The 72,089-nt window shown below is 45.0% G+C and overlaps 1 protein-coding gene across 2 annotated transcripts; it reads right to left on the bottom strand.

Moving 5' to 3' along the window:
• Positions 1-31,551: 31,551 nt before the first annotated feature.
• Positions 31,552-56,271, bottom strand: ETS2 (ETS proto-oncogene 2, transcription factor). Of its 2 annotated transcripts, XM_064279457.1 has the most exons (10): positions 56,140-56,271; positions 51,090-51,161; positions 46,010-46,121; positions 44,697-44,816; positions 43,932-44,132; positions 42,105-42,188; positions 40,319-40,543; positions 37,435-37,698; positions 34,901-35,019; positions 31,552-34,010 (listed from the first exon to the last, which is right to left on the bottom strand). In XM_064279457.1, exons 2-10 carry the CDS (start codon positions 51,159-51,161, stop codon positions 33,795-33,797), a joined length of 1,413 nt encoding a protein of 470 aa, XP_064135527.1. In that variant the 5' UTR covers positions 56,140-56,271; the 3' UTR covers positions 31,552-33,794. The 2 variants fall into 2 exon arrangements, with proteins under 2 accessions (XP_064135527.1, XP_064135528.1); XM_064279458.1 differs by lacking the exons at positions 51,090-51,161; positions 56,140-56,271 and adding an exon at positions 46,432-46,488.
• Positions 56,272-72,089: the final 15,818 nt, after the last annotated feature.

Here is a 72,089-nt window from a genome sequence, read left to right as displayed (position 1 = left end):
CAATCATGGAACTTCTGTCTCGTGGGCCTTGTTATAGCCAGGCTAATGCATAGCTTTTTAGTCTGTGGTTTTTGCTTAATCCCTTTTTTATTTCATTGTTCCTTTAACTATGTGATTCTTTTGGCTCTGTAATTGGTCCTAATAAATGCTGTAATTACAAGTTTCCCTTACTCTGCTGTACTGAAGGGAGCTCCCACCCCAGCTCACGGCAAACAGAACCAGGGAGGAATTGTGGCCAATGGCCACCACCATCTGTGCCGCCTGCCTCTCTGTCCAGTTCACACTTGTATTCCCAAAATCTGCCTGGCATATAGAAGGTGCTTAATAAGTATTTGTTGACTGAGTAAATGTATGAAAAAAAAAAGTCTAACCAGCATATAACCCTTAAAAAAATGCGTACAGTCCTATTGGCATCTTTCCTTGAAACTAGTCCTTGGGGTAGTGGTCAGGCTTTAACCGAGAATTTCCATAGGTTGAAATGAGAAAGCATGTAAATTTTGTGACAGTTTGTAAGACCATATTTTAAATATATATATTTCTAAGACATCAGCTGAGGTGGACAGAGTGAAATACATATTATTATTTAACACCTGGGGGTGTAGGGTCGCTATGAGTCGGAATCGACTCGACGGCACTGGGTTAGAGGGTAAAATCCTAGCTGGTCCAAGCAGTCTGCTCTCGGCTACTAACCTGAAAGCTGACGTTTCCAATCCACCAAGTGGCACCACAGAAGAAAGACCTGGCGATCTGCTTCCATAAAGATTACAGCTAAGAAACCCCTATGGAGCAGTTCTATTGGGTAACACAGGGGGTCGCCATGAGTCAGAAATGGGGAGATAGTAAAAATATACAGTAGTCGCTAAATACTTAGAAATAAGGTGTGCTTGTGTTTGATGTGTCCGTGAAGGTGCATGGAAAATTAAGGGTCAGATGTCCTACTTGTGGGACACATGAAAAAAAAATTATTGTGGTAAAATATTCATAACAGAATATTCGCCATTTTGTCATTTTTATGCATACGATTTGGTGACATTAATTACGTTCACCATATTGTGCAGCCATCACCCACCCATGCTCCAAATTTTCTTATCACCCTTAACAGAAACTCAGTGCTCCCTAAGCAATAAGTCCCCCTTCCCCCTCCCACCTACCCCTAAAAAACCCAAAAAACCAAACCTGTTACTGTCAAGTCGATTCCCACTCACAGCAACCCTACAGGACAGAGTATAACTGCCCCATAGAGTTTACAAGGGACACTTGGTGGACTCGAACTGCTGACCCTTTGGTTAGCAGCAATGGCATTTAACCACTACACCACCCCCACCCCTAGTAACCACTAATAAAATTTTGTCTCAAAATGCATTTGCCTCTCCTAGGTAATTCATATAAGTGGGGACAGCCAATATTTGCCCTTTCGTGTCTGACTTATTTCACTTGGCATAATGTTTTCAAGGTTCGTCCATGTGCTGGAATACATCAGAACTTCATTTATCTTTATGACATGGTCATAGTCCATTAAGGAGCCATGGCGACATGAATGGTTAAGTGCTTGTCTGATGACCAGAAGTTTAATCCTACCCAGTGGCTCCGTGGGAGAAAGACCTGGCGATCTGCTTCCGTGAAGACTGAAGCCAAGAAAACCCTTTGGAGCAGTTCTATTCTGTCACATAGGGTCACTATGAGTTGGACTTAAGGGTTCACAACAACGATAATATTCCATTGTATGGATACACCACATTTTGTTCATCTGTTCATCTATTTTGATGGACACTTGGGTTGTTTCTACCTTTTGGTCATTGTAAATAGCGCTCCAGTGAACACTGGTGTACAAGTATCTGTTTGAATCTCTGCTTTCAATTCCTGTGGGTAGGAATGAAATCGCTGGATCAGGCTGGTCCTTTTAAGAGAGTTTCGTTCCTTGCAAAGCTGCTCCCGGGTGTTCACTGGGCAGAGTGAGTGCTCAGTGGTTGACTTCTCCAAGGGTAACCTCAGGTCTACGGCTTGCTGCTCTCCTCTAAAAACGGGTGGTGTTCTGGGCAAGATTTGACCAGTGGTAGACATAGGAGTGTTTGAGAGGATGACTGACCACAGCAGGCCTGTATAATTTATGTATCAGTTCTGTCTCTTGTTACCACCCTCCTGCCTCAGTCCCGGGATCTAGAACTAATTGCAAACCCCCCTCTCCAGACTCCCCAGATCAGGCTGCCCATACCCTAGGGTCTTGATTGTGTGGAGCCTGCCTCTTTAACTTACACCCCCCAACCTCCCTACCCCCCACCTAATAACCACCGTTGCTATTTAAAGTGTGGACCCAGCACAGGCCTCACCTGAGAGCAACACAGGGTCTCAGATTCCACCCACAACCTATGAGTCAGAGTCTGCATTGTAACAAGATCTCCAGTGATTCATATGCACCTTAAAGTTTGAAAAACATAGATAAATTCATCCTTAAATGTTCAGTTCAACAGGTCATCTCCTCCAAGCAGCTGCCCCCCCCCCCCAACCTCTCCTTCCCATTCCACCCCCAGCCTCCCCACAAGGGAGGTTACAGAGCAGACACAGTGCGAGCAAGGACTGCCCACACCACAATAATGACCATTTCTAGCTCATGAGTCACTCTCTTCCACTGGCTGTGCACTCTGGGGGGCTAAATGTGTTATCCATCTGGGTATACCCAATTTCTAGCATCATATTGGCTCAACACATGTTGTAAATGCATCATGTTTGGGAATTCTCACCCAGCACTTATGTCTCCCTTGTAGGAGCACCTGACAGGTGAGGCCACCTGATCTTGCAGGCCTTCAGGTATTGTAGAAAGCAAGTCCACTTGCTTCAAAGCCCAGGACACACATAGCTTAGGCCACACTTTATAGAAAAGCAGGCTTTCACTGGAAGTTACAAATCTACAGTCTTGCTGTGGTTTCTTCAGGATTCTCCTGTGGAGATTTTACTAAGGCTTTTTAACGTAGTGTCAAACAATACACAGGGTTATTAGAAAATATCTAAGATTCATCTTTCACTCTTCTTCTCTGCCCCCACTCTCATCTCCTACCACAAACACAGCACCAATTGGCTCTTGCTTTTAAATCTCTGCCACCAGCATCCAGCCTAAGCCCCAATGCTCTCACACAAACTACTGTAGGCTCTCACCAAAATCCCTGCCCCTACCCCCTATAATTCACTCTGTCCTCAGCCAGTGATCTATGTAGAACACATATCACACCATGTGCCCTATGCCCATGCTCACACAGCCTAAAAGCCTCCCCTGGTATTATAGAACACTTAACATCTGTGCACTCAGCCTGAGTTCCCCTGGCCGAAGAAGCTGAGTTCTCAGGGCCCTTGTACTACCTGTTCTTTCTTCCTGGAATGTTCTTCCTCTGACCTTCCCTGGCTACCTCCTTCTTCTCTCTTAGGCCTAAGCTTAGGTATCACCTTCTGGTGTTACTCCATTGCCCATGATACCCCATCGCCCTATTGTAATTGTTGGCAGAACCCTTCTTACCCTATGTTTATTATCTGTTCTTGCCCTCACTAGAATGGAGGCTCTGTATTAATTAAGGCCTTGTCTAGTTTTTCCTCTCATCACTGTATTCCAAGCATCTAGAACAGTGCCAAAGATGTTGTAAAAGCTCAATAGATATTTATTAAATAAATGGATTTGAGAGGGTAGAGCCAAAATGGCAGCTTATTCACACACACTATAATGTCCCTCTGTACCAAAGACCCCAAAAAACAAGTGAAACAGAAGCAGATAATAATCTGGGAATGCTAAACATCAAAAAAGAAGGTCTACGCAAAAATAAAATAAAGCTAAAAAACGGAAAACAGGGAATCAGAGATGTCAACCTGTAACTGATGACCACTTCAAAACATAAAAGGGGAATAAAGGGTATAGGTTAAGAACGTCCAAATGGAGAGGAAGTCTGGCTGGGATTACGACAGAGAACCCCGGACAGAGCAAGAGAAAAATGTAGAAAAAAGGTCAAATTCACAGAAAAGACCTCACTTATTGGTCTGACAGAGACTAAAGGAATCTCTGAGACTATAGCTCCGAGACACCCTTCTAACTCAGAACTGAAGCCACTCCTGAGGTCCACCTTTCGGCCAAAGATCAGGCAGGCCTATAAAACGGTAACACACGTGAGGAATGTGCTTCTTAGATCAATCAAGTATACAAGGCTAAATGGGCAACACCTGTCCAAAAACAAAGATAAGAAGGCAGGACGGGTCAGGAAAACTGGACAAACGGAACCAGGGAACCCAGAATAGAAAGGGAAAGGGAAAGAGTGCTGACACAATGCGGGGATTGCAACCAATGTTGCAAAAAAAATTTGTGTATATATTTTTGAATGAGAAACTAATTTGTTCCGTACGCTTTCACCTAAAGCACAATTTAAAAAAAAAGGAGCGCAGTGATTTGACTCTACATACCTGAATAGGATATATTCTAAGTGAAAAAGCTCAAAGAAACCAAACAACACCCAGACATTGTATCGTTAATAAGAATTATTAGTATTGTTACTTGGAAACTACTTAGAATAAAAACAAGTAACTATGTTAACATTAAGAACCAAGGTTTCAGTGTGTGATAAAACAGTTATAAATATTGAATAAAAGAAGTTGAGTAAAAGCCCTGAAATGATGTTTGAAATGAATTTTTACGACAAACTTATGATACATATTTTTCCTTTAAAAAACATTTTCTAGCTCTGTTCTAGGCAGCCCAGCTCACCAATGTATATAGAGATCCACCACGTGCCAGGCGTTGCCTACATACTGGAGGAGCCTAGACACAGAGAGGCATGCTGCCCAAGGAATTTCCACCACTTACCTCATTTTTCCACCACCCGTATGTCAATTTTACTGTGGTGATTTTCAAGCTGCTATGACGCCGGAAACTGTGCCAGAAGCTGTGCCACCAGTATTTCAAATACCAGTAGGGTCACTCACGGTGAATAATAGTTTTAGTAGGCTCTAAGGTCATTGGTGGAGACTTGGTGGTGCAGTGGTTAAAAGCTTGGCTGCTAATCAAAAGGCCAGCAGTTCTAAGCCACTAGTTGCTCCTTGGAAACCCTATGGGGCAGTTCTACTCTGTCCTATAGGGTCGCTATGAATTGGAATCTACTCAATAGCAATGGGTTTGGTTTTGGTTTTTGGTAAGGTCATTGGTTAAATCCGCAGTTGCTAACCAAAAAGGTTGGTGGTTTGAACCCACCAGCAGCTCCTCAAGAGAGAAGACTTAGCGACCTGCTCCTGTAAAGATTACTGCCTAGGAATCCCTATGGGGCAATTCTACTCTGTCACATGGAGTCGCTATGAGCCCAAATTGACTCTGCAGCACCTAACAACAACAACAAGACTGTTGGAAGGGCGCTGGTGGTTCAGTGGTAGAATTTTTACTTTCCGTGAGGGAGACAAGGGGTCAATTCTTGGCCAGTGCTCCTCGTGCACAGCCACCACCTGTCTGTCAGTGTAGACTTGTGTGTCGCTGTGATGCTGAACTGGTTTCAGTGGAGCTTCCAGACTAAGATAGATTAGGAAGAAAGGGCTGGTGATCTACTTCCAAAAATAGCCCAATGAAAACCTTATAGAGCACAACAGGATATTGTCTGATGCAGTGCTGGAAGATGAGCCCTTTAGGTTGGAAGGCACTCAAAATACAGTCACTGCAACAATGAACTTGAGCAGATGGTAAAGATGGTGTAGGACTGGGTAATGTTTTCTTCTGTTGTACATGGGGTCACCATAAATCGGAGCCAACTTGCTGGCAACTAACAACAACAACCTCACCTTTATGGAAGCCTGATGGTCTATGCCAGCAGATTATGAGAGTTGGCCATGTCATCAGGGGGAGGTGCCAAGGCACATTTGAAAAGAAGCTGGAAGAAGACTCTCTGCTCAAAGCTCCAGGGTGGTCATTTCTGATGGGCGCTTCTCCTCCTGGTCTTGTTGGGTCTCCAGCCTACAGTTATGCTCCGTTCAGGTGCACCCTCAGGGCTAGAAGACCCTACAAAGATGAAATGATCTGAAAGAAGACAAAGAGGACCTAGGAGCGTGGGATGAGAAAAGAGCCAGACCTGTTAGTGAGAGAAGAAGAGTGAAGGGGGGGAAAAAGGAGAGGACGAGAAGGGAGGGAATAAGTGAGAAGGAGATTATTAAAACAGAAATGGGCGACAGAGAGATGGGGGAGCTGCTGGCTCCGGAGAAGGCAGATGCGATAAAGTTGCCTACGCTAGCCCTGCTCCCGATAAAATGGCGGTTGGAAATGTACTGCTTGCAAACTCCATGTCCTTTGCATCCAAAGGGGTAGTACTGATATTTCCTGAAGAATGTGGGTCTGCCAACCATTTTTTCCCAGTGACTTCATTGGATGTCTGCTTTGATAGGGAGCCATAATGGACAACCTACATATCAGGGAGAGATCGGGGAAGCATCTTTGAGTCCTTTAATTCCAGTGGCCCTACATTTTGTGCTTCCCTCAAACAGTTGTCTTCATGTCGACCCCACGTGTGTCAGAGAACTGTGCTCCACAGGGTTTTCAATGGGTGGACTTGAACTTCCCCATTTGGCTTAGCAGCCAAGCCCACTGGCCGTTTTCACCACCCAGGGACTCCTGTGATTCCCCACGCTCTCCCATTTTCAAGTATTTTAACCCACAGCTTCCATGAGGACTTCTGTGTGTGTCTGCCCGTGTATTCTGCCTCTTGGCTTGTGGACTATCTCTTAGTGTGAGAAGCAGGAATGTGAAGGGGTAAGGCTCTCTGACAGAGCTCCTGTTTCGGGTGAGCCCAGTGGGCTGTAGTCCAGTTACGTGGGTGAATGACTGTAAGCATGAATGTTTTCCATTTTTCCCTCCACCAGCTGCTCCTGTTGTCTTGTTGCTTGTCCTGATTGATTGCAGACATCTGTGGGTGTCGGGTTCTTGGTTTGTACCACCACTGAGCCCCTATGTCCTGTCCTGGGAGCCAGCTCTTAGCCAACGGTCATCAATGACCACTCTATGCCATGACCACAGTCATGAGTAAGGCCCTCCGCCCACCAGCCCGGGGTCTCCTGCTCCAGAGCTGGAAAAGCAGGTATCAGCAAGCATTCGAGTTGTGGCTGCAGGGAGAGCCAGGAGGGAAAGCACTCCCCACCTCTCCACCCACCCACCCACTCTGCTGTGCGTGGCCAGGGGTCAGGCTGCAGGGATGACTTCATGGTAAAATCAGCCAGTTCCGAGAACTTGCTGCATGGCTCTCAGGACACGTTAAGTCTGGAACAAAAGACCCTTGGCCTGTGGAAAGGGCTGGGATGAAAATCTGGCTGTGAGGAAGGCTACCCCATAAGGTAAGCTCACAAATCCTTCTAAACACTCCACTGGCACCCACGGTGGGCACTGAAGCAAACTTCGTGACATAGAGAAGCAGCTGCAGATGGTCAAAGTTATGCCAAGCCAAAATGAGTTTTCTAGCCAGCCTTTGGCACGTTGCCATTATTTGATGACTGCTAGTTGCAGGGCATACCCTCTGGGGCACCCTAGCAGCAATGAGCAAGGTCTGTTATGTAGAGGGTACGGAATCTCATGTCTCCATTCATGGCTCATTCTCCCTACCACATCAGGGAAGGAGCTTATTCTCTGACCCCTGGTGGCTCAACTTTTGGTGAGAGAGGCATCAGCTTTCAGCCCATCCAGGGTCTCTCAGGTTGACACCAGGCACTGAAGCGGTGCTGGACCACAGCAGCCTGGCCCCTGGAGGAGTGGCTCTAGGGAGGAAGATGGCACAGCACTGGGGACTCAAGAACCACATGGGACCTAGACTAGCAGGAGGGTGCAGCAGTGACCCCTTCAGTGAATGGATACCTTAATCTTAAGTCATCCCTGCAGTAAGGGTCGCCCCCATCAACACAGCTGGACCCAACTCTTCAACTGCAACTGGTTGGTCTTTAAAAAGGATCAAAAACAGATTGAAGAAATTGCAATACTATTTGGAAACCCAAGTCAGTCCAAAAAAGAGAGAAATAGAGTTAATTAATACCAGTGGCCCATAAAGAAGTCCAGGATATTTTGCTGAGTGAAAAAGCAAGATGAAAACAGTATCTAGAGAGAGGACTCCAGAACTGCTGTCTGGAAACACTGCCGTCTCTTCTTCAACCCTCCTCTGGGGAGTGGACTTTGAAGAAGTGGAGAGGAACCATCCTATCCCTTCCCTTCCTTTCCTTTTTTTTTCGTCTTGCTTTTTTACGTTTGTTTGTTTTTTCAGTTTGATTTCTTAAAACAAGCAGATATTATTGTGTAACTTTTATCAGACACTCTGAAATGTGTCCAAGTTGAGGTTTGATCATCCACAGGGTCGCTGCCAATCTGCCACCTTGCTACCCCTCGAATGGGACCTTGTCCTTCCCCCTTGCTCTGCTACCCAGCCAGAGATGTCTACCTGTTCCCTCCACCAGGATAAACTGGGGTTCTTCAGAGCTCAGCGACTTGCCTCGATCTTCTCAGGACTCTTCTTCGCTTACTAGGCTTCCACAGCTCCTTTCCTGTGCGGAGTATTGACCCAGTTGCAGGGTCACCTTTGAGCAGTTTGGTGTGCGTGCGTGCACGCATGTGTGTGAGGGTGTGTGTGCACACATGTGTGTGCATGTTGTCTCTGGGTACATGGCTGCGTATGCACATGTACACCTGTGTCCACGTGTGTGCTTGTGTATGCATGTGTGTGCATGTATATGTGTGTGTGTCCCTGGCTCTGTGCTGTGAAATTGGGATCCTGGAGAGTGGGGACTCCATCTTTCTTCTTTCCATCCTCCCCATGTCCCGTTTACTCAGGGCCTGACGTAGTATGGCTTAGCGGGAACATAGAGAACCAGACAGCTGGCCTGGAGTCCTGCCTCCACCACTTCCCGGCTTTGCAATCTTTAGCAAGACCGTCAGTGTCTCTGCATTTCAATTTCTACCTCGTGGAAGGGGGTAACACAGGCATGCCAGAACACACTTGTAAGGATTAGGCCGGACGATTGATGTGAGTTGCACAGAACACTGCTTGGCATGTGGAAGTGTAGCAATGAACAGCAGGCGCCACTGTTGTTAACACTGTCAGTCATCAAGGCTTATTACACTAAACTGGATAAAGACGAGAACACTGTACCTTACAGGTTTCCTCCACCTTGAGGAGATTGCCCTTGGACCTGACTACCTCTGGAGTTCGGGGCTCAGAGCCAGTGAGAGGGGCAGCAGAGCTTGTAGAAAGTAGAGGACAGCTGGTGGGAGGCTGCAGAGCCCAGAACAGCCTTCTGGGCACATCCAGTTACTGGCAGCTTGGGTTCTGGCCCCAGGCCCAGGCTGCCAGCACAGCCCCTGGAGTCATGTCCACTGAGCTCTCATCTGGGTTCAGCTTCTGCCTTACCCACCGTCCCAGCACCTAGGAGCAGTTGTTGCATTGGTCACACTGTCCGATCCCTGGGGCAGGAAGGGCTGGATGCCCTTGGCTGGGTTAGCTGATGGAGTCACTTGCCCATGGGTGGGGAGAAAGGGCTGGGAGCCCTGCCCCTGGCCTGTGTCTGGGAAGAGTGGACAGTGTCCTCACCTCAGTTGAGACATGGCTGCTCAGAGTGTGGGCTGCAGAGCAGCAGAATGGCATGGACACAAGGGAGAGATGCAGAATCTCAGGACCTGCCTCTGACCTGCTGAGTCAGAGCCTGCATTTAAGAAGATCCCCAAGTGGTCTGTGTGCATGTTATGGTATGAGAAGTGTTGACTAGCAGCCTTTATGGTTCATATGCACATTGACATTCAGGAAATGCTGGCCTAGGGTGCTTCTGGAAAAAGGTCAGAACACCAATAACCTGCATGAGTTTCTGATTGCAATGGGCCTGTTATGGATTGAATTGTATCTTCCCCCCTCCCCGAAATGTGTTAAAATCCTAACCCCTGTACCTGTGAATGTGACCTTGTTTGAAGATGTAATTAGTTAAGTTAGCATGAGGTCCTACTGGAGTAGGGTGGAATCTAATCCAGTATGACTGGTGTCCTTATAAAAAAGAGAAAAGACACCTGAAGCCATACACGGAGAGGAGAACACCATGTGAAAACACTGAGACAGACAAAGAGGAAAGGCAGCCATGTGTAGAGGCAGAGGTTGGAGTTATGGGGCCATAAGCCAGGGATCTCTTGGGGATAACAGAAGCTGGAAGAAACAAGGAAGGGTTCTTCCCTACAGCCCTCAGAGAGAGCATGGTCCTGCTGACATCTGAATTTGGACTTCTAGTTTCCAGAATCATGAGACAATAAATTTCTGTTGTTTTAAACCCCTAGGTTTGTGGTCCTTTGTTATGGCAGCCCTGGAAAAATAATACAGAGCCCGAACCACACTGGCTACTTTAGGGCCACAAGTGGATTCACAAAAATGGGGAGGCCTCTCTGATAAAGGTGACATTTGAGCTAAGCAGTGGAGTAAGAGGAAACATGGGCCATTGTGGTTTCTGGGAACAAGCAGTAAGTGCAAAGGGCCTGGGGCTGAAAGGTGCCCAGTGCATGTGAGAAACAAGGAGGCTAGAGTGGCTGATACAAAGCAAGAGAGGGGCCGGTGGTAGCAATAGATGTGGGGAGCTTCTGATCAAGTTTTTAGCGCCCCACTCTTAGCTATAAAAAGACAGCCAAGGATCACCAGACAGGAAGTCCTCCAATATGAAAAACAGGGACCTAAACCAATAGAAAAAGGGAACTCAGAAAAAAAATCTCAATTCAGGGAGCAGGAGAAAACCTTCTGAAAATCCATAATCCAAAACCCTTAAAGAAATCAGAGAAGCTATGGATCTGTGAAAAAAGAGCAAGATGTTATAAAAAAGGAACATTCGCAATTCCTGGATGAGGACGAGGAAGAGGACAAAGTTAAAACAAAATTCCACAGAAGGATTAGAAGATAACAATGAGAAACGCCCTCCTCAATAAAAGTAAAATACAAGGAATTGACAATAGGAAAGGAAATACAAGAAGATAGGAGAATCCATCCAGGAGGTTCAACACCTGACTGAAAGAAGTTCCAAAAAGAGAGAAGAGGCAAAAAGAGAGGAAAAAAAAGAAACAATCAAAGAAATAATGCAAGTAAAATCCTTACAGCTGAGGAATATAAATCTCCAGACTGAGATCCATGCCAAGGCAGATCACGAGATAACAACACGCCAGAGATAAATGGAAGGTCTTCTGAGCTTCTAGGGAGAACAAAGAGGCCATATAGCAAATATTGGTGGCCAAACTGTCGTTAAAATTCTCAGTAGTAGCACAGGGAGCTAGAACACAATGATGCCATGCCTTCAAAGTTCTGAGGGCAAAGTATTTCTAACATGGAATTCCTTGTTTACCAATAATCAATCAAATAGAATAGTATACGATCATTTTCAAACATTTAAGATATAAAAAAATCGTCTCCCACGCACCCTTTATCAGGCAGCTACTGAGCGCATACTTCTGCTTTTTCTGAAATGAGAGAGGAAACTGAGAAAGAGGCAGATAGCACTAAGCAATAAACTAAAACCAAATCCATTGCCATCAAGGCGATTCCGATTCATGGCGACCACGTAGGCCAGAGTAGAATTGCCCCACAGAGTCTCCAAGGCTGCAAATCTTTACAGAGGCAGACTGCCACATCTTTCTCCTGCAGAGTGGCTGGTGGGTTTGAACTGCCAACCTTTTGGTTAGCAGCCAGGCACTTAACAGCTGCACCACTAGTGCTCCTCGTCTAAGCAATAGGGGAGCCAATACAAGAAAGCAGAAAAGATATGGTGGAAAAGGAATTCTCAGGGTAAGGGCCATTCCACAGACCTACAGAGCAACCGGTCTAGATGGGAGCTAGAAGACAAAAGGTGCCAGGAAGGATTTCTCTGGAAAATGTGGAACTAATAGATTATGTGTGTGTGTCTGTGTGTGTATAGGGGGAAAATGTATTGTCTGAGTGGAAAATAAAATTGAAAGGGGATTTTACAGATGAATTGTAGCTTTTGAAAATTAGCCATAGGTGTGTGGAGAAAAAAAAAAAAAGGATAATTATTAACTTGAGAAAAACAAAATTGTAGAATGCAACCTATTTTCCTTTTGACACACTGAAAAATATTTATGTTGCCATAATATTGACTTAACTGACACCCTGGGAAATGGGAGAAGGGAAGTGTATGTTTGTTGGAGGTGACAGTGTGTTGGTTTGGCAAACTCTAAGAGGGCTATATTAGTTTTCTATTGTTGCTGTAACAAATTACCACAGTGAATTGGAAGAACACATATGTATTATCTTACAGTTTTGGAGGATAAAAGTCCAAACTGGGTCTTACTAGGCTAAAATCCAAATGTCGGCAGTACTGCATTTCTTTGTTCCAGGGGGAATCCGTACCTTGCCTTTTCCAGATTCTAAAGGCCATCCATATTCCTTGGCTCGTGCCTCCTTCTTCCATCTTCAAAGTGCATCACTCCAAGCTCTGTTTCCATCATCACATCTCCTCTCTGACCCTGGCCCTCCTGCTTGCTTCCCTCTTAAGAGGACTCTTGTGATTAGATTGGGTGCACCTGATAGTTCAAGATTATCTCCCCGCTTCCCAAGATCCTTAATTTAATCACACCTGCAAGTCCCTTTTGCCATGTAAGATGATGTATTCATAGGTTCCAGGTATTAGGATGTGGACATATTTGGGGAGGGGCATTATTCTGCTGTCCACAAGAGCTAACATCTAAAATGAACACAGCAGGACCTAGCTCTATAAGCATGTTATTTAGAAATACAGAGGTAAGTACCAGAAGTCACTAAAAGTGTGCATAGTGGTTGCCTCATGAAAACTGGAGCCAAGGGTCGGGAGGCAGAGCCAGGGGACAGGAGTTTTAATTGTGTAAGCCTTGTGTAAACTCTAAGATTTTTTAACCTTGAGCATCTAATGCTGTGATAAAGGGGAAAATGCACTGTCAGATCCAACTCCATACCTGAAAAAATCAGCATCTTGAGGGTGGAGCCCCGGACTCAACATCTTTAGTAGCTGCTGCTATCACTGCTAACCAAAAGGTCAGCAGTTCAAATCTACCAGCTGCTCCTTGGAAACTCTATGGGGCAGTTCCGCTCCATCCTATAGGGTCACTGTGAGTCAGAATCGACTTGATGGCAGTGGGTTTTTAAGGTCGTTGCAGGGGGTAGTGGTGGTTCAGTGGTAGAATTCCCGCTTCGTATGTGGGAGACCCGGGTTCAATTCCCAGCCAACAAAACTCATACACAGCTCCTGTCTGTCAGTAGAGACTTGTGTGTTGCTACCATGTTGAACAGATTTCAGCAGAGCTTCCAGAGTAAGACAGACTTGAAAGAAAGCCCTGGAGATCTGCTTCTGACAATCAGCCGGTGAAAACCCGATGGCTCACAATGGTCTTATCCACAATCAATCATGAGGATGGCACAGGACTGGGCAGCATTTGGTTCTGTCGTGCGTGGGATTGCCATGAGTTGGGCGTGACTTGACAACTACTCACAACAACATGACATTCAATATCTGGGGAGCTCTGAGATACAGGTTGGTTCTGGGGGCCTGTAACATTTTCTTCACCCTACGGGGACGCCTGTTTCTCATTTTATATTGCCATGTACCGAGGTTACACATTCCTAACTTAGCAGATGTTATAGATTAAATTGTGTCTGTCAAAAAACGTGTATCTACCTACACACTGGGAAAAAGTTTTTAGCTATGACATTTCCAATCAGCACTTGATCTCTAAAATCTGCATGATACTGCAAAAACTCAACTACAAAAAGACAAATAACCCAATTAAAAAATGGGCAAAAGATATGAATAGACACTTCACTAAAGAAGACATTCAGGCAGCTAACAGATACATGAGGAAATGCTCACAATCACTAGCCATTAGAGAAATGCAAATCAAAACTACAATGAGATTCCATCTCACTCCAACAAGGCTTGCATTAATCCAAAAAACACAAAATAATAAATGTTGGAGAGGCTGTGGAGAGATTGGAACACTTGTACACTGCTGGTGGGAATATAAAATGGTACAACCACTTTGGAAATCGATTTGGTGTTTCCTTAAAAAGCTAGAAATAGAACTACCATACGATCCAGGAATCCCACTCCTCAGAATATATCCTAGAGAAATAATAGTCTTTACATGAATAGATACATGCACACCCATGTTTATTGCAGCACTATTTACAATAGCAAAAAGATGGAAGCAACCAAGGTGCCCATCAATGGATGAATGGATAAATAAATTATGGTATATTTACACAAGGGAATACTACGCATTGATAAAGAACACTGATGAATCTGTGAAACATTTCATAACATGGAGGAACCTGGAAGGCATTATGCTGAGTGAAATTAGTCAGTTGCAAAAGGACAAATATTATATAAGACCACTATTATAAGAACTTGAGAAATAGTTTAAACTGAGAAGAAAACACTCTTTTGTGGTTACGAGAAAGGAGAGGGAGGGAGGGTGGGAGAGAGGTATTCACTAATTAGATAGTAGATAAGAACTACTTTAGGTAAAGGGAAAGACAACACATAATACAGGGAGGTCAGCATAAGGGAACTAAACCAAAAGCAGTTTCCTGAATAAACTGAATGCTTCGAAGGCCAGTGTAGCAGGGGCAGGGGTTTGGGGACCATGGTTTCAGGGGACATCTAAGTCAATTGGCATAATAAAATCTATTAAGAAAACATTCTGCATCCCACTTTGAAGAGTGGTGTCTGGGGTCTTAAACGTTAGCAAGCAGCCATCTAAGATGCATCAATTGGTCTCAACACACCTGGATCAAAGGAGAATGAAGAACACCAAGGACACAAGGTAATTATGAGCCCAAGAGACAGAAAGGGCCACATGAGCCAGAGACTACATCATCCTGAGACCAGAAGAACTAGATGGTGCCCAGCTACAACTGATGACTGCCCTGACGGGAAACACAACAGAGAACCCCTGAGGGAGCAGGAGAGCAGTGGGATGCAGACCTCAAATTCTCATAAAAAGACCAGACTCAATGGTCTGACTGAGACTAGAAGGACCCCGGTGGTCATGGCCCCCAGACCTTCTGTTGGCCCAAGACAGGAACCATTACCGAAGCCAACTCTTCAGACATAGATTGGACTGGGTTGGAGAGGGATGCTGGTGAGGAGTGAGCTTCTTTGATCAGGTGGACACTTGAGACTATGTTGGTATCTCCTGCCTGGAGAGGAGATGAGAGGGTAGAGGGGGTTAGAGGCTGGTGAAATGGATACGAAAAGAGAGAGTGGAGGGAGGGATCAGGCTGTCTCATTGGGGGGAGAGTAGAGTATGCAGCAAGGTGTGTATAAGTTTTTGTGTGAGAGACTGACTTGATTTGTAAACTTTCACTTAAAGCACAATAAAAATTATTACCAAAAAAAAAAAATGTATATCAACTTGGCCAGGCCATGATTCACAGTAATGCATGATTGTCCACCATTTTGTTATCTCATGTGATTTTCCTGTGTGTTATAAATCCTACCTCTGTGATGTCAGTGAGGTGGGATTAGCGGCAGTTATGTTAATAAGGCAAGACTCAATCTACAAGATTAGGCTGTATCTTAGTCAATCTCTTTTGAGGTATAAAAGAGAGCGAGCAGAGAGACGGGGGCCTCCTACCACCAAGAATGAAGAATTAGGAGGGAGCGTGTCTTTTGGACCCAGGGTCCCCACCCTGAGAAGATCCTAGACTAGGGAAAGGTTGATAACAAGGACCTTCCCTCACAGCTGACAAAGAGAAAAAAGCCTTCCCCTGGAGCTGACACCCTGAATTCAGACTTCTAGCCTCCTAGACTATGAGAGAATAAATTTGTTTGTTAAAGCCATCCATTTGTGGTATTTCTGTTACAGCAGCACTAGATAACTAAGATCGTGGATAATGACTTTTTTCTTGTGGCATCTGGCTCAATAACGATTTGTTGAATAAACTAATGAGTAAGTGAATAATTTCAGGAGCTAAGAATGTAGGCTAGCTGATAAATCATTTCTGAATGGTGTTCAAGAATCCCATTTTTATTGATAGTAGTACATAATTAATTCTGGGCACCAGCCTATCCAAATCTGCATTTTGAAAAGGGCTTGTGCATTGTGGGTGTTAACAGAGCTTAGTGATGGTGAACATTCCTTACACATCATGGCTGTGTCCCTTGAACTTGGCTTTTCGAGACTTGTTGGGTGAGAGGGATGCAGAAGGACCACATTCCACAGCCATGGCTGTGCTGGGAGGCGGCCTCACACAGCCTGCTGAGGTATGGCAGGAATTCCCTCATTCCTGAGGGGCTGGAAGATAACCAAGACCAGGCTTTCCTATGAAACTCCTTAAAGAGACCTTCTTTAAGCAGGGTTCATGGCTGTATGTTTACCAGGTCAACTCCACAGTTAGTTCTGATTCCATTGTGAGGCTGTGGTCAGCAGGGTTAGGAGGGCTTCTGGCAATAGCAATTTCTAGCAGCTTATCATTTTAATGCCCAAATATTCAAACCGACTTCTTCAGCTTGGACTTCCCCAATGATCTTCCAGGCCGATAAATCCAATGAACTCAACATTTTCATTCAGATGTCTCAAAGTCTTCTTGAAGGCACTCAACAGTTTCAAGGCCGAAGTCTCCTAAACTTCATACAGCCTCCTCCTAATGGCCCCAATTCCTGTGGCTGGCACTGCCACCTACCCCATTGCTCAAGCTAGGAGTAGGAGTCACCCTCGTTCTCTCTCTCTCGTTTTCCAAATCCAGGGTGGCAACTAGCTCTGTAGGTTTTTTCTGCTAAATGTCTCTGTCACCTATCAGGCTCTTGACATTTTCATTGCTACAGCTGCCATCATCTGCAGGTGGTTTTATTGCAATAGCTGGTCTCCCTACACGCCCATGGCCTGCTTCAATACAGTCTCCTCCTTGCAATCTGAATGATCTTTTCAAAGTAGAAACAATGTCTTCTCTCTGTCCCAACTCTGCCTAAAGCCCAGCCTCCTTAGCATGGTTCTACTCACCTCTCCAGCTTCTTCTTGCACCACTCTGCTCCCTCACTTTCTGTGCCCCACCCACCAAGTCAGGCCTTATTAGCTCCTCAAGGAGGCCATGCTCCCTCCTGCCACAGGGCTTTTGCGCTTGTGTGTCTTCTGATGTATTAATGCCCATTCAGTCTTCTTATCTTCTCTCAAGCTTCACTTCCTCAGGAGGCCCTCCCTGGCCCCCAGTCTAGGTCAGCTTATTGTCCTGTGCTTCCATACAAATGTAGTCGTGTCCTTCAGACCACCTCTTACAGTGTAAACATACCCCCTTACACGACAAACTGTCTAATGTGTATCTCCCACACAAGGCTGTGGGCCACCTCGGGATAGAAACCCTGTCTGCTTTCACTTAATATTATATCCTGGTACCTCTTCAGGAGATATTCATAAATATTTGTTGAGTGAGTGAATGGGAAGCTGGGAAGAGCAGAAGAGGATGGGTTAGTGGGATGAGGGGAGTAGTCAGGGGAAAGCCAGGAACAGCCTGGTGCTAGGGCAGGACAAGGAGAAAGAAGGGAGGATCAGGCATCCAGAAACTTTGGGCTGAGAGCATTGAGCTTCAGGCCACTCAGTCATTTGACTCAGATGGGCCTGGGTCCCCCAAAGAAAGGGTTTTTTCTCTCCAAGCAGCAAAACAAGGCTGTAGGGAATGTTTGCTTTGGCTTCGTGAGTGGCTGTGGAATGAGTAACAGAAGGTGGGCATTACAAGGAAAGGGTGTGTGCTCCCAGTAGGCCCGGTCAGTGAGTTCAGTCTGTGCCAAGCTAACTGGGTCATGGGAGACATATCTACTTTACAGTTGTAAAAGTTGAGGCACCAAGAGGTAGAATAACTGACGGGTTAGTGCCAGAGCCTGGACTAGAATGCAGGCTTCCGTTCTCCAACTGCATTTAGGGCCAGCCCAGATAATCCAGGATAATCACCCAGTCTAAGATCCTTAATTTAATCACATGGTTAGAGGCTTTTTTTTTTTTTTTTGGCTGTAGAAGGTAATATTTACAGGTCTCAGGGATTAGAATGTGGATATCTTTTGGGGGGCCAACTTAATGGCAGCTAACAACAACAAGAAAAGCTGAGGAAAACTACAAAACTTTATTTAAAGAGTCACAGAAGAAGACTTGAAAAAATGGAGAGACACTCAATGCTTCGGAACCAGAAAGGACTTAATATGGTAACACATCAATTTTTCCTGCAGGGATCAAAACCCCAAAGGAATGTTTCCCATAACTTGACAAAGTGATTCAAAAGGTTCATCTGGAAGAATAAATAGGCATGACACATAGGAGGAAAAAAAAAAAGAGTAATGAGTAGAATTTACACTATCAATTGTGAAAACATTTAATAAATCTATTCTGGTGGTGCAGTGGTTAAGACCTCTGTTCCTAACAAAAAGGTCAGCAGTTCGAATCCACCAGCTGCTTCTTGGAAACCCTATGGGGCAGTTCTACTCTGTCCTATAGGGTCACTATGAGTTGGAATCGACTCCACGGCAATGGGTTTTATAGCAATTAAAATAGCATGACATATTATTTTGGTAGAAAACTCAAAAATAAACATTAATGGAAGAGAAGAATCTTAAAACCAGGTCCTAGTTCGTAAACAAACTTAGAACATAATAAAGGAAACATTACAAATGGGAAGGTTAAGAAAGAATGTGTTTCTGAAACAAGTCCATAACTAGAGAAAAACAAGTGAAGGCTTTGCCTCCTGCCATATATTTAAAGTAGAAACTAAATACGTGGATAGGTTCAGATCTCAGCCCTACGACTTCCTTGTGCAATTTTAGAGAAACTACTTATCCTCCCCAGATTCAGTCGTTGCTGTTGCTGTTGCCATGGAGTCGGCTCCGACTCACGACGACCCCATGTACAACAGAACAAACGTTGCCTGGTACAACAGAATAAAACGTTGCTGGGTCCAGCACCATCTCCATAATCGTTGGTATGCTCTAGTCTGTTATTTTGGCCACTCTGTATTTCGAGTGCCTTCCAACCCAGGGGGCTCATCTTACAGCACTGTATCAGACAATGTTCTGTTGTGATCCATAGAGTTTTCACTGGCAAATTTTCAGAAGTAGATTGCCAGGCCATTCTTCGTAGTCTGTCTTAGTCTGAAAGCTCTGCTGAAAACTGTCCACCACGGGTGGCCCTGCTAGTACTTGAAATACTGGTGGCATAACTACCTGCATCACAGCAACATAGAAGCTACCACAGTATGACAAACTGACAGACTGGTAGCGGAAGATTCAATTAGAAGTTATCAATTCCTAGTATTATTGTAAAAATTCAGAGACTCAATGTCTATGAAATAATAACATGATGCCCGGCACATAGAATGTGCTTCATAATTGATACCTAATTAAATGTAAAATTAAAACAACCTAAATTCTAGAAGAAAATACAGGTTAGTACCTGTCTGAACTTGGCATTGGAAATAATAAAAACAGTGAACAAAAGCATAGAGTGTAAGAAGCAGACACACGAAAAAGAACATAGTGTATGATTCCATGTATGAAGTTCTAGAATAGGCAAAACTAACTTATGGAGATAGAAATGAGAACGGGGGTTGCCTCTGGGATGACAAAAATTGACCAAGAAGAGCACAGAAGGGCCTTTCTAGGGTGAAGAAAATGTTCTCTATATTAATAGGGGTGCAGGTTACATTGCTGTTGTTTTTAGGTGCCATCGAGTCTATTCTGACTCCTAGTGACCCCATATGACAAAGTAGAACTGCCACATGAGGTTTTCAAGGCTATAATCTTCATGGGGGTAGATCACCAGGTCTTTCTCCCAAAGAGCTGCTGGATGGATTTGAACTGCCAACCTTTTGGTTAGCAGGTGTATGCATTTGTCTAAGCTGGTCAAACTGACCACTGAAGTTCTGTGTACTTCACTGTATAGAAATTCAACCTCAATTTTTTAAAAATGAGATAAAATTTAAGGTCTTGCCATTATAGGTTGTGGAAAAGTAATATGTAGCCATCAAAAAGCATGTTTTTGAAGTCTTTTTACTCACTTGGAAAAATGATCACAATATCAGATTACGTATTAAAAGGCTATACAATTTCACATAGGACTAAATTGCACCTGACCCAATTGCCTCACATGCATGCGAAAGCTGGACAACGAATAAGGAAGTTCGAAGAATTGACACCTTTGAATTATGGAGTTGTAAAGAGTATTGCATATACTGTGGACTGCCAGAAGAATGAACAAAACTGTCTTGGAAGAAGTACAGCCAAAATGCTCCTTAGAATTAAGGATGGCGAGACTTTGTCTCGCACATGTTGGACATGTTTTCAGGAGGGATCAGTCACTGGAGAAGGACATCATGCTTGGTAAAGTAGACGGTCAGCGAAAAAGTGAAAGACCTTCAACGAGATGGATTAACACAGCAGCTACAACCATGGGCTCAAGCATAACAACGATTATGAGCATGGCCCAGGACTGGGCAGTGTTTCATTATGTTGTTCATAGTGTCGCTATGAGTTGGAACCAACTCGACAGCACCTAAAAACAACATACAATTATAAATGACATGATCCCATGTAGCAGAACATATTCACAGGTCCCAGGGATTAGGGCATGGACATATTTGAGGGGCTCTTCTTCCTACCATATCCATTGTATATTAAGTTAGCCACACACACGTTGATTAAAGACCTTGAGATGGTGAGATTGTCCTTGATTACCTGAGAGGGTCCAATGTAATCCCAAGGTCTTTATAAGACGGAGGCAGGAGGGTCAGAGTCAAGGAAAGAGATGTGATGACAGAAGCAGAGGTCGGAAAGTCAGAGAGAGATTTGAAGATGCTATGCTACTGGCTTTGAAGATGGAGGAGGCAAGGGCTGTGTGCCATGGGATGTGAATGGTCTCTAGAAGCTGGCAAAGGCAGAAGGTGCCTCCAGAAGGACCCAGCCCTGTTCACACCTTGACTTCAACTCAGTGAGAGAGATTTTGGAGTTTTGATCTCCAGAACTGTGGGATAATACATTTGTGTTGTTTTAAGCAACTATGTTTATGGTGGCGGACAGTGATGGTTCAGTGGTAAAATTCTCACCTTCCATGGAGGAGACCTGGGTTCGATTCCTGGCCAATGCACCTCATGTGCAGCCATCACCTGACTGTCATTGGAGGCTGGTGTGTTGCTATGATGCTGGACAGGTTTCATCAAAACTTCACGAGAAAGGTCTTGTGACCTACTTTCGAAAACTCAGCCAGTGGATCACAATGGTTTGATCTCGCTTTTCATGGAACCAACACAAGTCTGGGGCTGACTCAATGGCAGCTAACAACAATAACGTTCGTGGTAATTTGTTACAGCAGCAATAGGAAACTAATACTGGCAGTAGCCTGGGGCTAGTGGCAGTTGAGCTGTTACCACCCCAGGTCTGAATGGGGAGGGGAAGGAATGGTTAGCAGAACACCAAGAAAGAGAGCCATACAGAGACAGTCTCTTAAGAGAAGCATGACCTTATGCCAAGGACAGAGCCAACTCACAGCAACCTTGTTTGGAAGGACCAGGGGATTAATTACCCTGGTCTCACACTCCCTCCCTCTGGTCTCCTTCTGGACCTCCCCATTGGCTGCACCCAAAGGAAGCTGAGGTAAGGAACCTGCTTGTTGGTCAGCAGCAGCCTGTAGGGTGGGGAAGGACAGAGAGTGGAAATGGACGGACAGAGTGACTATTTCTTAAACCATGGGGTCACAAAACACAAGGAGTGAGGTGACCTGCATGTTGAATCAGAAGACATATGTCTCTTCACTGTTAAGTCTAGAGTTTATGCCCCATTGCACTGGTTCCTGAGCTTTGCCATGCAACAGAATCATGTGATAACTTTGAAAAATGCACATGCCCAGGCCCCACCCAAGAGCAACTGAGTTGCAATCTCCTAGATGGGGCCACAAAAAGTGTATACTCACTATTGCCTTATCTTTCTAGCTGCACTATCTCTCCAGTAGTCCTTTTCCTGGCATAGCAGCTCATATCTTTCTATCTGGAGACTAATGTCTTACTTCATCACAACAGTGCCCTTGAATCTGAGTCAACAGATGAATCACTTGTCTATAATTCACAGGAACATTGCATCACAGGAACTTTGCATTAGAATTGGCCTCTTGTGAATAGCTCTTAAGTCTCTTTTGGTTCCACAATAAATCTTATATATCATTCAATTTTTACTAGGATGTGTTCAAAACTCAGATGGCTTATATTTGGCCATCAAGAATATACAATCACTGTCTTAGTTATCTAGTACTGCTATAACAGAAACACCATAAGTGGATGGCTTTAACAAAGAGAAATTTATTCTCTCACAGTTTAGGAGGCTAGAAGTCCAAATTCTGGGTGCGAGATCTAGGGGAAGTCTTTCTCTCTCTGTCAGTTCTGGGGGAAAGTCCTTGTCATCAATAGTCCCCTGGTCTAGGAGCTTCTCTGCGCAGGAACCTCAGGTCCAAAGGATGCCCTCTGCTCCCAGCACTGCTTTCTTGGTGGTATGAGGTCCCTGTGTCTCTCTGCTTCCTTCTCTCTTTTGTATCACAAGAGAGATTGACTTAAGACATACCTTATCTTGTAGCTCGAGTCCTGCCTCATTAACAAAACTGCTGCTAATCCCACCCCATTAACATCATAGAGGTGGGATTTACAACACATAGGAAAATCCCACCAGATGACAAAATGGTGAACAATCACACAATTCTGGGAATCATGGACTAGTCAAGTTGACAGGTATTTGGGGGGACACAATTCAATCCATAACAATCACCTTAACCAACAATGTGATGTCTCACTTTGGTTAAATTGGCAAAACAGTGGTGTTTCTTTGACTATCAGTGGTTGTATTTGGATTCAGATTTAACTCATGTTGTCCATCTTTTTCATGGGCTTACATAGTTTTTTTAAAAAAATGCTGCAGTTCTCTCTGGAAATTTTTTAACTCAAGTAGACCATTCATTTTGTAACCATAAAATGTAACAATTTTAAGAGTGAGAAAGGACACTGTTAATAACATGCCAGGAGCAAATAAAGTACCAACCAGGCCCATCTAGGGCACGCCAGAACAGGTGCTCACTCTTGCTCTTCATAACTCAAAGTCAAAGAAGCAGGCGGGTTAAGAACAGGGGGATCAAAGACGGGTTCCAATGAATATCCATCACACTCACGCCAAGGTCTGGCTTGATACTTAACATGATTGGGTCTTTGGATAAAGAATCTGCTCTGGTTGTGTATGGAGACTGATGGCGGGAGGCAAGAGTGAAACGGGAAGCCCAGTTAAGAGGGACTGTAACAAGGTCATCAAAAAAGAGGTGAACCTTCAGTGAGATGAATTGACATAATAGCTGCAACAACGGACTAGGGCATATCAATGATCATGAAGATGGGACAGGATCGGGCAACGTTTTGCTTTATTATATATAAGGTAGCCGTGAGTCGTAGTCGACTTGAGGACAACTAACAACAATAACAAGTTAAACTATCCAATTAATTACTCTATGACATCTCAGCTTGGTTACGTCACAGACATCTCAAACGTCTTTTCCCATAATTTGCTTTACCTCCAGAATCCCCTGTGTCAGTGATTCAGGGAAGAGGTGATGGTGGTTTGAACTAGAGTGCTGGTAGTTGCGATAGAGAGCAGAGAATAAAAGGAGTTCGAAGGTATAATCTATGGGGGAAAGTGGTGGCTTAAATGTAGAGGACGAGAAACAAGGATATGTCGGGAAGGGTCCCCAAGAATCTGGCCTGAGCAGCCAAGCACTTAACTGCTGCACCACTGGGCTTCTTGTAAAGTGGATGGGACTAATGACATGGCAAAAAGGAGTGTCGACAACACCTGTGAGAAGCTTAACTCAGAAACGGAAAAGAAGGGTGGGGCAGAGCTAGATGGGATGTCAGGACTGTGGAACTTTTGTGTGTCTTCCTTTTGGTTTGTTTTTAGATGTAAGATAACCAGAGAAGTTTTGAGGGGGTGGTAAGAGTGAACTAGTAGAGACAGAAGGGCTGAACATCAACTGAGAGAGGGGATAGTCTACGCTGCAAGGACCCTGAGAAGAGAAAGAAGAGATTGAGGGTCAGGATAGAAGCGGTATTCTCAGGTAGGGAGAGGGACAATCCCTCCCTTGGTGTGCAATGGAAGAATGCCTGTGCGGACCAGTCTGAAGATTGCTGAGGGGAGACGCAGAAGGCCCGGTGATGCATCCTCCTTTCCCAGTGATAAAGGAAAGCTGTTTGTGTGTGTGTGGTTTAGGGTGGACGGTCTGATCAGATTGGGTTAGCTTTTAGCTTTGGGAAGACTTTTGAAGACTAGGAGTGTGAGCCTACTAAAGAAGCATAGTGACCATTGGAGAATAGTAAGGGGCCAGTTGACTACTAGTTATGAATTTATAACAACAAGTATCTTCCCAGGGTTGGGATTTTTTTCCTGGTCCAGGCATGGTTTTGTTTTTGTAGGATATATGCGTCTGCCTCAATACAAATATTTATATGCATATCTACCATGTGACATGCTCTGTGCTAAGCTCTTGGCATGCATTATCTCCAAATTTTACCACAAAACCAGTTGCCACTGAGTTGGCTCTGACTCCTGGAGACTCCATGTGTGTCAAAGTAAAATTGTGCTCTGCAGGGTTTTTAATTGTGGATTTTTTTGGAAGTATATTGTCAGGCCTTTCTTCTGAGGTGCCTCTGGGTAAACTCAAACCTCTAACCTTTTGGCTAGCAGCTCAGCATGTTAACTGTTCACACCACCCAGGGACTCCTAAGCAGTTGCCATGTAGTTGATTCTGACTCATGGCAACAAATCTGCCCCAATTTTACCACCGAAGAAGCTGAGGGGACAGAGAAGTTGAGGAACCTATTCTTTCCACTGCACTGCAATGACCTGCAGAATCCCAAAGGAAAGACCTCAGGCAGGCACTTGTCTAATCCCCTCAGAGGTCTTGACAGCTGGCAACACTGTGACCACTCAAGAACTGTCTAGGAAATTGCTGGGCACTACCAATTCCTGGGAAAGGCACGCAGACAGGGCACACCCTGGGCCTAAAAGCCATTCCTTAAGCTGGGCCTCTCTAATAGGTTGTTGTGAACATGTCGTGACTGGTGGCCCCCGGAACCACTTTTGCTGAAATTAACTTATTTAGTGTTGGGTGAGAAGGTACGGGAAGTGTTGGTCAAAACAAGAGCGGAGAAGATCAACGTGAGCCAAGTAAAGAGTGTGCAAGTGTGTGTGTGTGTGTGTGTGTGTGTGTGCGTGTGTTCTGAGGGCCCCAGTAATCTCAATTGCAGGGCTGATTTTACAGGGACATTTCTGCATATCTGTGGGTTTTCTATGGTACCTATCCCAGCATCTGGCACAACTGCGTCCTTGCCTTTGCCAATGTATGCCGACCAGGAGACACTGGTTATTTTGGCTCCAGTTGTAGATGCCATTGAATTGCTGGGATCCAGGACTCTCGCTCCATGTGGAACACCATCTTGCCTCTGGTGTTCCTTCACTAGAGCATAGCTCCTAGAAGGCATGGCTGGGTTTTAATCATCTTCATCTTCCTAATGACTGATAGGTAATAAGTGCTTTCAAGTGAATGACTGGATGGATGAATGAAAAAAACAAAAGAACAAAAGTTAACCAAACTTTTGGAATCACTGTTGGGATGATTTGTTCTGGGGCCCATCCATACATAACTTGAGAAAACGGAAGCTCCAGGGCCATGCAAATTTGATGAAAAACCCAAGTCTGATTGCTGAGGACCTGAGAATTTTAAACTTGATGTTAAGTCCTTAGAATGATGGACAACTAGCTTCATCCACAGGTGTGGAAAGGCAAAGATCACCTCCAGCACTGCTGATGATTACCCCAGGACAGAAGGAGGTAAAAGAACGGTGCCAGCCGTTGAGATGGTACCTGGCCACTCAGCTAATGCTGAGGATCTGGGCTCCGGACACCTCAGTCAGTCTGTACCTCATGCATGGATGGATCAGGTACTACTGATAGGTTAGGATAAGCCCCTTCAATTTCAATACAGAGTTTTAGCCTCCCCAACCCTCAGTTTCCACATCTGTAAAATGGGCATAATAAACCCACTTCCCAGGGTCACCAAAAAACCAAACTCGTTGCAATCAAGTGGATTGCGACTCATAGAGACACTGTAGGAGTCCTGGTGGCAAAGTGGTTAAGAACTATGGTGAGCTACAGCTGCTAACTGAAAGGTCAGCAGTTCAAGTCCACCGGCCAGTCCTTGGAAACCCTATGGGGCAGTTCTACTCTGTTCTGTAGGGTCGCTCTGAGTCGGAATCTACTTGATGGCAACGGATGGGTTTGGTTTTGGTTTAGGACAGAGTAGAACTGTCCCATAGGGTTTCCAAGGCTGTAATCTTCATGGCAGCAGATTGCCACATCTTTCTCCCTGGTAGGTTTGAACCGCCATCCTTTCAGTTAGCAGCCAAGTGCTTTAACCACTGTGCCACCAGGGCTCCTCCCAGGGTCACAAGAAGGTGTAAACGACAGAACAGATGAAAATGGGCTTTGCAAATGGTACCGTAGTTCACAATATTATTTATATTTGTGTGGTGATTTAGAATAACCTCTTCCAATAGCCCATCTGGTGGACTTTGTCAGGAAGTGGACTAGGTGTTTCTCTGGGCTTTACATAGAGATATACCACAGGTGGCTCACCATCTTTTTTGCTTAAGAGTCATCTTTTATTTCCCACTTGTCCTCCCCTCCCACCTCTCTGCTCTGTTCTGCAGCTCACCTTCCCCCCTCCACCAGTCCCCTGCCCCGATCTTTCCTCCAAGTCACAGGACCTAGGACTAGTACGTGAATCAGCATTTCTGATCGCATGCCATACAAACACACATGAGTGCGTTGAGCTCCGGTTACATGTTTGGAAAATATGACACCATAGACACGAAAACAGCTGGCAGGATCAGATTTGGTAATTCTGGGCTCTTCTGCCATCTGAACATGACTTTGGGAGGCGGAGGGGGTGGTTACTCACGCACATGGACAAAGGCCATGACAATTCCAATTGCGAAGCGGTCATCCAGCTACCTATGACCAAATATGGTCTTTCCCCTCATCTTAGATTTCAAATCGAACTCTACTAACTTGAACCCTGCCCAGAGTTACAAAAGAATTGCACCATAAGGGGTTTTCCCCCCATCACTACTTCACCCTTTTGTTTTGCTCCCACAGAAAAGACAGAGTAACATCTGGCCCAGGTTATGGGATTCTCGAATCTGTTCAAGTTGAACTAGCTGCTGCTAGCTGCTACATACGGGTGCTGTTGCTCATTGGGTAGGAAGTTCGTGGGTAATTTAAGCCAAGGACTGTGGACTGTATTTTGCGGGGGAGGAACTGGAATCTTGAGGAATCCCTTGGGTAGCATTTATAATGACTTAAAGCAAGTGCTGTGTGGTTATCGTGGCAAGAGAACAGCATCAGGAAATAAAACTGGGTTTGAGTCCTGATTCGCTTAATGGTGGCTCAGTAGTTAAAGGATTGGCTAGTAACCAAAAGGTTGGCAGTTCGAATCCACCAGCCACTCCTTGGAAACTTAATGGGGCAGCTCTACTCTGTCTATATTATTACCATGAGTCAGAATCGGCTTGACGACCATGGGTTTGGTGCATTTTTGTTTGTTTGTTTCACTTAATAAGTACTGGCTTTATTGTTGAGCTCTGTACCTTGGTTTCTTCTATTAAAATGGAGACAAGACATAAAGGAGCCCTATTTTCTTGCAGACCCCCTGGTGCAGCAGTTTGCTGGAGTGTTCTGCCCATGCCTTAAACGATGCACACGTGGGATCGCCATGAGTCAGTATTGTCTTGACAGCCCCCAGTGGTGGTTAACCAGGTTACTGACTTCGCACAATCTTACACCGACTACAGATTCATCCACCCACAGCCACGCAGTGATCCCACTTTACAGGGGAGAAATTGAGACACACAGTGATTAAGTCACATTGCCAAGGCCACACACCAGAGCATGACAGAGCTGGGTGAGGGTGACAATCCAAGATCTGGCTCCAAAGCACAATAAACCCTATTGCCAGATGTTTCAAAAAAAAAAAAAAGGTGATGAAACAGTTTGTCATCCCTGTCTCTCCCCTCCAGTTCTCTCTCCACCTCCTCTGGCTCTCATGCTGCCCATGCCAAACACGCCCAACCTAGCAGCCCCACCGGACACTAGATCATTATCTGTCATGAGTGTGAACCATTTGCAATTTTCAGGCCCTTTCTGTCAGAAACAGAAGGCGAGCAGGCCTATAGAAGGAGAAAGCCAGGACACATGGTGGGCCGGAAGGCAATTTGATTTTGCTTCTTCCCCACCATGTGGTAAAGCTGGAAGCAGGCCAGATGACCCAAGTGAGCTATCACACAGGCCCACGCTCCTCATTCTTCATGATCTCAGTTTTCAGTGGGTTAAGGAAAATGATTTCTCCAAATATTTAATTTCTCTTTCCTTCCTTCTTTTTTCTAATTTAAAAAAAAAAAAAAAAAGGTTTTGATTTGGAATGGAGTGTGAAAAAGGAGAAAGATAGGGTGAAGGATGGTAGAAAAAGGACTTTGAGAGTATCCATCTTCCCGGGGTGAATGATCCTTATGTTTGTTACACAGAACATGAGAAAATTCTTTCTGCTTTAAGTAGAAAATGCTTCATTCTTAATTGGCCTTTAAAGAGTAAGATTGGAAGCACAGGCACTGGATTAGAGAAGAGGAAGGAGAATTTTCCTTCTCTGTTTTCCCTTTCCACACAGTTACACCTCTTCTGTTCTAAGTGAGCCTTCCTCATTTCTAAAGGTGCAGTTTTCAAAGCATGGCTCACAGATTCCTATTGGTCCCTCAGGCGTCCTCAAGGCCAAAAATATTATTTACAATAATAATAAGACATTGTTTGCCTTTTTTACTGTGTTATCATTTGCACTTAGGTGCAAAAGCACAAATCAAGGCAATGGCACCAAGCTGTACTGGCAGTCATTGTATTCTTCACCATTTTATATGCACTTGCAGGATAAAAATAGCAGTTTCACTTAAGAATGTCATGAAGTAGTAAAGAATTGAGTATATGCATTTTTCTTTTCTATGTAATAAAATGGAAAGTAAACATAAAGCACTTCTGTATACGCAAGGGTGGTGGCTGTCATGAGGAAATGCAGTTGCGTGTGTATTTGAGTTGCAAGCTAAACTAACCACTTTATTCATGGAATACCACTTTTACCTAAAAGAACAGCTGATGGGCAAATAATGATGATCCAGATTTGGATATTTGGCAGACATATTCTCAAAAATTAATGAAATGAGCCTGACACCTTCAATTTAAGTATATGTTGCCAATGATAGAATTTGAGCTTTCAAGTCAAAATTTGAAATTCAGAAAATTTGTGTCTGCCTCTGTGAGCTTGCCAGCCTCCCAAGTTTTCTGATGAGATTGGTGATACTAACAAATGTAATCGTTTGATATTATATATTGAAATGTGTCAAGTTTCTGAACCAATATTTTCCAAATGACCAACGGATAATGTTACAAAATCATGCATGGGTAAAAAGTCCAAAGTGCAAGACAGATGGAATATAACGTAACCATATGAAAGTTCATTAATATGGTTTCAGATTCCAATTGCAATTAAAAAGAAACGACCATGTGTAGTTTTTGTGTAGTGTTAAAGGATATCCACAATTATCCGAAACAAAAAAACTAAACCCGCTGCCATCGAGTTGATTTTGGCTCATAGTGGCCCTGTAGGAGAGCACAGAAATGCCCCGTTGGGTTTCCAAGGCTATAACTCATTAAGGAAGCAGACAGCCACATATTTCTCCCTTGGTGCAACCGGTGGGTTTGAACCACCGACCTTTCAGTTAGCAGTCCGCTGCTTTAACCACTGCACCAGCAGGGCTCCTCAGTGAAGCAGCTATTAAATATTCTTCTCTGTTCCAATTATACACCTATCTAAGGTCAGATTTTCTTCATATACATAATTAAAAGAACATACCCTAATGGATTGAATGCATTAGATATGAGACTCCAGCACTCTACTATTAAACCAGCCATTAGAGAATTGTAAAAAATGTAAAACAATGGCACTCACACTTTTGTCAAATAATTTTTTCATAAGAAAAAATGTTGTTTATGTCAACACGGACATGTACTAGCTTGGTATTTTTAAATAAGTATTTTAAATTTTCTTTTAATTTCAAATAAGGTAAATATTGGTCAATGTAATCAATGAAGTGCTGCTAAATGTTTTACAACCAGCTTCCCGGGGAAAAGAAGCCCTGATTCGTAGCATTGGCTGATTTCCATGGTGTTAATACTCTCATTATGGCCTATTTCAAAATACCGACATGTTTCTAAGGAGCCCTGGTGGCTCAGTGGTTAGGTGCTTGACTGCTAACCGAAAGGTCGGTGGTTTGAACCCACCAGGCGCTCCATAGGAGATAGACGTGGCAGTCTGCTCCATGAAGATTACAGCCTCGGAAACCCTATGGGGAAGTTCTACTCTGTCCTACAGGGTCACTATGAGTTAGAATTGACTCAACGGCAGCAGATTTCTTGGTTGGTAACACGTCACTGACTGCAGAGTTGGGAAGAGACAAGGACAGTCAGCCCTCACTGGCTCCAGCACAGGACTGGATGTAACCCATGTGAGCTCAAGCTCTTTGGTGTCGTTACTCACTTCGAAGATTGTAAAGGAGTCCTGAGAACATGGAGTTTGAGAACAGGTGTCCTGGGACCATCTATCTCATCTCAACATCAGAGGTCCAGCCAGAGGTCATGGAGAACAGTGGACTCATTTACAAAAATACCTTAACTTTAAATCCTAATGTACTTAATATAAACATCCTAAAATCACTGTCTTTTTTTTTTGTGTCAACCACCCGGCAAAGACAGAGACCTGGATCTATTACAATCCCTTCTTGGAAGAATTTTTCTTTTTAAGAAGCATTTTTTTTGGGGGGAGGGGGTCCGGGGCGGGGGGGAATTCCTTCAGGAAGGGCTCAGAGTCGGTTCTAGCTTTGTTATGGTTTACTATGCGATTTGAGTGTTGTTACCAGAGTCAGCTCTACGTACAACGAAACATTGCCCAGTCCTGCGCCATCTTCATGATTATTGATGTGCTCAAGTCCATTGTTGTGGCCACTGTGTATTCTGATTGCCTTCCAATCTAGGAGGCTCATTTTCCAGCATGATATTGAATATTCTATTATGATCCACAGTTTTCATCGGCTACTTTTCAGAAGTAGATTGCCAGGCTCTTCTTCCTAAACTTAGTCTACAAGCCTAAGTCTGGAAGTCTGAAACCATGGGTAACCCTGCTGGCACTTGAAATACCAATGGCATAGCTTCTAGCATCACAGCAACAGACAAGCAACCACAGAGCAAGCTGACAGACGAGTGGTGGTACCTGGGTGTAAAATCAGTTAAATGGAGATCTGACTCTTGATGATTCAAAGTTGCTGAGTTGGATCTGAATTTAATATCCTTAGTCCACCTCCTCCACGTTGGAGAATGAAAAGTATTTCAAGTTTATAAAAACAAATCACAAAATTTTTATACCAAGACGTTTATTACTGCACCGAAAGCATTATAATGCACCTTAAGTTGAATTACATAAAACTGCCAGTTTTGTAGCTTAAAAAAAGGTTGATTAATAACAATTTCGTCTGCCCAATATATAATGAGCTGATGGCTAAGATTTCTTTTGGCAGCAAGATGTTTCTAGCTCCTCATCTGTTCAGGTTATAAACAGATGTTCGAGTGATAAATCGGTCCTACTTGAGAAAAACATCCTAAGCTTCAAAATGCTGGAAGCTGTCTTTTGTGGGCATATTTCAGTGGAGTCTCCCCAGTCCTGGCTCTGCTCTTTCCAGCTTGCCCTATGGCCCCACTACATGGACAATTCTTCAGAGATGAGGAAACCACGGCACAAGAGATTTAAGCTGTCTCTCCAAGGCCACATTGCTGGTAAAACCAGTCTGACGTTGAAACCAACTAGATTCGATTACGTATGAAAGGTCAAGAACACATGGCTGACCCAAGAGCTCCTTTGAAACAAATACAAATGTCTCCACCACAATCAAAACATTTTCTTCAAAAGAACTATTCCAATGCGTTCTCGTTCACATTGGCTTACCCTCTTCTCTGCCTCTAGCTAGTCTGCACCCGAGAAAATAAGAAAACTACGTGGCCGTGGACTCTCAGAAAAAAGGAGCAGTGTGTTATCCAGAGGGGTTAATGTGCTCAGCTGATAATTGAAAGGCTGGAAGTTTGAGTCCACCCAGAGGTGCCTTGGAAGAAAGGCCTGGCAATCTACTTCTGAAAAATCCGCCATTGACAACCCTATAGAACACAATTCTACCCTGACACGTGGGGTCACCATGAGTTGGAATCGACTTGATAACAATCTTTTTTTGTTGTTGTTATCCAAATAGTCCAAGACATGACCGATGAAAATGACGGGACCAGCCATGCTTCATTTATGTTCAAGAGGTTTAATAAAGGTCCCCTGCCCCTACCCCGGACTCATCAGCTCTGTTACAATATGTTTCACTTTACATGGAGCTGAGATAAAAATAAAGCTTTCTTACAAATTACATTTTTTTTTCCAGTGAATTACTTCTGCAGTAAAAATAGCTGCTACATAAATCCCTCCTGATCTCTGAAAAGGAGTCACATATTTCCAAAAATAGTATTCTTATTTTAATCACACAGAGTAACAGGGGGCAGGGGAAGGAAACATCTGGGCAGGGGGAGAGGTGCATTGGGAAAACAATCAAACTAAAAAATAAAATAAGTTTTGTGTAAAAACGGATTTAAAGACATGCATAGACGTGGAAAACATATGCCATCTGTCAAGAAAAATACTGCTTTTATAACTATTTACTTTTACATTACAATTAAAGGCAAAACCACAGGAGGCCAGATGTGCCCCCAGATAATAACATTAGTTTCTTGTAAAAAGTCCCAAATGTACAAAGTCCTTGCCAGATAATAACCATGGCAAACAAAAAACAAAACAAAAAAAGAGGGATTAACCCTTCAGACCTTATTCCTATAGGTATATTAAACGTCAATAGTGCACATTTTACAATTTCTCTTAATCAGCCCCTGGCAGATACAACCCTTTGTAAAATGCTCTATGTGCTACTGAAACAATGGAATCAACATCGGATGTCTGCGTTCTTCTTTCAAATACAGTTATATAATTATTTTAAATTACAATATACAATTTCTGTTAAATAGGACGGGTAGAGGATCTTGAAAACAATTAGAAGATTACAATAATATTTACAAACTCACTTCTGAAATGGCATGATTCTTTCCTTCCCCGCCTCCTACCCCTCTCAAAGAGAAAGCTTTTGCATTTGATATTTCTGGTCGCAAAAGGCGAAAGAAAACAAACACGCATACGTGTGTGCACGCACACGTGCCTTCTCCTTGCAAATTATAAAATAGCTGCACAATCTGGGGTCACACACAATGCCTGCTTTGAGCCCGCGTGGCCTCCCAGTGCTTCTTTCACAACTGTCTTAATTTAGGAGCATCATAAATAGCATTTTCCGGCTGGCAGACCTTTGAAGCAAGGAGCTGGACTGCCTTTCCGCGATGCCGAGCGAGGCAGCCTGGCTGGAGAGGCGCGGTTTCAGAGGCAATTAAGACCACTGCTCCTTGGTGATGTTCCTGGACATATTAAATCCCTTCTGTTCAAGGACCCTGGAGTGGCGGCCAGGACGGGCTTCCGATCGCAGTCACATGGGGCTGGGGCCCACTCAGGCAGTCCCCCCCGGGCCTCAGTCCTCTGTGTCAGGCTGGACGCCCAGGATGGCATGGAGCTCCTCAGGCGTGAAGCCAAGCAAGTTCTGTAGGTCGCAAACAAAGCGGTACACGTAGCGCTTCCCCGACGTTTTGTGGATGATGTTCTTGTCGTAATAGTAGCGCAGGCCGCGGCTCAGCTTCTCGTAGTTCATCTTTGGCTTGTTTTTCCTCTTTCCCCAGCGGCGCGCCACCTTTTGTGGACACAGAAAAGCATTCAATGCGATTCAGAGTTAAAGTCGAGGGAACGCTAGCGAGAGCTCTTCTGATTATGACTCGAATGCCTGCTCACGATAGTAGTCTGACAACTATCATGCACACAGAGGCTCAACCTATTCTCATGCACGTGCCAGGGGCCCCCTGCTCTGGGTCTTGTCAAGTGCACTATGTCCCTGGAGACGAGGGGTAGAGGGAGGGACAGCACTGGGCTCTCAAGCACTTCAGGCAGCAGACCATCCCAAGGGCTGGGAATCAGGACAGCCCTGAGACGAAGGAAATGCCGCGGGTTTCTCCACCTCCCGGGTTCCTATCCTGACCGGAACAGTGAGCAGCTGCCGAGTGGGATCTGAGTCACGTGACGTGACTCACTCCTCAATGTTCCTATTCCCCAGTGGAACTGGGGAGGTGACAAATGATGCTCTCCCGGTGCCAGAGATCAAGGGTCTTCCTTAATTCTGTCCTGGAGGGACTGACATCAGAGCTGCCCTTGGCCTTCCGCCCCAGGCTCCAGGGCTCCTGGCTCCAACCTGTCAGGGCTGGTTCCAGTGCTGCCAAGCTCAGCTGGGAAGCCAAGCCAGGGATTTGTGTCCCTACATGGAAGAAGGGACTTCCCCAAGGCATTTTCAGATGGCGAAAACCTCACCTTGCAGCAGGGACTTTTTTATCAGACAACAGGGCAAGAAGGTGATGTTTACCCAGTGCCCATGTGATTCCTCGCCCACGTTGTCAATAGTCTAAATGCCTCAGGCAGCAGCGTTCTTATTTGTAGAGTTAACCCTTTCCTGTGCCCCAAGGACTGCATGTGGGAACCCAACAAGATGAAATCAGGGTTCAGAGCCCAGAGGTTTCCGAGGCCTGACCTTACCTCATCGGGGTCTGCAAGCTTAAACTCCCATCCATCCCCCGTCCAGCTAATGAATGGCTGGCAAGACTTGTCCGAGAGTAATTCCAACAGAAACTGCCATAGCTGAATAGGTCCACTTCCTGGGAGAGAGAGGCAAATGACACATTTTTATACATTTAAAATACAGCAAGGCCCTTATCAGTTTTACCACATGCTATCAGCTCCAACTCATGACGACCCCATGTGTGCAGAAGAGAACTGCTCTGTAGGGTTTTCAAAGTTGTGACATTTCAGAAGATCACCAGGCCTTTCTTCCGAGGCGCCTCTAGGTGAGTTCAAACCGCCAACCTTCTGGCTAGTAGTCAAGGAGCGCTTAACTTCACCACCCAGGGACTCCAAACAGCAAGGCTTTCGTCATCCCAATTTGCTGCTGATGGGTGCTGTTGAGTCAATTTCGACTCCTAACTACCCCATGTGATCTTCACAGGAGCAGATCACCAGGTCTTTGTCCCACAGAGATTCTGGGTGGGTTCAAACCACCAGCCTTTAGATTAGTAGCCAAGCACCAAAACCAGTGCCGTCGAGTCGATTCCAACTCATAGGTACCCTAAGGGACAGAGTAAAACTGCTCCATAGAGTTTCCAAGGAGCGCCTGGCGGATTCGAACTGCTGACCCTTGTGGTTAGCAGCCGTAGTACTTAACCACTACGCCACCAGGGTTTCCAGCCAAGCACCAGGGCTCCTTAAGGCATCCTAATTAAACTAGCTGATTTAAGACCGCAGACTGACTCTCTGAACTGAATTCCAACATGAAGGTACAACTCAAGGTGTTGGTGCCTTAATGGAATAAGTCTGGACACCACAGAAGAGGCTTCTTTGACACTTTCTACTCTGGAAGGTCACTCAGCTAAGACAATCTTCCCCTTGGTTGCTGGGTTTGGTCTTTCAGGAAAAATTTAGGGCAAGCAACTCCTATTTGTTCCTTATATAAAAGCCTTCACCGTTTACTTCTGGAAACACAGTGGGATGGGGCAGGGGCAACTGAGGGACATTTCATCCCAAAGTGAGGTACATCCATCGTGGTTCCCATTCTGCTTAACCTTGTTGAGTGACCCTGGCTAAGTTACTCAGCCTCCCTGAGACAGGGTTTACTCAGCAGCCATGGGGGATAATACCCATTGCATCAGAGCTTCTGTTCGGTAAAGTATGGTTTGCAAACTGCTCTCCACATGCCTTTTGTTGGTTAGTATTGACAGCCACCACTTTATGAAGCATCACCGAGCTGTTTTAAAGATGAGGAGCGAGATGCGGCTCCAGACCAGGTGCCATCAGCATGGGGTAAGAGACACTGAGTCTTCCAACTTAAACGCCACCCTCTTCCCACCACTCCCCAAAACCTGATGGCTCTCATCCATGGAGTGCTGCTACAGAGCACAAAGGGCTGGCGCTCTGGAACCAGTCAGAGTTGGGTTACCTATGTGGCTATGGGAGACCTGTCTACCTCTGAGCCAATTTCCCCATCTGTAAAATGGGCTAATACCACCACCCATGAGTTGGCAGAGTCCTTGGGTGGTGCAAACGGCTAAGCGCTTGGCTGCCAATGGAAAGGTTGGAGGTTTGAGTCTACCTGGGGTGCCTTGGAAAAAAGGCCTGGCAATCTACTTCTAAAAAATTAGCCACTAAAAACTCAATGGAGCACAGTTCGACTCTGACACACATGGGGTCATCATGAGTAGGAAATGACTGGCCAGAAGCTGGGTTTTGTTTTGTTGAGAGTTGGCAGGCAACAAATGGTAACTAACATTACTATCAAAATGAAAGGTAACACTAACACTATAGCTGTGTATTATCAGTACCAGAGCCCTGACTACAAAAACTACATCAGTTTTCACACTGTCTTTATATGTATCTAATAACATTTATAGGGCGTCTATTTTAGGTAACAGGAGAAAAAAAATGCCTACAAATTCTTATCTTACTCAATAAAAATTTTAAGGTTTTTTTTTAACCCACAATGGCTCCACATGGTCAAAATAAAAAAAAAAAGTACATTTAAGGACACAAGAGGTAATGAAAAAAAGTCTCTATATTTTTGCTGAAGTCCTGGAAACATCTAGTTGCAAAAACAGCTTTAATATTTGTCCCCTGCCTTGAAGAGCCTAAAATAGCTCTCGCCTAAACCTTAAAAATAAGATTTTAGAAGTGAGAAAAGGTCAACAGTCCCTGTATTGGTGGAGGCTGGCTCTGTGGCCCCTCCCTGATTCGGCCCCAGCCTAAGCCTTTTTGGTTCTGGGACATTCCTGGAGGGGGTGCGTCAGGACAAAGGACTCCACAGGCCCAGCCAGTGCTCCCTGTTCCTCCTCTCTAAAATGCCCAGCACATCCCAGGTGGAAGAAACAGCTCGTGGATTTTCACAATCCAGGGATACAGCCAGCCATGCAATGTGGAGTGTACACTGGAACCACCCTGGATAAACATGGCACTTGGCAGGGCATGAGGTGGGGCAGCGGGTGTCACAGACGAGGCCAGCGGCAGGCCAAAAGGGCTGCACTCACCTGTGAAGCCGGCCAGCACTGCTGCAGGTATAACTGGCTTGCCCTGCTCCACGGGGTCACTTCTCTCCTGGATGTAGTCCTTGAACGACATGGTTGGCTTGTTGAGGCCGAGGGGCTGGCTGCAGTCGTCCTCGAAGCTCTCAAAGGAAGGTACTCGCTGCACGTCGAGCAGGGATGACTGGCTGTTCCAGGACTGCAACAGCGAGTCTGAGCTCTCAAAGCTGTCTGCGGCGCTCTCGGCAGAGTCCTGGTCTCTGGGCTTACCTGGCAAAGAAAGACAACCAAGCACACACTTTGAGTCCTACAGTGCAATAAAAGGGGCCAGTCTACTGAGGAATCACTTCCGGATTGGTCTCAGGTTCAACAGCTCTACACTCTGTGGATATAGAATCTTTCACAGACTTTCAGAATGCTCCTGTCACCCCGTGCTTAATCCTTACAGTAAATACACTCTACCTGTCTGGGTGCTTAAAAGCCTGTGCGTGGCCATCTAAGATACTCCACTGGTTCCGCTGTCTGGAGAAGGGAGAATGAAGAAAATCAAAGATACAACAGAAAGATTAGTCCAAAGGACTAGCAGACCACATCTATCACAGCCTCCACCAGACAGGGTCCAGCAGAACTAGATGGTGCCTGGCTACCATCACTGACTGCTCAGACAAGGATCACCGCAGAGGGCCCCAGTCAGAGCTGGAGAAAAATGTAGAACAAAATTATAACTCACAAAAACAGACCAAACTTACTGGTCTAACAAGAGTATGGAGAAACCCCAAAAGTATGACCTCTGGACACCTTTTTAACTCAGTACTGAAGTCACTCCTAAGACTCGCCCTTCAGCTAAAGATTAAAAACAAACAAACAAACAAAAAACCCATTGCTGTCAAGTCGATTCCGACTAATAGCAACACTACAGGACAGAGCAGAAATGGCGCACAGGGTTTCCAAGCAGCGCCTGGTGGATCTGAACTGCCAACCTTTTGATTAGCAGCTGTAGCTCTTAACCACTACACCTCCAGGGGTTCCCAGCTAAAGATTAGACAGGCCCATAAAACAGAATAAGACTAAATGCGTACAGCCACCCACGGTATGGAAGAGACGGCAGGAGGGGACAGGAGAGCTGGTAATGGGGAACCCTGGCAACCAATGTCACAAAAGACTATGTTTATTAATTGTTTAATGAGAAACTAATTTGTTCTGTAAACCTTCATCTAAAGCACAATAAAAAAAGAATACAAAAATAAAAATAATAATAAATACATCCCACAAATCACACCTTCCATCAACAGTAGAATGGAGAAATAAATTGTGGCTTCATATAATGGGATATTAAACAGCAATCAACAGGGCACTGATGGCTCAGTGGTAAAATTCTTGCCTTCCATGAGGAAGACCTGGGTTCAGTTCCCAGCCAATGCACCTCATGTGTATTGCACCATCACCCATCTGTCAGTGGAGGCTTGCATGCTGCTATGATGCTGAAAAAGTTTGAGCAGAATTTTCTCACTATGATGAACTAGGAAGAAAGGCCTGGTGCTCTACTTACAAAAATCAGCCATTGAAAACCCTGTGAATCTCAATGGTCTGATCCTCAACTGGTCATGGGGATGGCACTGGACTAGGCAGCGTTTTCTTCTGTTGTACACGGGATCGCTATGAAGCGGGGGCTGACTCAATGGCAGCTACCAACAACAAAGCTTCATAAAACGGAATACTATACAGCAATGAAAAAGGGGGCATTGCTGCTATATATTCCATAACACAGATGAATCTCAGACTCAATCAAGACCAAAAGACAAGCACAAAAGTAAACAGTGTATGGTTCCATTTATATGAAGTTCCAGAACTAACCTATGATGAAAAAAGTCAGAATAATAGTCTCCTCTAGGAGTGGGAGCAGGGGTACTGGCTGAGAAGGGGCATGAAGAAGGCTTCTTGGGTGTTGGAAACTTCTCCATCTTCACCTGAGTGGTGGTTACATAGATATTATCAAAAAAAACAAACTTGCCATCGAGTTGATTTCGACTTATGGCAATCTCAGATGTTACAAAGTAGAACTGCTCCATAGGGTTTTCTTGGCTGTAATCTTTACAGAAACAGATCACCAGGCCTTCCTTCCGTGGTACCACTAGGTGGGTTCCAACCACCAAACTTTAGGCTCCTAGTCGAGCACAAATCGTTTGTGCCCTTGGTGGTAGAGTTAAGCGCTGGCCACTAGCCAAAGGTTAGTACCTTGAACCCACTCAGAAGTGCCTCCGAAGGCAGGCCTGGGATCTGCCTCCAAAAAACACCAGCCACAGAAAACCCTACAGAGCACAGTTCTACTCTGACGCACATGGGGTTGCCATGAGTCAGAATCAACTCCAAAGCGACCGCTAACACAGGTAAAAATTCACCGAGTTGTACAACTGTGTGTATGTTATGCATTTCCATTATAAAAACCCGTCACTTTCCCACATTTGTCCCCACCAAACACCCCATTACCCAGAGAACCGAGTGCCGTCGAGTCGATTCCGACTCATAGCGACCCTATAGGACAGGGTAGAACTGCCCCATAGAGTTTCCAGGGAGCGCCTGGTGGATTCAGTGGAGGAATTTAACCTCACGAGCAGCGGCTCTATCGTGTCCACTGGCACCCTCAGCGCCCGGACCGGTGCTGAGACACATTATGTGTCCGTTTGTTGAATGAACCGGTCATCCGTGTTAGCGACTGAAAGTCACTTAGAACATAGACTAGTACTTCAAATTCCTCTTTCAGTGGCTGAAAACAGGATGTATTTATTAAGAAAAAAAAAAAAAGCTCATTTCACTAATGTGATGACCTGCCAGCTCCCAGAATTAAACTGACCCTGTTGTTTACAGGAACACTTGGATACGTCAGTCTTACCGGAATTGTTAGGAAGCAAATTCAAGTTGCTTCCCGGGAAGTCCTGGCTGATGGGACAATAGCTGACACTGATGGTGTTGAGCCGTGACTTGGGGTACAGCTGGAGCTCCTGCTCTGAACTAAGGGTGCTGGGTGCAGGAGAGGGCTGACACAGGGTGTCCAGCAGGCTGGGTTTGGGGTAGTTCTGTGTCTGCATTCCATAGGGCGCCTGATCCACACCAAAACCTGGAACAATACCAGCAGACAGCTTTTAGCGAAGGTTAACGTGGTAACTTAACTATCAAGGCCTTCTAAACCCTCGAACAACACCAAACACGCCCAGTTCTGCACGCTCTCCCTCTCCACAAATCTTGGCAAAGACATGGGTTTTGGTGGCAGGTTGCCCCCTATGGACTAAGCCCTTTCCTTCTGAAACCATTTATCTTTATAACAAAGAAACCCTTTTCGAAAATGGCAGCTGCTTCTGGACCCGGTACTCAAAGCCACAATGCTACTATCTCTGCACCTTGGTAGTTTACAGGGTGCTTTCACATGACCCTCAGGATCACAGGGGTCACTGCCTTTTTCAGCTCCTGGGGACACTAAGGCTCAAGAAGAAGTGATTGATTTACAAACATATCGTTTGTAAGGAGCAGAGATGAGCCTTGAAAACACATCTCCTGATGCCAAATCCAAGCATCCTTCTCCTTCTCTTTCATCATGCCTGCTTCCACCTAATTTCATCGGGAATAACTAATTTTCTGGAAACTAAAGAAAGCTCTCTTACTTTGACCCTGGATCAGGCAGGCAGAAGGCTCTCACTGTGCTCCATTTGGGAAAGACCTGCTGAGCTGGCCAACAGGTAAACCCCAGTGCAGGGTGACACAGACCAGGAGGTCCTCACCTGACCTGAGTAGTTTAACTTGAGACCTGAGTAGAATTAGAGACCTGGACCCAACCCATGAAACCACAAAGCTCTGATGATGTAGTTCTCCAGTCACCCACTCCCCACACTGACTAGGGAGGACCACCCCTTAACCTACCCTCAACAGCACCAGCACCCAGAAGGAAGGACCCACATTCCAAGAGAGCCCTTTTAAAACTCCAAAGCTCCAAGTAAACTTAGGATTCCTTTCCATGCTGTGCCTGCCCCTTCTCCTTTGCTATTTGTTGTAGTTGTTGTGTGCCGCTGAGTCAGCTCTGACTCAAAGCAACCTTATAGGACAAGGTAGGGCAGCTCCATAGGGTTTTTAAGGCTGTAGTCTTCACAGGAGTAGATTGCCAGGTCTTTTCTCCCATGGAGCCACTGGGTGGATTTGAACCACCAACTTTTTGGCTTGCAGCCGAGCACTTAACCATTATGCCACCTGAGCTCTCTTCTTTGCAATACTGGCTTATTACATGGCCACAGCCATCAGCTCACTTAATTCTGCCCCTCGCGCTCTGAACTGCCTAGATCGGCACTGCCCAGTAGAAAGATAATGTGAACCACACTTAGAAAGTAAATACAGGTGAAATTAATTTTCATATCTTTTTTCACCTAAAATGTCAAATAGCATCATTTTAATATCCAATCAGTATTTTGTAAAATTAGTAAGGAGGTACTTTACCTTACAATCTTTGTTTCATACGAAGACTTTAAAATTTGGTATGTTTCTATCCTCACCACACATCTCAAAGTAGCCGAGCCATATTTCAAGTGCTTACTAGCCAAGTGTGGCTACAACATGAAACAACGCAGGTCCAGACTATTCCACTACAGAGTCCAAATCTAAGAGGATGACTTAATAAAATCAATTGGACTAACCTATTGAATTGCTACTAATCCAATGAGGAACAGAGTTGAGGTGTGAATTTTCTTCATACGATTCTTCTGTCTTTTCTTGGGTTTCTGAAAAATAGACACAGGATACCTAAGGTTGCAACTCTAAGTAAAAACTAGATGAGAAAAAAAAAGTTACTTTCTGAATTACTGTTCTCTGGTTGTTTCAGCTGGCATGCATTTAGTGCTTCGTGTTCAATGTGATGGTGTACCGCTCCGTGTATACCCACTTTGGGCCACCATGATGTCTACTGCAAAGAACTAGACGGAGCATATCTATTTTTCTAATAACCAGGAAAAAGTTTTCCAAAACAAACACTGTCATTGGAAAAGAAGATGATAGATCTAGATGATGTCCATAATTCATTCAGTTATTCAAAAAATAGCTGAATATTTATGAAGTCTTTATAAAGTATTATCGGAAACCCTGGTGGCGTAGTGGTTAAGAGCTTGGTTGCCAACCAAGGGGTTGGCAGTTTGAATCCACCAGGCGCTTCTTGGAAGCCCTGTGGGGCAGTTCTATTCTCTCTTATAGGGTCGCTATGAGTCAGAATCGACTCAACAGCAGTGGAGTTTTTTGGGTTATCTGGACAAGGAGATGAGAAAACAGTACATCAACAAGAAAGACACAGCTCGAATCCATGTGAAGTGTACGGCCCACTGCTGCAAACCCCAGAAGTTTCTCAAAAGTGCCACAAGCATTACAAAGACAGATAGGGTTCCACGAGAGTCTGTAACAGGAGACGTATTTGCCCAAGAGCTTTGAAAGGGAAAAGGTTGGTCTCTCTGTGTATGTTCACTTACCTGTGGCTACACTTAACCATATATATACCCACAAGCCCAAACATACACAAACTCGCACCTCTGAGTAACAGCAAAATACCCCCAATTTGCTAATAATCAGATTCAGCAGAAACCTGTCAGATAAGACCTGTCCAATTTCAGAGAAAATTGGGGGTCTTTAAAAATAAGAAAAAAGTATTTTATGTCCCTGGGCCTTGGAGGCCATAACTAAAAAGAACTGGTGGTTGCATTCCTAAGGCCCCTGAGTCTATTATAACCATGGAATCTCGGTGTGCTTAAAACCAATTCAATGAGGGATGTTTCCCTGAATCCACAGATGTGCTAATTTTCTTATTTTAAAATTAAATGATCCATCACTGTACCTTTTTTGAACTCAATGTATTTTTAACACTCATCCGACTACTCTTTTAAGGACTGAATCAAGATTTTCTCTACATTTGGTGAGATTTCTATTGTCAATGGTGAGTTTTGGTATAATATGTCCATGTAGAAATACAAATCAACTACTTACCCAAATGTTTAAAAATATAACAAACCCCACCCACCCCTCCAAAATTAGAACTTCAGATTCCACCTGGACTTAGGAAATTTTAGTTCGAAATTCAGAGAGTTTATCTGACTGAATAAAGGCTCCTTTTGCTTTGGGCTGACTTATCTCTTTCTGCTTTGCAGGGTGAGCCCACTGAACACACAGATCTTTGATGCTTTTTATACCTGAATCAACACATACCCCCATGATGAATACAGTCTGGCAATCGTGAACAAATGAGTGACTAAGGCAATTGCCTTGTGACTATACTTGATGCTACTACACACACACATACTTAAGTGGAAGAAAAATCTATAATCACCGCCATATACCCGACTCACTCAAGTGGTGTTTTCAGGCAATTTATTTTAAGTCATTTGAAACGCCAAACCTACAGCTGAAAACCATCGGCCCCTCCCCCCACTCTTCCCTGCCACGGCTCACCCAGATGAGGAGGAGACAAGCCATTCATCTGGTACCTTTGATTAACTGCTCCAGATGTTCCCAGAGAATGTCGCCCACAAAGTCAGGTGCCAGCTCCAGAAAGCGCTCCTTGCCAAGGTTGCACAAGACCTGGCCAGTCATGCCAAACCTCTGGAGGTTGACGTTCACCAGACTGAACTCATTGGTAGCCCAGAGAAGCCACTGGCATACTTGCTGCTCAGTCCACAGCCAAGGATCTAGTGGGGAGGGAAGAAATGATGTAACAAAGGGAAAGAATGCAAGGAGGCAGTGAGACCAGAGTCACCCTGATTTATATCCATCAACAAAATGAGCAAGACACCATTACAATATGCCCAAGATGAATTCTAAGATGCTAACAATGATTCCCTCTAATGTGTATTTAATGAGAGCTGGATCATGCGTTCAGCTGAGTATGCCGAAATAAAAACTGGTTCAGGTTAACGACATATACGCTACTGTTTTGCAAGACGCTCTCAGCAAATCCAAAAAATAAATCAAGATGAAGCAACTGCTGTCAAATTCATCCGTCTACTACAATGCAGATTCAGAAAAAAAAAACAAAAAAACCAAACCAGTTGCCACTAAGTCAATTCCGACTCTGGCAACCCCACGTGTGCAGAGTAAAACTGTGCTCCACAGGATTTTTGAGACTGTGACCGGAAGCAGCAGGTGGTCAGCCTTTCTTCTGAAGTGGGAGGGTTTGAACCACCAACCTTCTAGTTAGCTGAGCGCTTAACCATCTGCGCCACCCAAAGACTCAAACAAGTGACTCTACTTACTCTTTGGGATGCCGAGGCGGCGCTGCTCCTTCTTGAAGCCACTGAAGGTCGCTTTTAAGGCTTGACTCATCACAGCCTTGCTGCATGGTGTTAAGAGAGGCAATTCACAGTTGGCGGACTCTAGAGAGAAAGCCCCCAGAGTCATTAGTACTTCAAAATGGTAATATCAGATGCAGGCTTAGCGAAGAAAATTTCAGATTCCAGGAAAGAACAATTTCGACTTTAAACTTTAACATAATTCCTTAGAAGAGCACAAATATTAGCAAAAGAAATCTTTGGTATTGAGAAAACATTATGCATCTCATAACCACACTTATTTAAAAAAAAAAATCTAAAATATAACTCAAGTTTATGTTACAAAGCTTCCTAAAGTGGATATGCATTAGGTCAAATTTCTATCCAAGTCTATTTTAAAAATTTTATGCAATTAAAGAAACTGCATGGTGTTTGGTCAAAAGGCTTAATGGACTGTGAGTGCATAATTTTAAAGTTACTTCCATTAAACTAAGCGACAAGTGAAAAGACTTTCAGCATAATATGAAAATACAACACTTAGCACATGTAAAGGGGACACGTTCAACTCTTAAAACAAAAAATCTCTGGATTTCCTCAGCAATTTGAAAACGATAAAACTGACATATGACATTATGCTCATGCAAGTGTATGTGTGTTAATTAATTTTCTGGGCTGTGTTTTCTAGCACCTACTTCATATGACAAAGTAATCTCTGGAATGTTTCCAACTAATAACTCTACCATAGCAATTGCAGACATGTCATCTGACATGTTAAAAAGAATACATAATGACAAGAAGAAGTACAGAAATAAATAGATGGGCAAAGAGTAGCAGAAATCATGTGTCACTCCAAAACTCCATGCAGAGATGCTTTAAATAATGATGTAAACTCAGAACTAAATGCTAGTGTGCATTTTAATGTCCACTGTTTTATGTCTGGTTTGCAGAGTGGACCAGGGAGATAAATACCCAGCTTGGAAACATCAATAACGGAAACCCCAGGAATTCCACTGCAGTTCATCAACCGCAGCGTATTGGCTCTCACTGGGCTGTGTCTCTGAGCTGGAACTGACTTGACAACAATGGGTTTTCAGGTGTCTTTTACACATAAAGACATCAGAATCATCGGGGTTCAGATGAAAGGAAAACTGCCTTCTCCCAGGTCCAGAGCCTCTACCTGACTTTTCATACCAAAGATTCAAGATAACAACATTCACCAATATGAACTGTCATCTCTTTATTCACTGAACTACTTAGGGAAATCACACATAATTTGTCAAGTCTGAGTAATGAATTACCATGAGAAATTGAATCCAAGCCTGTTGGTACTTCTTGGAGTGTCTGCTCTTCATTTAGTGACGGGAAAACAGCAAACAGGGACATATCAAAAGTGTCAAAGGCTGGCTGGAGCTGTGAAAACAGATGGAAAAGGAAACTGAAATGCAAAATTTTCACGCATTTAATGACCTGTTTTAAAAGGGGTCCCTGGCTAACCTTAATGATTTAAAAAAAAAAAAAAAAAAACCTTAATGATAGACCCTGGTTAAACTGGCATTTGTATATAGAATCAACCAATCAGTTCTCTAAACGGATTTTTAAAATGATCAAAGTGACTGAAATAATTCTATCTTACTCTGGATTATTTCATCAATGTCACAGTAAGAATGACTGGGGTTTTGTTTTAATGGGTTAATCAATTTAAATTAATAAATAAACAAACCTAAAAATAATACCATCTTGGGAGGACAGTGTTGGGAGGAACCTCAGAAATCACTTCATCCAAACACCTGGCCCTTCTGCTAAAAAAAAACAAAAACCACACCCGTAGCCATTGAGTCGATTCCGACTCACAGCTACCCTATAGGACAGATCAGAACTGCCCCATGGAGCTTCCAAGGAGCGCCTGGTGGATTCAAATTGCTGGCCTTTTCAGTTGGCAGCCTCCTGCTAAATCAGAGAAATTCAAAAAAATAACCCTTGGCAGAGCAGATTTAGCATGCTGCAGCTAAAACAAAAAGCAAAATATTAAATAAAAACTGAAAATGAAATAAATTACTGTATCTTTGGATTTATTCTAAAATATTTACCATGAAACACTTTAACTGAAACAAAAGATTTTTTCCTCAATTCCAATGGTCCAGAAAACTGTAATACATTGAAAAAACCCCTTAAGGTTTAATGTTATAAAACTATAGCATATTAAAAAGAAGCCCCCAGACACTAAGATGACTATGATTAAGAAAAACAGAAAATAACAGATGCTGGCGAGGACGTAGAGAAATCGGAACCGTCACCTACTGCTGATGGGAAAATGTAAAATACTATAGTTGCTGTGGAAAATAATTCGGTGGAAACTGAAGGGGTTAAAGATAGAATTACCCTATGACCCAGCAATGCCACTCCACTCGATGGAGCTGGTTCCGACTCATAGCAAACCCTATGTACAACAGAACAAAACACTGCCCATTTCTGCGCCATCCTCATAGTCCTCACAATGCTTGAGCCCACTGTTGCAGCCACTGTGTCAGTCCATCTCGTTGAGGGTCTTCCTCTTTTTCACTGGCCCTCTGCTTCACCAAGCATGATGTCCTTCTCCAGGGACTGGTCTCTCCTGATAACATGTTCAAAGTATGTGAGATGTAGTCTCACCATTCTTGCTTCTAAGGAGCATTCCGGTTGTACTTCTTCCAAGACAGATTTGTTCATTCTTTCGGCAGTCCATGGTATATTCAGTATTCTTCAACAACACCACATTTCAAAGGTGTCAGTTCTTCTTCAGTCTTCCTTATTCGTTGTCCAGCTTTCGCATGCGTATGAGGCAACACAAAATACCATGGCTTGGGTCAGGCGCACTTTAGTCTTCAAAGTGACATCGCTGCTTTTCAAAACTTTAAAGAGATCGTTTGCAGCAGATCTGCCTAATGCAATGAGTCTTTTGATTTCTTGACTGCTGCTTCCATGGCTGTTGATTGTGGATACAAGTAAACTGTAATCCTTGACAACTTCAATCTTTTCTCCAATTACCACGATGTTGCTTATTGGTCCAGCTGTGAGGATTTTTGTTTTATGTTGAGGTGTAATCCATAGTGAAGGCTGTGGTCTTTGATCTTCATTAGTAAGTGCTGCAAGTCCTCCTCACTTTCACCAAGCAAGGTTGTGTCATTTGCATAATGCAGGTTGTTAATAAGTCTTCCTCTGATCCTGATCCCTCCGTTCTTCTTCGTATAGTTCAGCTTCTCAGATTATTTGTTCAACACATTGAATAAGTGTGGTGAAAGGACACAACCCTGACGAATACCTTTCCTGACTTTAAACCACGCAGTAACCCTTTGCTCTATTCGAACGACTGCCTCTTTCTTGATCTATGTACAGGATCCTTACGAGCACAATTAAGTGTTCTGGAATTCCTGTTCTTCACAATGTTATCCATGATTTGTTATGATCCATGTAGTCGAATGCCTTTGCATAGTCAATAAAACACAGGTAAACATCTTTCTGGTATTCTCTGCTTTCAGCCAGGATCCATCTGACACCAGCAATGATATCCCCTAGTTCCACGTCCTCTTCTGAATCTGGCTTGAATTTCTGGCAGTTCCCTGATGATACACTGCTGCAGCCACTTTTGAATGATCTTCAGCAAAATTTTACTTGCGTGTGATATTAATATCGTTTGATAATTTCTGCATTCAGTTGGATCACCTTTCTTGGGAATAGGCATAAATACGGATCTCTTCCAGTTGGTGGCCTGGTAGCTGTCTTCCAAATTTCTTGCCATAGACAAGGGTGCACTTCCAGTGCTGCATCTGTTTGCAGAAACATCTCAATTGGTATTCCGTCAATTCCTGGAGCCCTGTTTTTCATCAGTGCCTTCAGCGCAGCTTGGACTTTTTCCTTCAGTACCATTAGTTCCAGATCATATGCTACCTCCTGAAATGGTTGAAGGTCAACCAATTCTGACAAACCGACAAACTCATGGGGGCTCCTAGGTATACACCCAAAGAATTAAAAGCAGGAAAGCAAACAGATATTGTACCCCAATGTTCACTGCATCACTATTCACAATAGCCAAAAGGTGGAAACAGCCAAAATGTCCGCCAACAGATGAATGGATAAACACAATGTGATATATCCACGCAATGAAATATTACTCTGCCATCAAGAGAAGTAAAGTCCTGATGCATGCTACAACATGGCTGAACCTTGAAAACACCATGCTGAGTGAAATGTCAGTCACAAAAGGACAAAAATCGTATGATCCCACTTACATGAAACATCTAGAACAGGCTAGTGTACAGAAACCAAAGTTTATTAGCAGGTGGGAGGGAGGGGGAATGGAAGGCTCAATGCTTAGGGGACACTGAGCTTCTGTTAAGGGCAATGGAAAATTCGGGAACAAGGTTACTGGTGAGGGTTGAGCAACATGACGAACACAATTCACGTCACCAAAGATTAATGACATGTGAAGACTGTAGAAATGGCAAATATTCTGTTATCTATAAATTTACAAAAAGAAAAAGACAATCCCCCAAATCAATGAAAATAGGTGTAAAGTTAAACGTCTACAGCTTAGGGGAAAGAAGAGACACAGGGAAAAATAAAAAGCTCACATTGTGTCCATTTCCGACAATCTCCTGTAACTTTGCTAAAGAAATTTCCTTTGAAGTAAGCTTTGTTTACACACATCAGATAATGTCTTGACTCATACTTGCCTCACTTGTGGAGGAAAGAAACATGAAGAAAGGTTCTATTTTCCAATATAAACTGGAAATCCTATGTTATGTGTGATACAATGACCCATCAGTTGAGTCATCAATCAAAAAAAAAAAAAAGTATAACACATTTACAAATAATTATCAGTTTCTGTGCTTCCTTTTTCGGAAAAGGCAGAACAATGAGTGATGCATCGCAAAGAAAGGCAGGCAGAAGCTGGAACCCAGCCCCAAAACCCCAAGACAATGACGTTCAATTGCCCAATACATCGCAGATCTGAGAGGGGAAACCAATCAAGCAAGTGCAAAATACTCATCTGGTTTTAAAAGCTATTTTTACAACAGGCCTAACTCTGGTGAAATATCCAGTAGATTTTTTAAATTCTCACCAGCACAGCCCAGGTGACTAAGAAATGCCTTTCATGACTGTAATTTCTGCTTTTTTTTTTTTAAACCAGGGAGCCAAAGAACAATATAAATTTCTGCTGCATTATTTAAACACATCTATTTCAGCAATACGCGTCATCGAATTCTTTTCACTTACAGAAGAATTCTTCTTAGGGGGTGTGGGCTTGACTTAATCTAATTTCTTGTGCGTTTCTTCCATGCTTCAAACATCTGCCCAACTCGAACAAGAAAACTCACTAGCCTGAGATTAATGACCTTCGTACTACTAGAAAAAAACCAAACCCACTGCTGTCGAGTCGATTCCGACTCATAGGAGCCCTATAAGACAGAGTAGAACTGCCTCATAGAGTTTCCAGGTGCCTGGTGGATTCAAACTGCCAACTTTCCGTTAGCAGCCATAGCTCTTAACCACTACGCCACCAGGGTTTCCCGTGCCAATTTCCAGCTCTTTGGGTTATACTGGACAGACAACCTCATAATGATATACAAAGAATATATAACATGCCTGGGATAGGTTATTATTATACAAGGCACTAAGTTTTGAGGAGGCTGGTCTTAAAATTACTGCTTTAGAAGCATGTTTCCTACATAATGCCAAAAAACAATCCGCTCTCACCATCATGTTTGGAGAAGGCAAATGGGAAATGATGTTTGCACTGCTAAGAGTGTTCCTAAAAGCAATTAGGATAGAAACTACATGGGATCTGTTTATGCAGAGAAGGCGTTTTCATCTTTATATTTTTTTGGGGGGTGGGGGTTATGTAAACAGACGTCCTTGTTCTCTGCTCCCCGGAAAGGCTCCTCTGGCTCCTTCTGATGGATGCGGCAGCAACAGCAGGTCCGTGTGCCCCTTCTAATTCTTTCATTTCAGTTCTCAAACAGCCTATATGTCACCCAAGGAAACTCCTGAGTGGCTAGTAATACAGTAAAAAGAGCCTCTCCAGCTCTGCTCAACTGAGAATCACAGGCTTTTCTCCTTGGAAGGAGCCTCAGAGATAAACCACAAAGGCCTTACCATCTGCAAGTTAAACGGTTCCGTATCTTGGAAGGCAAATAGAGCCATCGAGAAACCCATTTGAAAGACTAGAAAACTGAGGCCCAGAGCGAATAAGCCAAGAATTCAGAGTCACAGAGCCAGCAATTTAAAATCAGGAAGACAAGACTAGAACCTTTCCTCTGGGACCCAGCCCATCATTCACACCCCTAAAGACTGACTTTTCCAATTAGTTTTTTCTTTCTAATTAAAGACTTGATCACTCACCTTGAGTGTCCCTCTGTAACTATTAGACACAGGGGCCACCTGGTCCATGTTCTTGAGTCCAAAATCATTCATCTTAAAAGAGAGAAAGAAAGAGGGTCAAAGGCAAGCATGTTTAAAGAAGTACACTTCAAAGATGTGTATGATTCCGACTCATAGCAACCCTACAGGACAGAGTAGAACCGCCTTGTGAGTTTCCAAGGAGCAGCTGGTGGATTCCAACTGCCAACTTTTGGTTAGCAGCTGAGCTCTTAACCACTATCCCACCAGGGCCAAAAAAAAAAAAAACACCAAACCCACTGCTGTTGAGTCGATTCCAACTCATAGCCACTGGGGCAGGTAATGCAAAATTGAACACCAGAAGTTCTTATTTTAAAGGCCATCAAATATCTCAAGGCGAAAGCGCTTCTCAGGACAACTAGCGGGTATGCTATTCAGATAATTGAACACTAACGCTGTTTCCCCACTGAATTCCACTGAGATATGAGGAACCAGATACACAGATAAAGTCACTTTCTGGCAGCCTCCCAAGGGAATCTTGCCAGGGTTGCTGTGCAAGGGGGACTGTCTTTCCAGGGACAGAAGGGGAGGAACTGCCCTGTTAGTTTGGGGACTGGGCCTGGGTGGGCACCTCCTGTCTGCACAGCTGCACAGCCTGCGCCAATGGGTGAGCCCAAGGGCGTCTGTGGAGGGTGCAGGCCCCTGGTAGCTCCCGGGGGGTCCAGATCAAGGAATGCTTGCTGGAAAGACTCCTCCCTCCTCTCCACCCTAAGTTATGAGGAAGCACACAGCCAGGAAGGGTATAGAACAGAGAGCCCACTGCTTCAGCCCAAACCCTCTTGCATCATCCCAGAGCCTCCTGCTCTGGTAACACAAGCTGAAAATATTTCTGCTTTGTGCACTGCTCAGCTGTGCATTTGTACAAGAGGAAGCGATTCTGGCAATGGCTCAGCCTCACTTGCTTCTTATACTAGGCCTGTGCTGTGTACAGCAACCACCAGCCCTGGACGCTTGACACTTGGTGTTAGTGAACTGAGATGTATTATAACCTAAAAGCTGGTGGTTTGAATCCACCCAGCAGCACCACTGAAGAAAGGCCTGGCAATCTGCTCCCATAAAGATTATTACCAAGAAAACCCTACAGAGCAGTTCTGTTCTGTAACACTATGAGGTTGCCATAACTCAGAACTGACTTGACAGCCACAGGGTTTGGTTTTTTGGTTCTAGGTATAAAATACACACTGGATTTCAAAGACTTAGCAGGAGAAAAGTAAAATGTTTCAGTAATAATTTTTATATTTACTGCATGCTTATACAATGTCTTGAATATAGTAGGTTAGATGAAATTTACTGAAATTAATTTTACCTGTTTATTTTTAACATGGCTATTAGAAAATAAAAAATGACATACGTGGCTTGCAACTGGACAGTGCTGTAACAGGCTGAAAACTTATTTAAAACACCAAAAAACCAAACCCATTGCTGTCGAGTCGATTCCGACTCATAGCAACCCTATAGAACAGAGGAGAACTGACCCATTGGGTTTCCAAGGAAGACAGGTGGATTTGAACTGCTGACTTTTTGATTAGCAGCCATAGCACTTAGCCACCGTGCCACAAGGGCTCCCAAAAGTTATTTGGGGACCCTAAAACTGCTTGTCTGGACAGGAAAGTTACAGAGTAATAAAAAAAAAAAATACTACCAGAGTGTTAAACAAAACGTTAATGACTAAAACTCATTTTCGAATTACCAGGGTTAGTACCGATGATGGAGTTTCTGAGTGGTGCAAACAGTTAATACGCTCAGCTACTAACCAGAAGTTTAGAGGTTCGAGTCCACCCACAGGTACCTCAGAAGAAAGCCCAGGCAATCTATTTCAGAAAAATCAGCCTCTGAGAACCCTACGGAGCACAGTTCTACTCTGACCCACATGCAGTCACCATGACCCGGAGTCAACTGGATGGCAGCTGGCCTAGCACAGGTGACAGCAACCTTTACCTCGAGGGGCATCCCTCACCCTCCCTGTTCCATGGCTACGGAACTGAAGGTCCATAACAAAGTTGTATGGGGGCACCCCTAACCTGCCCCCACTCTACTGGGTGCTCCCACCTGTAACAACCAAGAACTTCTAGGAGTTAAAATACTCGGCAATTAGCCTATTCCCATGTAACTGTTTAAATTCAACTGTGTGCTTTCTTATTTTCTCTTTATGAACAACATTATAACTAAAACACACCTCCCAACAACCCTGCCACCCAACACTAACACACATGGGGTTGCCATGAGTTGCAATCAACTCGATGGCAACTGGTTTTGCTGGGCTCTGGATACTGGAGACACACACACACACCCCTAAAATGGCAGTGTGGGAGGCAAGAGACATTGGAAAGGCTGTAAAGTCCCTTGCCCTGAAGGTAATTATCACAGCAGCCAAGACAGGAGAGAGAACACCTTGATAATCACCCCATGGGTGGGTGGGAGGGGAGGGTTGTTCTGGGATCAAAAGTGGCCACGCTGGATCAGAATCTCCATCTTGTCACTTCTGCCGTCCGCATTTCTCAAGAATCAATGCTCACTGCTAAGGCTCGCCAGCGCTGACAGACGCCTACTCACTCAGCCCTAAGCACCCTTTCCCTGAACCTCCCCAACATCAGGGCTGGAGACAGTGTGCCATCTTGTAGGGAGGCACTGGAGGCCCAGGTGTTAACTGGCCCTGGATCAACAGCTACCACGGGGCTACTAAGGAGCAGACGAGGGACCAAATCCCCGTTGCATGTGGTCCTAACCCACTGTGCCAGGCACGTGCCCTTCTGCCTCCACATCACCATAAGGCAGAGACAGCAAACAGATACTATGACAGTAGGCCCGAGCCAAGACAATAGACATCTTGGGTTTGTCCAGTATCTATCCAGAACCCAGCAAAACCAGCTGCTGTTGAGTCAACTCCAACTTATAGCAACCCATGTGTGTGTCAGAGTAGAACTGTGCTCCACAGGGTTTTCAATGGCTAATTTTTTGGAAGTAAATTGCCAGGCAGGCCTTCCTTCTCTGGGTGGCCTCGAACCACCAACCTTTTGGTTAGTAGGCTGCCGGCTTTATCCTACATGTTCTAACTTCACAGAGACTGACAGAGAAAGGCTGCGGACGGCCACGGAAAGGCTCTGCCTAGCTTTTGTGTACAAATACCGAGAGAAAAGGCAGCCTACCCCTCCCACATAAAGAGGTATAATTACTAGCTACAGAATAGAATTCTTTTGTTGTCCAGCTCTTAATGAGTTTTGTAAAAAACCATGTAGAATCAAAGAGCTCGACTAAATGGTTTCAGGCAGACACATCACTAATCAAATTTAAGTTCACTTATTTTACTCAACACAGCTTGTTAAAGTGACAGGCATGCCAAGTTCCTCCACATTAATCAACTTCATGTTTAGGTCATTTCGGTGTTGCCATACTGATCACTGCTTTTGAACCAAAAAAAGGGGGGGAAATGGCAGAACAGAATGGCCGACAGTGGTAACATTCGAAAAGAGGACAACCTGCCAGACGGCAGTACCCTTATTAGAACAAGTAATCAGTTACGTGAGATCAGAACACAGGTTTGCACTTAGGTAAATCTTAAGAAAAACAAAATGAAACAAGCCTTTCACACTTTTGAAGGTTCCTTTTGCTTTTTTCACTTGGAAAGTTATCAGTTTAGAGATGAATGACTAATCTCAGGAATGAGTGTTTGAATCGATTTCCCTGCGGGATACACGGTGCTAACATTTATTGTACTGCGATGTTACTCAGAATTTTAACAAACCTTAACTTAGAGATTTATATGGGTGATTGCTGGCGGTGTGGGCAGGCAGCTAACACACATCACTTCCATCCCATGGAACACATGTAATCTCTTGCTGGTGAAATAAAATAAATTACTCCTATCTCCAAAGGGGCCTGCTCACCTATTTACTTTCTAAAGTAGCACAACTGCTATTTCAGTCTACCCTGAAATTTAGAACCGTCTAGCATTAAAAGCCTCCTGAACTTAAAAAAAAAAAAGAAACCCAAAGCCCCCAAATACACATACGCAAACGCTCACGATTACTCCTTCCTTCAAAATACTTCAAGAAAATAAAGGCAGCCTACGCCTCCCGGTCCCCCATTCCCTCACCAATGTCGGCCGAGGGGGCCCCGAATCCAGAGGTTTTCGGGCACCCGTAAGGGTTTCGCCCAAGCGGAAGGACAAGAGGGCGCCACCCGTTCACCCTCCTGGGGCCTCCCTCGCCTGCCGCCCGGGCTGGGCCCTGGACTTGGCCGAGCAGTTGGGGACCCTGCGCTCCGGGGTGCCGTAGCATTTCCGCTTTACGCGCCGGGGCCCCCCCTCCCCGATCCGGGCAACCTCCCTGCCGGGCCCGGCACCGCCCCCCAGAATGGGGCGCCTGAGAAAGTCTCCCACAAAGCCGGGGCGCGCCTGGGCCGGGAAGCCCGTGGACTGCGCGCGGGAGCTACCCGGACACCCTTCTGCGTTCTCAACGCCTTTAGTGAATTCAGGCGCCCTGGGCACCCGCAGGACGAGAAACCTGGGCAAAGAACAACCCCACCGGGCCCGGAATGCCTTTTAGAAAACAAAGCCAAGCAAAGCGAAACAAGCCCCGCACCCCGCCCGGGAGGCCGCCCGGCGACCCGGCGGCACAGCCCGAGTGCGCAAGGCCCGGGCCGGCACGTCTCGGGGCCCCGGGCAACCTCGCCCGGGCACCTCGGCACTGACCCTGCCGCCGGGCCCTCGGCCGCTCCGCCACCCCCAAGGCCACTCGGTACCGAGAAAACAAGCCTGTGAGGATAACTCAGGCGCACGCCCCTCGGATTCTAAGAGGACCGCCACCCCGACCCTGACCCCCTGGTTCACTCCAGGATCCAGATCTTGGTGTCGCCTGCGTCTCCCGTCCCGTTTCTGGGTCACCCCTACCAGGGAAAGGAGCCGGGCGCAGGAGGCGGTTCTCAGCGGACGCCTAGCCGGCGCCCTCCAGGGTCTGCGGCGCGGTGGGGGCTCCAGGAGGGACCCCGCTCTTACCCCTGCGGGCAGGCCGGCGCGGACGGAGGCGGCGGTAACTCGGTGCGCGCCGGGCGAGGGCGAACGCTGAAGACGCGGGGGCCGCGGACCGGGTGGCGGACGGGGGCGCTCTGGGGGCTGCGGGCGGCAAGCCGGGCTCTCGACCTAGGGTGCACCGTGTTCCTCGCGGCAGCAGGAGGAAATACCGGCCCGTCCCCTCGCGGCGCAGCTCTTCAGGAGCGCGAAGAGGAGGGACTAAAGAGGGGAGGAGACAAGGGGGGGAGGGGAGGCGGAGGGACGGGAACGGGGGAGGGGACCAGAGGAGGAAGGAGGTCGGGGACAAGGGAAAGGAAGAGAGGGAGGGGGAGGAGAGGAGAAGAGTAGAGAGGCAAAGGAGAGGAAGGGAGAAAGGAGAAAGGAAGGAAAAGCTGGAAGGAAGAGCGGAGCGAAGAGGAAGAGAAGGGAGAAGAGAAAGGGGAGGAGGGGAGGAGGGGAGGAGGGGAGGAGCAAGCTCCTTCCGGCGGGGCCCTCTCTCCCGCGTCCGCTGTCACCTGGCTCTGTCCCAGGGACTCAGGATGTGTGCCGGGAGAGCCTTTCCTGGGAAGAATCAGTTTCCTCTCCTGATCCCTGTGGCTTTCACACCAAACCTGCCATTGGAATTCAGCATGAAGAGAATAATGAAGAGCGCTGGTGACACGGGTGGTCGCGGCGCTTGGCTAATAGGATCTCCCTGGGCGGTGCCCTCGAAAGTTGAGCTGGCCCATTCTTGGACCTCCCTCTGGATCCAAGATTTCTAGTTATTGGGTCATGAAAAGACTCTAAATGAAGGTAACAAGTACGATCTGGGCCCTTTGCTGGCTCACCACCAAGTTTATTGTGCACAACGAATTGCGCTACTCAGGGTAATTCCATTTCCATAGCCCTCGTGTGAGGGGCGCCCCCTAGAATTGAGCGGTGCCTATCGTAGTAACCAACACCGACTGAGCTTTCACTCGAGGCGAAGCACTCTACATGTATTATCATTTAATCTTCAGGACATTTCTCCAAGGTTTTATTGTTGCCACTTCGCACATGACAGACCTGAATCTTAGGGTAAGTAACTGGATCATAAGCGCGGGTACTCATGGGAAATTCAGGATGGCAACCCGACCTTTTCTGACTCCCAAGCCCATGGTCAAAACCGTCACCTATACGCGGGTTTCCATTTTTATCAGAAGGCGCCGAGCCCATGGCTAAAAATGTATGCATTTCCTATTTAGACTTAGATCCCAAACCAAACCCACAGCAGTCGAGTCGATTCCCACTCGTAGCGACCCTATAGAACAGAGTAGAACTGCCCCGTATTGTTTCCAAGGTTGCAATCTTTACTGAAGCAGATCGCTGCATCTTTCTCCCCGGGAGGGGCTGGTGGATTCGAACAGCTGAACTTTCTGCTGCCAGCACAGTCACTTAACTACTTAGACTCTCAATATTTTGGAGAGAAATTTAGATTTGTACGAGATTTTTTTAAAAAAGCCTAGTTTAGGCAAGACCCTAGGACTGAAAGCAGCTACATCATAAAGACAGGGTGCCGCGGGAGGGAGTGAAACTGTCCAGCTTCTGTCAGCCAGGGTTCCTGGTTTCCGTGGCAACCATGGATCTGCCGTTATCCGGATCACCGAGATACTGCAGCCCCTTAGTGCGTCTTGCCACCTGAGGGTGTCCAGGTATCACCATGGCACATGTCAGAGGCAGGCCACATTGTGCAAGGGGAAATCAGTGTTTTGGGGGGATTGAATTGATTCTGATGGCTTCTCAGTGTACGTTCAGGCCCGAATCAGAAAGGGTACATAGGTCAAGAAGGAGTTTTATAAATGGCATACAGATCCATAGTAAGTTACCATGGAGATGCAATGTGTTCCTTTTTTTTCTTTTTTTAAAACCATAGCGGAAAATCCTGACTCATCTGGCTGCCCTTCCAGGTAATACAGCGGCTTTTCCCCCAGGCTACTCACACAGTCCTGGATGGTGTCTGAGAAGCTTGGTGCCACGGCCAGTTTCGGGAAATTCAGTCACCTAAAGTGGACTGCCTAGTCCCCTGTGCCTGCTCCCCACCCATGTTTGGTGCCAGAGGTTGATGGACAGGCTCCCTGGTGCTGTTGTTAATCTGCCGTTGAGTTGGCCCCGACTCATGGTGACCTCAGGCACAATGGCATGAAACGATGCCCTGTCCTGTGCCATTCCCGTGATAGGTCATGGATCCACAGGGTTTTCACTGGCTGATTTTTGGAAGTAGATCACCAGACTTTTCTCCCAGGGCTCCCTAAAGAGGACAGATGGAGACCCGTTGATTCGTTGTGAAGACGTCTTTCCTTCTTTTGAGGATGGGGGCCAGGAAGAAGCGCTTTGCTCACTGGGCAGTTTCAAGCATATACAAGCTGAGAGACAGAAATCAATGGAAGGAGCACTGGAGTTGGGAGAAAATCTTTTCCTAATGGCCAAGCCTTCCCCTGCTTACTAACTCGGAATACCTTGAGCCTATTATTTAACTCCTCTGCAGAAAAGGGGCAATTATGGAACCAACCTATCCACCACCCATCTGTCAGTTTGTCATAGTGTGGTAGCTTGTGTGTTGCTGTGACGCTGGAAGCTATGCTATGGGTATTTCAAATATAAGCAGCATCACCCGTGGTGGACAGTTTTCAGTGGAGCTTCTAGGCTAAGAGAGACTATGAAGAAAGGCCTGGGGATCTACTTCCAAAACTCAGCCGATGAAAACCTTATGGGTTACGACAGAACTTTGTTCTATTCTCTTGCTTTGGACACGCCATCAGGAAGGCTCAATGGACAAAGCAGGACATCATGTTTGGTGCAGTAGAGGACCAATGAGGGTGAGGGAGACACTCGGCAAGATGGATTGGCTTAATAGCCACAATGACGGACTCAAACATGCATTGACTGGGAGGATGACACAGGTTGCCATGAAAAAGAGTCAGCTCACTGGCATCTGTCTGTTCATCCATCCATCCATCCAACCATCCATCCACCCACCCACCCAGCCACGCACCCCTCCCTCCCTCTCTCTCTATGGAACCTATGTCATAAGACATAAATCCGAGTACTTACCAGTGTTGAGTGCCTTTTGAGCTGAGAGAGCTCAAAATGGCAGCTACTAAGTTTCTTTCTCCAAACTCCCCCCTTGAATCATTTTATGAGAAACACTTGGAAAAAATTGTCATACACATGAAAAAAGAAATTGTCCCTACTGTCTCAGATCCCACTGGTGTGAAACCCTACCCAAAATGACCATGGCCTGGATGACAAAATGGCAGAGCTGAAAGAGGTGTGGAGGCCTCTAGGAGAAGAAGCTAGGTCAGTTTGCCTGGGTCACACTCGGAAGGGACACAGAGTCCACACAAGCCTAGTCTCCTGTCTCCCACCCAGGCCCCTCTAGCTCCCTGCTTCCCACAAAGCCCCCTTGCCCTGGGTCCTGTGCTGTGACTGTTCCACCGCCACAGTTTGGTGGTGACATGAACTTAATAAAATGACGTATGCTAGTTCTGGGATGATACCGGGGCTCCTAATTTTTTTTTTTTGTCCTTGTTATTAGCTGGTTTCCTAGTTACTCAGCCTAGTTATTAAACCCCTGCCTGGTTGAAGCCTGTGATTATTCATTGACTGTTATGGCGCGATGCTCAAGGAACACCAGGCTTTACAGTAAATGAAGCCTATTTAAGTACTACGCTCGCTGCACTTTAAAATCAAAAGTTGAAGGTGTTAGAAGGAAATGAAAAGGCAGAAGACGCACAGGGTGAAATGATCAGATGTGCTTATGTCAAGCTGAGTTTAAGAGTCATCTTGATCCTTTTCCCTTAAGACAGAATAAAGCTCAGAGAAGAAAAAAAGGAAAGAGATAGCAGAACCTATGTCTGCACAAATACTAAATTATCTAGAGAGTAAAATACAGATAAAACGTTCTTTAGAAACCAGACACTATCATTAAAAAGTCATCCTTTAAAAAAAGAAACACGTTTCCTTAGAGATACCTTCATATTTGCCTTGAGATCCAAATCAATAGAGGCAACACACGATTCAAGGTAGTTTCAAGTTGCAAGTTAAACAGACGTCATTTGGCCGGAAGTGTATCATTTATTCATTCAGTAAACATAGGCTCCAGGACCAGGAAGACAAAGATGAATAAGCCTTGTCCCTCGCCCTCAAAAAAATAAAAATGTTGAGAAAGAAATGTGCACTTCACATACAAAATTCATGAGACAAATGAGACTGGACATCCTGGGGGCAGGAGGCGGAGGAGGCAAAGAAAGCCCTCAGGGATAGAAATTATTTAATTCATGTATATTCGGGTGCCTTTGTTCACTGTTCTATTTACCCTGCGTCTCCTGGTAGTGTCTAGCTGTAGCATTTATTCCCCTAATACATGTTGGCACTGATAAAGGCGAGCTTTCTACCCACTCACCTCCAGATATATATATATACAATAATTATACTATCCACTTATGCTCATTTGCAGGCTGGCATGGATACAAGGAATCTCAGGCAGTTATGGGGTCATCCAGCAACATGTCGTCCTCCCTGCAGGATGGTTGTATCAGGTTACACAAGAGTGTACCAGTTGCAGTCAAGTCGATTCCAACGCATGGCGATCCCACGTGTGTCAGATTAAAATTGCACTCCGTGGGGTTTTCAATGGCCGATTTTTCAGAAGTAGATTGCCACGCCTTTCTGCCGAGGCACCTCTGGGTAAACTCGAACCTCCAAACTTTTGGTTAGTAGCCGAGCAAGTTAACTGTTTGCACCACCCAGGGACTCCACCCAAAAGTAGGTGGTGTCTTATTCTCTTATTTACGATTCCTCGAAACAGCAAAAAAAAAAAAAAAGAAAAGAAAAGAAAAACAGTATTATTCTGGAGGTCAGAAACTTTTTTAATGCCCATTAAAGTTTCTTCTCTTGTTGGCATCCTATTTGTCCCTTGGGTTCCCTGTGGGCATGAGGACATGATAATGAGACTAGAGTGTGTGATCTTGACCTCTGAAGGGCAGCCTTGAGGACAGACTGCCCAGGGTCAAACCCCATCTTTGTCAAGTTTATATAATAACAATACTTTTCTTCTAGGGCCTTGGTGAGGATCCCAAAACCCATTGCTGTCTAGTGATCCAATAGGTCAGGGTAGAACTGCCCCATAGGGTTTCCAAGGAGCAACTGGTGGATTCGAACTACTAAACTTTTGGTTAGCAGCTGAGCTCTTAACCACTGCACCACCAGGGCTCCTGGTGAAGATTAGAAGAGTTAATATTTGCTAAGCACTCAGAACCATGTCTGGTAGACTGTGAAGTCTAAGTGTGTGATAATTAAACAGCAACTCCTTGACCCCAGGAAAGCCTGCTCCCTCCGTCCCTTCCAAGTCACCCCTTGAACACTGCCTTCCTCTAGATTCTAAGTAAGGTTCTGGTTCACAAAAACGTAGAGCCTATAGTTTCTTTGACTATAATTTTCTGGCCTTTGGTGGTAAGAAACCAGGGAATGAAACACTGAATTTTAAAACCAGAAAAAGCCTCACGGTTGTTGCTAGTCGCTACCTTATGTATAACAGAAACGTTGCCTGGTCTTGCACCATCTTCATGATCATTGGTATGTTTGAGTCCATTGTGGCTATTGAGTCAATGCATCTCATTTTCACTGACCCTCTACTTTAACAAACATGATGTAATTTTCTAGGGCTTGGTCTTTCCTGATGATGTTCAAAGTTAGCAAGTCGAAGTTTCTCCATCTTTGCTTCTAAGGAGTATTCCGGTTTTATTTCTTCTAAGACTGATTTGTTCATTCCTCTGCTAGTCCATGGTACCATCGGTATTCTTCACCAACACCACAGTTCAAATGCATCAATTCTTCTGACTCTTTTTTTTCACCGTCCAGCTTTCACATGCTTGGGAAACTTAAGGATACCAACAGAAAAGACCTTAGGGAGTTGATAACTGAAACCAACTCCTGTTTTTACAGATAAGGAAACTGAGGCCCAAGGAGGACCAATTACTTACCCAGGGTCTTTACCTCTGTGGCTATTTCCTGGAGGCCTGGAGCCATACTCCTGGCATTCTGTCCACACGTGCACCCAACTGCCTGATCATCACAGTCATTTTCCCTCTAAATGCTTTACCTTTAAATATCAAATAAGGCAGCAGTCTGAGAGTGTATAAACCACCCTTAAAATCCACCACAATATTCAACTGGGTGATGACATGCTTTAGGCAAGTCTGAACAACCAAGATAGTAATAGCGGCCTGTCGTGTTCTGGAAAATTGATAATCCCTAAATAAATGTGTCTGAAATGTGAGTCAGACCTATACAAATAGATGATTTTGTAGCTGCGTGTTTTTTTCTGAATCACAAAATGATTCCCACAGTACGCGCTGAACTGAATAAAGCATCCAGTGTAGATTTGAGTATTCATCTTGCAAGCTGGAGAACTCGGCCACCAGTCTTCACACAAAACCGAGAGTTAGTCATTACTGTGTCAGTCAGTCTAGCAAATGATTAAGTAAGGTGAAGTCACACGCCACTTTCAGCAACAAAATTGAAAAGTGGATTAAAGGTTTAAGGTGAAATAATGGAACAGAGTTAAGAAGACATGTGAATAAATCATTAAGAAATTGCACTGTTTAAGTTACATGAATTCATTTGAAGAATGCTTTCCAATTCTTGCCATTCCCTCCCTCCCTCCCCGCTGCCACTTCTTCACGTTTATGACTTTTTACTACCTATGAATATTTCCAACCAACTATTTATGGTCGCTATGAGCCGCGATCAACTCAACGGCAGCAGGTTTGGTTTTTAAACTATTAGTCCAGTCCCTGGGTGGTGCAAATGGTTAACACTCTCAGCCACTAACTGAAACGTTGGCCAGTCATATCCACCCAGAGGTGCCGCGAAAGAAAGTCCTGGTAATCCACTTCAGAAAAAAAGCAGCCATTGAAAATCCTACGGAGCCAAGTTCTACTCTGACACACATGGGGTTGCCATGAGTCAGAATCGAAGGCTACTAGTCTGATTTTGGTTTGTGAACCAGCAGTACCTCTTGTTTGTAGCTGTTATGTAAAATCAGCTCTCTTCACGGGCACAGTCCAAGCAAATGCTTCCTTTACCTCTAAATACCAAACTTTCTCACCTTGAACATGCTCCTTCTATTCAGGGCAAGGAGTAAGAGATGGCCCATGGCTCTTCTCAACTCTCAAGAAAGAAAACCCCCAGCTCTCATCTTCTGGAATATTCTTCTAGGAAGGCCAAAGCAGTTGCCCCAGTGCTCCTACGAAGAAACATCCCTTTAATTGCCCCCTGAATCACAGTTTGTTGTCTACTACTAACTCAAAGGTTGGTGGTTCAAATCCATTGAGTGGCACCACAGAAGAAAGTCCTGGGGATCTACTTCTGTAAGATCGTTGTCGTGGCCATTCCAACCATATACCCATTGCCGTCAAGCTATTCCGACTCCTAGCCACCCTGTAGGACGGGCTGAACTTCCCCATAGGGTTTCCAAGGAGCGGCTGGTGGATTAGAACTACAGACATTTTGGCAGCCACTGCACCACCAGGGCTCCATCAACCAAAAAAAAAAAAAACCCCACTGCCATTGAGTCGATTCCGACTTATAGCGACCCCACAGGGTTTCCGAGGCTATAAATACCTATGGAAGCCAGACTGCCACATCTTTCTCCCACGGAATTGCTCCGTAGTGACCCTACATGACAGAGTAGAGCTGCAAGCTGCCCCACAGGGTTTCCTAGGCTGAAATCTTTCCGGGAGCAGATCCACAAGGTCTTTTCTCCTGGGGATCAGCTGGTGGGTTTGAACTGCTGACCTTTCAGTTAGCAGCCAAGCACTTAATCATTGTGCCACCAGCCATTGAAAACCCTGTGGAGCAGTTTTACTCTGTAACACATGGGGTCGCCATGAGTTGGTATGGACTTGATGGCAATGAGTTTGAATCTTAACAAAGCAGGGATGACTCAGAGGTACGTACTGTAGTAACACCTTAGTGCTGGGCACACGGGCCCCCTCTATGGCTAGGGAAAAAGACAGGTGGTGAGACCAGGGTCCTGTGATCAGATCATAAACACAGTTTAATTTTCTTCTGTCGCCATCTTGAAATTCTTAATAATTTTGGAACAAGAGGCCTCATTTTCATTTTGCAGTGGGCCCTGCAAATTGCATAGCTGGCCCTGGGTGGGACATTTCACCCAGGGCTTTCCTGGCATGCAGGAGCCAGCAGGCACTTCCTTCACACGGAGTACATAGCGAACAGTTAGTTGCTCAGCCCCTTCTCTGAAGGCAGGGCTGGGCCTCTGAGTCAATCCCACTTGCTTTCCTCCAACTATACTTTCTCGTTTGAAAACGGGAGTCAAGATGCATGTCTAAAAGGCTGTCTTGGGTGGGTGCGAATACTTGCATTTGTGATTATTAACATTTTTTAGAAATCACGAAAGAACATGTGGTGTGTGAATGTACGTGTGTGTATTTATTTTTTCCAACAGCTTTATTGAGGTATGATTCACATACCATATAACTCACCCATTTAAAACATATAATTCAGTGGTTTTTAGTATGTTCACAGATACGCACAGTCATCACCACAGTCGATTTTAAAGCATTTTTATCACCCCAAGAGGAAACCCGGCACCCACTAGCTATCACTTCCCTAAGCAACTCATCTAACTCTGTCTCTACAAAACCTTTAGCCAGTTGCTGTTAAGCCGACTGACTCATGGCGACCTCGTGTGTGTCCCAGTAGAACTGTGATCCGCAGGGTTTTCAGTGGCTGATTTTTTCAGAAGGTGATAATCAGGCCCTTCTTCCAAGGTGCCCTTGGGTAGACTCAAACCTCCGACCTTTCAGTTAGCAGCCAAGTGCAGTCACCCTTTGCTCCACCCAGGGACTCCTCTGTCTCTATAGATTTCTCTATTCTGGACATTTCATACAAATGGAGTCGTTATAACACACGGCCTTTTGTGTCTAGCATCTTTCACTTAAGCATGATGTTTTTGAGGTTTGTTCCTGTTGTGACATGTGTCAGTATTTCATTCCTTTTTGTGGGCAATATGTATTTTTATTGTATCCAGTTATTCAATTTCTGCTTGCAAGCACATGTGAAACAGCTGGCCTATAGGGAGAGGGGATTCCTAAACCATGTTGAACTGCAATGGCCAGAGTGGGGTAGCCCTGATGTTCTTTTGGCCGAGCCAACTTGGGCTGGGGAGGAAAGGGCTCCCTCAGTCCCCACCTGTCTCTTGACTGGTCTCCTGGGCTCCTGCAGCCCCATGCCCTTCTGGCTGAGCAGGGAGAGGGCGGTTCTCCAGGCAGTTGGCTGCTGCAGAAATGGCCAGGCTCTTAGCGTAGGAAGAAGACGAAGGAGGCCTTTGGCCTCTCTCAGCTGGAGCACACATGTTTCTTAGTACCTAGAAGGACGTTTGACTCAAGTTAGGGAGTCGAGCCTTCTCATTTCTTTATCTTCATCCTACGCTTTAGTGTTTGTAGAGAAAGTGAGCAAACAATTTCTCTGCAAGAGCCACCTGCTCTAGTTTAAGGAAAAAAACAACCATTTGATATTTTTCAAGTGACTTTTTCACTGTGACCTGTGAATCAGAATACTTATACTAATGTCCAAAGTCTTCTAAATTTTACATCTATTGTCAACACAACAGCCAGAAGGGCCCTATTAAAACATAAGTCAGACCTCTCTCTCCTTACCTAAATCCCTCAAGACCAAAAAAAAAAAAAAAAGGTTGCCATCCAGTAGACACCAACTCACGGCGACCCCATGTATGTCCGAGCAGAACTGTGCTCCACAGGGTTTTCAGTGGCTGATGTTTTGGAAGTAGACCTCCAGGCCTTTCTTCAGAGGCACCTCTGGGTGGACCGAACCTCCAACTTTTGATTACTTATTGAGATATGATTCACATACTGTGCAATTCACCCACTGGAGCATGCAGTTCAATCCAAAGGCTCCATCTGACTCAGGGAAACCCCTTCCCAGGTCCCATACGCCCCTTGACCGGCCTCCTTCTACCTCAGGGATTCCTACTCTGTCTACCGTCCTCCCTTTCTGGGCACCAGCCACACAGGCTTCCAGAATGTTCTTCCAAACACCAGGCAGCTTCCCTCTTATGCCATCACCTCAGCTAGGAAAAGTCCACCCAAGACACTGCATGGCCTGTTCCCTCACTTCATCTCTTTACTAAAAAGTCACCTCAGTGAGGCCTTCCCTGCAACCCCTTCTAGAATTTCAACACCCCTACACAGCATGTCTTTTTTACTTTAGCGTTTATCATTTTATAACCTAGTCTATATTTTACCTTCTACCTCATTAATTTTTTGTCTCCTCAGCGTGAATTCATCTCCATTGGGCAAGGCTTTTGATCAGTCTTGTTCACAATGGGTCCAGAGTGCCGAGAACAATCCCTGACACACAGTGCTCAGCAAACGTTTGTTGAATTGATTGCACCAATTAATTCTGGGGATGATTTTTGTATTCCTTTTCAAGCTAAAATGTAGAACGTTTGTTAGTAAATATGGGCATATATGTTAAAAGTTTTACCAATAAAAAGATATAAATGCATTATGTGGTGTCATTTATAGTACTTTGCGGAAATAATAAAAACTATAGTGATAATAACCTGCTGCCACCAAGCTGATTCTGACTCATGGTGACATGACCAGAGTAGGAATGTTCCATAAGGCTTGCAAAGCTGTGACCTTTTGGAAGCAGACTGTCAGGCTGTCTTCTGAGGTACCTCTGGTTGGGGTTGAACCTCCAACCTTTTGGATAGTAGCTAAGTATTTAAGTGCACCACCCAGAGCCAAAAACAAACCAAACCTGTTGCCATCGAGTAGATTCCAACTCATAGCGACCCTAGAGGACACAGTAAAACTTCCCCAGAGGGTTTCCAAGAACTGCCTGGTGGATTCGAACTGCTAACCTGTTGGTTAGCAACCATAACTCTTAACCACTATGCCACCAGGGTTTCCTCACCACTCAGGGACTCTGTTATTATATAAAAAGTAACAGGAGCTTTCGTTTGTATAGTACATTACACATTTCCTAGAATTACCCTTGTATTACTCATTTTGGATAGCATCACTATTTCCAGCTTACATGACTTGCCCAAGGTTACAGGGCAAACTGGTAGAGGACTCAGGACTAGAATCTTTCAGATTTTTGTCTAGAGTGTTTTCCCACTAAGACAAATAGAGTGATACTTTGCTGTGTGGCTCTTCACAGTTTTCACAGATGTCAGCTCCCTTGGCCCTTGCCCCTGTGATAAGCAGGTCGGGCCCTGTTATCCTTGGATAACCACTGAGGAAACCATGACTCGGTCTGGCCCCACGACTTGCACACCAGCCTGGTTGGCTAAGCGCAGGGCCAGGACCAGCCCTCTGTTCTTTGTACCCATTTTACTGCCAACAAAGAACAATAGCACCTGATTTAGTTCATAAAACGACTTCCCTGTTCTTTACAGAAGGAGGTACAGCTTAAGCCTTGGCCTTTCAGGCTGTAATGTTTGTTGGTTCCGCCATCCAAGAGCAGGCCTGACCGTGGGTAATGGGCAGAGTTTTGAAATTTGGCTGAGGCCCGTCTCAGTTGTTCTCGTGGGAGCAGCTGTGCCCAGCGAACATCCTCACCCCCCGCCCGGCTTGCACTCCTGACATAGGCTCCTCCTGTCTCGCTTGCAGTGTGACTCTCCACAGGGGATACAGCTGTGTCCCTAAAGTGGGTTGGATGGTGACCCCCCCCAAGATATATTCACACCCTAACCCTTGGAGGAGGCCTAGCCATATAGTGGTTAAAGAGTTTGGCTGCTAACCAAAAGGTCACCAGTTTGAATCCACTAGCTGATCATTGGAAAGCTTATGGAGCAGTTCTATCCTGTCCTATAGAGTTGCTATGAGTCAGAATCGACTCAATGGCAACGGATTTGGATTTGGTTTTTTAACCCTTGTGTAATGTTTAAGATTGTGTGTCAACTTGGCTAGACCATGATTCTCAGTGGTTTGGCAGTCATATGATGTGATCACCCCCATGATGGGATCTGCTGTGAGTGGCCAGTCGGTTGAAACGGAGTCTCCTTGGGTGTGTGGCCTGCATTGAATATAAGTGGACATTCTGGCAAGGCTGGTGGCTTTTGCTGGCTCTGGATGTGACACCTGGCTCCTCTTTGTCTGACCTCTGACGCTTGGGACTTGAGCTAGCAGCTTACCTGCCATCTTGCTTGCTGATCTTGGGATTCGTCAGTCTTTGCAGCCTGTGAGCAAGAGCCCAGCTCCCTGAACTGATGATCTTGGGTTCACCAGCTCCTGTGGCTACAAGAATCAGGAGAAGCCTCCAGCCTAACCCACGGACTTGGGACATTCCAGTCTCTAAAATCACGTAAGCCATTTCCTTGATATAAATGTCTCTATATATGTATATTTATACCCTTTACTGGTATTGCTTCTCTAGAGAACCCAGTCTAAGACACCTTGGAACCTGTGAATGTGATTTTATTGAGGAAAAAGATCTTTGCCAGTGTAATTAAGTTAGAGATTTCAAGATGTCATCCTAGTGGATTATCCAGGTCCTTATAAGAGGCCAGAGAGGAGAGAAAAGGAAGAGACCACGTGAAGATGGAGGCAGAGACTGTACTGATGCAACCACAAGCCAAGGAATGCCTGAAGCCACTAGAAGCTGGATGAGGCAAGGAAGAATTCTCCCTTAGAGTCTTGGGAGAGAGTGTGGCCCTGCTGACACCTTGATTTCAGACTTCTGGCCTGTAGAATTGTGAGGGGATAAATGTCTCCTCTTATAAGCCACTGAGTTTGTGGTACTTTGCTCCAGCGAAGCCACAGGAAATTCATGCAGCCTCCTTGTGAGGAGCAACCCTGAAGGAAAGTCCAGGAATAGAAGTCGAGAGGCGAGACTAAGATAATGAGAGATCCAAGTGAGACGGTCTTAGCTTCTGAGTGCTGCTGTAACAGAAGCACCAAAAGTGGGTGGCTTTAAAGAACAGAAATTTATTTTCTCATAGTCCAGAAGGCTGAAAGTCCAAATTCAGGGCATCGGCTCTAGGGGAAGGCTCTTACTCTTTTTTGGCTCTGGGAGAAGGTCCTTGTCTCAGCTTCTCTAGCCCTGGCATTCCTTGGATCCTTGGCAATCTCCAGGTGGCATCTCTCCTTCTCTATTCATGTTTGCTTATCTCTGTGTCTAATCTGCTCTTTTTATATTTCAAAAATGGTTAGGTTGAAGACACACCCTGCACTGATATGGCCTCATTAACATGACAAAGGAAACCCTATTCCCAAATGGGATTACAGCCCCAGGCAGAGGGGTCAGGACTCTAACACATGTTTCTAGAGGGACACAATTCAATCTGTAACAGAAAGCAAGGAAGTTTTGGTTGAATTAAATAGTAAAATATTGAATTCAGCAGTAATGGGATCTGTGATATTCTCTACATAAAAATGACAAAAAGGGGTTTCTAAAACTCCTTCCATGGACACTGTGGCCAGTGGGGGACACACGTTTTATGGGGGCAATGACATGTTGGAATGTTAAGCATGATCCTGGGGATAAGTCATTGTCTAACATTTGTGGGAAAAAAATCATTTAAAAAAAGAATAAAAACATACACATTAAGATCAATTACATGTTAATCGGAACCCCTGAGGAGTACAAACAGTTAACATGCTTAACTGCTAACCCCAAGGTTGGTAGTTCAAGTTCACCCGGAAAAAAAAAAGTACCTTAGAAAAAAGGCCTAGCAATTTACTTCTGAAAAAATCAGTCATTAAAAACCCTATGGAGACACCAAAGACACAAGGTAATTATGAGCCCAAGAGACAGAAAAGGTCACATAAATCAGAGACTACATCAGCCTGAGACCAAAAGAACTATATGGTGCCCAGCTACAAACAAAGAAACTGAGAATCCATGAAGGTGCAGGAGAGCAGTGCAATGCAGACCTCAAATTCTCGTAAAAAGACCAGACTTAATGGTCTGACTAAGACTAGAAGGACTCTGGAGGTCATGATCCCCAGACCTTCTGTTAGTCCAAGACAGGAACCATTCCCAAAGCCAACTCTTCAGACAGGGATTGGACTAGACCATAAGATAGAAAACGATACTGGTGAGGAGTGAGTTTCTTGGCTCAAGTAGACACATGAGATTATGTGGGCAGCTCCTGTCTGGAGGCAAGATGAGAAGGCAGAGGGGGACAGAAGCTGGCCAAATGGGCACGGGAATACAGGTGGAGAGAAAAAGTGTGCTGTCTCATTGGGGGAGAGCAACTAGGAGTATACAGCAAGGCGTATATAAATTTTTGTATGAGAGACTGACTTTATTTGTGAACTTTCACTTAAAGCACAATAGAAATTAAAAAAAAAACATGGAGCACAGTTCTACTCTGACATGTACAGTGTTGTTGTAAGTTGGAATCAACTCAAGGGCAACTGGTTTTCATTTACATGTTACTAACAGTGTGAAGTGGTAAGCAACAAGAAGACTGGAAGAAATCAGAAGGTCATCACTGGCTTTTCTGCTTCTGCTCGTTTTTAGTTTCTCATGCCTGGATCCTCTGTGGCCTCTCAACTTTGGGTTTGATTCAGGCCCTGTTACTGGATTGGCAAGGAAAAGCTGGCCCTGTGGACTTCTAAACAAAGACCACAAGCACAGCAGCTGCCAGCCCCATGGTTTGGTGGGATTGGACTGTGCCTGACCAACCCGGGTGCCACTGATGGTTCCGAGGACCTCCTTGGCCCCAGCTTCACTATATACCAGAACCTCCTCCTTCCCCTACCCTGGTGGACTTCGTCAATTCGGACAGCTCCCCTCCTGGTGCCCTCATTCCCCTCTCTGGCCAGGGGTGTGTTCAAGTCATGCCATTCAAAGGCAGCCCTATGTGGTGACCACCTGCCTGCATGACTTCCGTGTGTGAATTGCACTGGGATTCCTTATTACGTCTTTCCTTCCAACCCACCTAGTGGTTAGCATGTGGGAGTTTTAGTGTGGACACCGGGTGCTGATGTAGACATGATTATTCACAAACTCGGGGACAGGAGTGGAGGAAGGAGGGAAGCCAGCATGGTCACTGCAGTGGGAGTAAAGCTAAGTGACGAGGTTATTTGATAGCAAAGGTAGAGAGGAGTGTTTCCATCTTGGAACGGGCACCACCGCCCACCCAGCCACTCAAACCAATGCCCTAGGAGCTGTCCTTGGTTTCGCCTTCCCTCACCTCCACCATCAGTACATCCTGTGAGCTCTGCTTCCATAGCATATCTCCAGTGTAATCACTTCTCTCCCTGTCACTCATCCATCGCCTGGACCACAGAGCCATCCTCAGACTGCAAGCACCCCCAGCTCCAGCCGTGCTGTAAGGCATCCTTCACACCCAGCCGATGTCATCTTGGGAAAATGCAAATTCTGTGACACTACCTCGGGCCTTTAGAATCCTCCGAAGGCATCTGACCCAAGTAGAAGAAAATCCCAACTCCTTACAATGCCCTATAAGACCTGGTCCTTGCCTTATTTCCAAACTTTTATGGGTTGAATTATGTCCTCCAAAAAGATATGTTGAAGTCTAATCCCTGGTACCTGTGACTATTACTTGGTTTGGAAATAGGGCCTTTGAAGATGTTATTAGTCAACATGAGATCATACCGGAGCAGGGTGGGTCCTAACCCCATATAAGTGGTATCCTTGTAAAAGAGGAGAAGACACAGAGACAGAGAGAAGGTGACCATGTAACACTGCAGCGACAAGCCAAGGAACGTCTGGAGCTACCAGAAGCCAGGAGAGACAAGAAAGGATCTTCCCCTAGAGCCTTCAGAAAGAACGTGGTCCTGCCAACACCCAGAATTTGGACTCCCAGCCTCCAGAGTTGTAACAAAACAAATTGCTATTCTTACAAGCCACCCAGTTTGTCGTGTTTGGTTGCAGCATCACTAGGAATA

This window comes from Loxodonta africana, chromosome 2, assembly GCF_030014295.1.
Source record: "Loxodonta africana isolate mLoxAfr1 chromosome 2, mLoxAfr1.hap2, whole genome shotgun sequence".
Classification (NCBI taxonomy): Eukaryota; Metazoa; Chordata; class Mammalia; order Proboscidea; family Elephantidae; genus Loxodonta; species Loxodonta africana.
This window is presented reverse-complemented; position numbering and strand designations above follow the sequence as displayed.

Bases quoted from the DNA above. Each gene is read 5' to 3' on its own strand.
- ETS2 (XM_064279457.1), bottom strand. From the start codon at position 51,161: ATGAATGATTTTGGACTCAAGAACATGGACCAGGTGGCCCCTGTGTCT. The intron at 46,122-51,089 runs GTGAGTGATCAA...CTGTTTTCACAG, and splicing joins GTTACAGAGGGACACTCAAG to CTCCAGCCAGCCTTTGACAC. The intron at 40,544-42,104 runs GTTAGTCCAATT...GTATTGTTCCAG, and splicing joins GATTAGTAGCAATTCAATAG to GTTTTGGTGTGGATCAGGCG.